A 71,290-nucleotide genomic window follows, 5' to 3' on the forward strand; every position below is an offset into this window, starting at 1 on the left:
ATATTTCGTCAGTGTTGGAATAAGAATACAAAGATGATGGTTCGGCAATGACGCACCGTCTGGTTCAGCAATGACGCACCGTTGCCTTGACTGATATACTGCTTTCTTCTATGGCTGTTTTCACCGTTTATTGGGATCTGCTAAGAACATTTATGAATTAAAACGCTTTGAATTATATCCCAAAGAGGAAATAATTTAAAATTTTGAAAGAAATTCTTCAATTAGTTATTTGTCACATACGCTAAGCATTCTTTTGTCACGATTAATTTTTCCTGCAACTTACTTCAATGACAGTGATCGTTCCAATACCTTTCTTAGGTCGATTAGCTAGGCAAGGTTGGACCTTGGAAGGCTCTAAGAACTGTGTGTGAAGTGGCTCCGCCGCTCCAACTCCTGGTATGCAAAAGGAATACATTCTCTCAATCTTAGCTGTATTCACTGTAGCAGCTACACAATATCAACTCAGCTTCTCCTAAATTAAAAAAATCGAACATTAATAACAATTGAAATTGAGGTTTACTTTCGTGCATGCAACGTGCTCTGCACGTCAAAATTAAGAGAGAGTGAGAGGTGGTGAGGTGCTTTGAAGGGTAATCAATCTAACAGAAAAAAATAGACTAGAGAATATTCATAAGCAGGGAACCATTGACCTCATCCATCAGCCGCTCCTAGAGACGCGTAAACTTGCAGACAAAAACTCTTGCTCCTCTTTTCTTAAACCTCAAATATTTCACCCTTTACTTGAAACCTCACCAAAGTTCCTCTCTCTCTCCATTTATCTGCATCTTCCATGTAACCGTTGACATCTAAAACCATTAACACCTACTCTAACCCCCCCCCCCCCCCCCAAAAAAATAAAATTTGAGAAGAAACTTCAACAAGGCCATAGCTGACCAGAGCTCATCAATCTTCTCATTCAATCCTCAATATTAACACCAGCACAAACTCATCCCCTTCTGATCTCATTCCAGGAAATGAACAACAGCACGACACACACTGGTGGGGTGCTCAACTCATCAAATATTGGAGGTTTCGGCTATGGAATTGGTGTGTCCATAGGTATCCTCCTCCTTATCACCACCATCACTGTCACCTCCTACTTCTGCACCCGAAATCAGCTCTCTGCAGCCCAGCCTCGAGGCCACACAGAGCCTTCTGATCAACATTCCATTGCTGTTGAAGAAGGCCTTGATGAGGCCACCCTCAGTAGCTTCCCAAAGATCCTATACTCCCAAGCCAGGCTCTCCAAAAAGGACACCACTGCTTCCTGCTGCTCCATCTGCCTCGCAGATTACAAGGGAACTGATATGATCCGGCTGCTATCAGATTGTGGGCACATCTTCCATGTAAATTGTGTTGACCCGTGGTTAAGGCTGCACCCTACCTGTCCTGTATGTCGAAATTCCCCAGTCCCAACTCCGCTCTCCACTCCTCTTGCAGAGGTCGTTCCGTTGTCTACTCAGCCTGGATGAGAGTAAGATTTCAAAGCCAAAAGCTCCTCTGCTCAAAGGCCCCAAACTGGACATTGTTAAATTTCTACCACTGCATCAAGAGCTCTCTCACCTTCTGGTTGAGCTGGCTCTAATCTGTAATGATACTTTTCTCTCTTCTTATTTTTTAACATTCGTATTTGGCATCTGTTTTGTTTATGGTACCAACATACTTAGCAGCAATCAATGTAAACATACACAAACCATGAGATAATGAATACAGAAGCAACAGTTCTGGCAGAGATTCAGATAACCACTTACATGCACAGGCAACTTATTAACAGCTTGAGATCACTCTTGTAAGTGGTAATTTCAGTTTTGAGAGGAATCAAATAAATCAAATTAATTAGAACCAAGAGGAATGTTAAGATGCACCCTGAGTCGATCTATAGGATCCAGGTCCCATCTCCACTGACCAAAAACAACAAAATGGTCATGGGGGAGGAAAAGGATTAAAACTCCCCAAACCTCCAAAAAGATTAATTCAAATTTCTTCCAATCTGTCGCTTAGAAAGACCCAACTTAGTGGAGGAGGGAATCTATAAATGTTTCAAAGAAATTCCTAAAATAGCCAATAGGCGTTAAACAGTTTCTTCACAATTGTAGCTGATCCACATTTCTGACATACATAGTATGTAACATGGTAAGCATGGAACAGATCAGAAGCTTGCAGGACTGATTGTGAATTTAGAATATGCAGCCAACAGGAAGTTATAAAACATATAGATCCAGTTGGAGTCACTAAGGCAGTGTATGGTATGCATTCTTGGAATAGATACTGGGTCTAGAACGCATTCTGAAATCCGATTCTTCCCTATTTTTTCACTTCAGAATACGTGCTAGACCCAAAAATTATTCCAAAAATGCATACCAAATATTTCCGCAAACAAGAGAACTTACACTTGTGAACTCACTGGAACAAAGCATAGCATGCCCAATTAGAAATTACACTGCATCCTTGCCTCTTCATGGTGTAAAATTTAGAATTTGATTTTTACAATGCTTCATTGATTAAGCTCCAGTATCCATCTTTCCTTTTCATACCCGTCTATTAGTACAACTATTTTCTCCCCCCCCCCTTTGAAAAATTCAAATTATCGGACCTACTGTCAGGATGTTTCTTGGATGTCCTGAACCGTCCCAGGCACGTCCTGTTGAAAAGTCAATTAAAGAGGGCCACTCCAAAATGGAGGTTTGGGACAGTCTCACTTGCTGTCAGGCACCATGGACGGTCCTGGATGCTGTCCGGGAAATCTCTTTCAAACACTGTTTAGGACACTTGCAATTTAAAAAGAAGAGGCATGGATGTTTTTGGTGTTAAAGTCCTGAAGGTAATGCAAGTAGCAGTATTATGACAAGGCCAATAACATCAATGAGATCTGTTGTGTCAAACCATTTCCAGTCTCTGACTTCAAAGACATCCTTCCCCAGGGGGGTGGGGTGAGGAGGCTCACTTCAGGGGTTGCACAATTTTGTAGCTGTTCTTATTGCTGTTCTGCTGTAGTGCAGTTCTGAGCACTTTGCTGTGTCAGTGCTATTGAGGTCAACATTGTATGGTTATTATGTTTTTCTCTGCGTATCTCACCCAACATCTGCTTTTAATAAACTGTTTTATCCTTCCCAAAGAGTATCCACCCAGGCAGATTAATATTTCAAATCAGAAAGCCTTGAATTGTATTCTCTTTTCATAATTTCTTTCAAATGTACATGATATGAATGAGAAAGCAAAATTCTACATGGACAGCAAGGCAAGCATAACTTAGGGTTCTACCTTTCTTTGGAGATACCAAAGTATCTGTTGCACAGAAAATTTTGGGTTGCCATCCGTTTTGGTACACAATCTTGCTACAGTTAGAAGAGTTCTAAGCTCTATAGAATCATAAGTATGTCCAAGGTCTGGGTCTACCATCTTATGCATGGATCTGAGAAAGTTAGAATCCTGGACCCACTGGACTATGTCAGTACCATCCTCCTCTGACGGTTGGCCAGTTATTAGCTCCAGAATTAGCACCCCAAGCTGGAAGATTATGTTTCTGCTTTCTTGATCCATGCACTCTGAAAGGAGGGAAAGAAAAGAATAAAGAAGGGTAATCAAAGGGGGGAGGGGGGAGAGAGCTGCAAAGAAATAGAAAAACAACTAACCTCTGGAACATAACGGATGTGACTTGCCCATGTGATTTCCACAAGAGCCAAGAAGGCCAACATCAGAGAGCTGCAAAGAAAAAGAGCCAATAACTCTTTCTGGTATTCATCAGCACCAGGATATGAAAAGATCAACCTTTCACAAAGCAGAAACCATGTGCGACATGTGCAAAATAATTCTTACCTTGGCATTGAAATTGTCGTCCAACAAAACGTTACTTGAACTGATGGACACATGATAAATAGGTGGGTTACAGAAGAAATACAAGTATTCCTGCACAATTCATGTCAGAAAGATCATAATTAACTATTTACCAATATATATATGCACTGAGATGTTCATGCATGTGATGTATCCATAATTGTCATGGAATCTAGGTGACCCAAGGCATTGGAGGGGGCCCGGGCAGAAGGCGACCAGGGTGCCTGAACGCCTAGGGCAACCCCCCCCCTACCTTGAGGGTTTAGATAACCTACCAATGCAGCTGCAACTCCAGTGGCTATCTGCAGCCTTGTCTTCCAGTTCAAGGGAGTCTTAAGAGGGTCTGCTCAAAAGAGACTCCACATTATTTTATAACAAAATCACAAGTTGCAATACAAGACAAGATTTCTGAGGGTGTACCAGCAAGATGTTCCTTCAGGCTACCCTTTTCAGTGTATTCGAACACAAGAAATCTGAAAGAAAAGCATAGAATCCAGAAAGAAAAATATTTATGTTCTACAGTAGGATACAATTGATATTATTTACAGAAAAGACGTGGTAAAATATCTATTTTGGTTACTTAATGGAAACATGATCTCATTTTCAGGAATTTTGATAAAGAGCATGCAAAGCTTAAACCTTTTTCTCCTGGATTTTTTAACATTAGAACTTCAGGACATTTAAACACAAAAGAATATACACGTAGAAAATAGTAATAACCCAGCGTTCCAATAAAGTTTACTGGAGAGAACTATAGAAATAATTTTCTGGACGGATATCCACTTTTCTTCGTCATTACAAACTTAAGTTTTTGGTACTTTTACTAAAATCTTTGAGAATGCTGCAAGAGTTTCAAAATGTACTGGAAACTTTCATAGCAGAGGATCTTGTTTGGATATCAACCTCTCACGTCCTGTGGAAAACCCTCTGAGTCCAACAAGGTGGCAATGATGCAAGTGCCCCAAGAGTTGCACCTCCTTATAAAAGGCATCCTTTCCTTGAGGAAAAGTTTTCACTTCTTTTACCATGGCCATGAGGCCATCTTGAAACTTTGCTCTATAAACTGGACCACTAGAAAGTCTAGCAACGATTCTGCTGAATCCAGCTGTAGCCCTCTTTATATTCTTGTTTGAGAAGTGCCTGAGAAAGGATAATTGGCCTGCAAGAGACAGATGGCATCTAAGTTAAGAATCGTTTGGACATCATCTGTGTATGTATGCATTTGTATATGCATGTATGTGTAAGAGCTGGATACAAATAGAGGGAATCAGTATCCTGAATAAAAGAGCCAGATGGAATGAAATAGAAGAGTTCGATCATTTCTATTAAGTATTCTTTTAATGTTCTCAAAGTTAAAAATGCCAGAAGTATAACCAAAATTACAAGATAAATGATATTCCACTAACAAGATAGGAGAAATCCCGTACCTTATTTCTCTTTTATTAGATACAAGTGTAAGGAAAAGAACAAGAACATGAGCCAGTTTTGTAATGATTCTGCTGTAATGATAGGGACAATACATTAAGGCATGGAAAAGGAAAGTGTTAAAGTCTACCAAGTGGTGTTGTAGGGGGTACATGACCATATGTACCGTGGGGGTACATATGTGACATGTACACTTATTTATACAGCTTGTGTCAGTTTTGGTTTCCTTTTATTAGTAGTTTAGTTAAGGTAAGTTGGTTACCTTCTTTATAGGTCAGTCTCCTAATTGGAGTCTGTTGTTAGTTTCCTATTCTAGGATGTAATTCTTTTTATATATATTGCTAAGAGGTGAGCCTTGAAACCTCACCCAATTTTGCCTTTCTCTCCTCTCTCATACAACTTGCTCTTCTCTCTCACAGGTCTCTCTTCTTTTCTACCTCTTCTTCTTCTTCTCCTCTGATCCCGGGTTTTCTAACATGGTATCAGAGCTGTTGTAACCAGTACCTGATTATCTCCCTAATAGCCGGTTTGAGAGTCGTTTAGGTTTTTTGGTTTGAAGAAAGAAACCCTAGTTCATAGAAGAAGAAGAAGAACTAGGGTTTCGGGTACTGAGTTGCTGATTTGCTACATTCGATTAACTAAGACAACTGCTACTGGTGTCTTGTTTCGTAACTATTGCTGATCGAAGGAACTGTTGCAATGTTTGAGAGCTCTCGATCGTCTGCTGCCTATGTTTGAGAGTCATGGTCCGCTGGATTCTCTTTGTTCTCCATATTGGTTACCGATTGCAGATTTATGGTCTTGCTGCCTCTGATTTGCTTCCTGATTTTGTTGATGTTGAATCAATTTATTAAAGGCTTTTTGTTGGGTCTGAGAAGAAGACCTGCTGCTCCATCATGCTTGCTGGTTTATTTAATTGACTCTCGTTTTCTAGCGGAGGCTACAGAACCACCATCATCTGCTTGATGGTATTTGCGTTTGCTGTTGCTGAAAATCCTACAGCTTGGGGATTCATATGCTATCGCTTTCCCTTTTTCCGAATTTGGTTTCCGGCTGGTTCACGCTTGAGGGTATTGCTGCTGCAGCTCTGGTGTTCTGGCATTCAAGAGGTTTTCTTTACTGCCTATATTGTTGATCGTTGCTGATTGGGTTTCTTCGCCACAAATTTGTTCTCTAACTGGTGCTACTGATGACTGCTATGATATGACCTGATGAAGTTTTCTACAAGGTTCTACACTGATGTTCATGGTGCTTCCCCAACGTGCATGTTTTTCAAGATTGAAGATCATGGGATGTCCTTGTTGTTGCAAGCAGGAGGTTTTCTTTGATATACTCCAGCTTGAGGGGGAGTGTTAAAGTCTACCAAGTGATGTTGTAAGGGGTACATGACCATATGTACTGTGGGGGTACATATGTGACATGTACACTTATTTATACAGCTTGTGTCAGTTTTGGTTTTCTTTTATTAGTAGTTTAGTTAAGGTAAGTTGGTTACCTTCTTTATAGGTCAGTCTCCTAATTGGAGTCTGTTGTTAGTTTCCTATTCTAGGAATTTTTTTTTATATATATTGCTAAGAGTTGAGCCTTGAAACCTCACCCGATTTTGCCTTTCTCTCCTCTCTCACACAACTTGCTCTTCTCTCTCACAGGTCTCTCTTCTATTCTACCTCTTCTTTTTCTTCTCCACTGATCCAGGGTTTTCTAACATGAAAGAAATGAAAGAAATGAAAGAAATGAAAGAAATGAAAGAAAATAGTTGTTAAAAAAAAAGAAATGAAAGAAAATAGTTGTCAAAAAAAAAAAAAATGAAAGAAAAGAGTTGTTTCAAGTTATTTCCTGAGTAGGAAGGATCTTCTAATACCAACTTCCATGAGTTTTTAGATGCCATAGTTGAAGATGCACTGAGGTTGTAATACAAAGGGCGTACCCAGTGCACGAGGCTCCCGCAAATGCGGGGTCTGGGAAGGGTCATAATGTACGCAGCCTTACCCCTGCTTTCGCAAAGAAGCTGTTTCCAGACTCGAACCCGTGACCACTTGGCCACAATGGAGCAGCCTTACCATTGCAATGAGGTTGTAATACAACATAGAATATCGGTTTTAAACTAGAATGATCATTGAAATGACATGGATCAAAAAGAGTGGAAACTGGATCATACTTCCCTGCACCAAATACAAAAATTAACTTAATCCCCCAGCTGATGAGGTTTACTAGGCTGAGAAAGTCAACACAAGGAAACCTAATAGAGAAAAAAAAAAACAAAATCACGTTAAAAGAGAACTAATAGTACATGACAGAAACTTGGACAGCAAAGAACTCTCAGTCCCTACTACCGATGGGGCTGAAACTTGGACTGAATGAAGGTCCTAATGGGTCGGTTAAGTGTCAAGATCAACCAACAGTTGGATTAGAAGAAACAAGCACCAACAGAAAATAGAAACAGATGAAAACACGGAGTCAGTAAGTCAAAGAATAATTGATAACTTTCAATCCACTAATAAGATGCCCACCAAATTCTAATCAATTGTAGTTAAGTTAGAAAGGAAGATTATATCAGAAATTGAGGTCTATCTAATGGTTAGATAGAGAGATACATTAAGCCAAAGTTACTGATATCAATGAAGTTCAACCAGAAAACGTATGAAGGATTAAAACTAACAATAGCAGCAAAAACAGTAACTGTAGGAAAACGAGAACCTAAAATGATGCAGAAAATAATGGAAATCGCAAACAACAATTACACAATGACCACAAGGATTTTCATGGTTCGGAAAGATTTCCTATGTCCACGGTGAGATGAGATTTGCTTCACTAACAATGGAGAATAGGTTATAGCAGCTAGTCCTCACACCTCTCTCAGATTACAGAGAAAACCATCTACCCTACATAAGCACATATTACTGAAATACCCATCTAGCAGTACCAGGCTTCGAGGATTAGGGCCTACGGCCTCTTAAAAGCACTTCGGAATCAACCTACAAATGCAAGCGATGGAATACAAGACATCGTACCGCCAATAAGTAACCAAGAGGAATATGATAGGTATAATAAAGAATAAAGAAAGATGGAAGTTACCTATTGATGGCCACAGTAGGAGAGAGAGAAGTTGCTGGAAAAATCAATAAAACAGTAAAAAGAAGGAAGAGAAAGACAGAAGATAGAAGAAGGGTAGGGGAAAAGAAGGATATAGCTTGGTTTCACAACCAAAACCTAGGTAAGGCTTCACCACCTACCAGTCCAAGTTTTCATCACCTTGGTTGCACTTGATTCACTAAAAGCCCATACTCCATTGAAGAGACCCAATAGGTTGACTGTCCAAAAACGTGGAAGGGGTCTCCCTTCTCTTCTATTTCTTAATTTGAGTAGATGTAGTACAAAAAATAGAAAGCCTTGGCTACCAAGTAGCCAACAGTCAAAAATAGAAATTTCCTAGGACATCAAGTTACTAAAACAAAAAAGGAAAGTAATATTGTAATAACACCAAAATAGAAACTACTTACTATGTTGTTAATGACTTCACAAGAAAACCTATTATAAAAAACAGAAACTAATTAGTAGCAAATCTAACATAATACTCCAGCAAGCATCTCCTCTCCACTCAAGTCACATGGGTTCCACACTCTTAATCCAATCTACTACATGACAGGCCATATTATGGTCAGAATATGAGCCTCAAGTGATACAAATATCCTATGTTTCTCAAAGGCAATTAATTAATCTGAGGAAACTGGATCATACTTCCCTGCACCAGATAAAACATCAATTTAATCCTATGCCCAGCATATGAACTGAGAAAGCTAAAAGAAGTCAGAGAAAGAGACAAATATCCTATGTTTCTCAAAGACAACTATCAATCTGACAAACTGTTACATCACATACATATACAAATTGGAGGATCATAACAGAGACCTACCTCTCAATACCTTACACACGGCAGGCACCTATCTTTCGGTGGTCAAAGCATTCTATCCAAACACAAGATTTTATAAATTAATACTTCAGTATAAGCAATACCTGAAATCCCATAGGCCTTTGTCAGGAATGCTCAAAGTATCTTTCCTACCTTCTTGATGATACAAAGGAATGTCACAAACTGCATACTACTTGGTCCACATATAATAGATATCTTTTGCAGGTCCCACTCCCTTGGATGCATACTCCATCAGTATTAGAGGCAGAGTAGGCATCTTTCCATCCTTCCAACTAGAAAATTCTTCAAAAATAGGCACTATTGGACTCTTCACACAGAACTTACGGTGATATGAATTGTACAATAAGATATTAGCCTATTTAGGATCCATCTGCTTCTGTGTTTTTCAGTGGCAGTTTCCACTTCCAGCCTCTCACTCAAATCCACAATTTTGCTAAAATATTCCTGTCTTCCTTTATTTGGAGAATTGAATCCATTATATATCAATTTTTTTCAGGTCTAATGGATCCAAATGTTCATGTTTATCTTTTCCTTTTTCTTTAAGTAGGACAGTAAGTCCTCTACAACTTACAGAGAGTGAAAGAGAAGGGAAGGAGAGGGGGGAGGGGGAGAAAGAGGACAATGGAGATGCACAATGGAAGTTGAGGACCAGGAAAAGGTCCAATGGCAATTAAAAGAGCAAAAGACCCAAAGGGCAAAGGCAGAATTTTGACCGAAATCTGACAAATCCATGAGCATGCTTTGACCTGCCAATTTGTTAGGGGTGGAAACAACATTCTGTTTCAGACATCAGCACCTTATGAATTCGTATGCACCATACAAGAGTGAAAGTGAAGGATCAACGAGCACAAAAAAAGAAAAACAAGCATACACACACAAGACAATAGATTTACATGGTTTGGAGATACCGTCTACATCCACGGAGTAATTCAATCTTCCACTAAGAACAAGAGAAGGAAAACAGTACTCTCTCTCTCTCTCTCTCTACACGCTTAACTTCTTTCTTTTTTCTCCCTTCTCCACTCTCTATTCTCTACACTCCTTTCTACCTTGTTGGTTTCTCTCTCCTTAACCTACTACACACTTCTTCCAAAGTGTCTCTAGGAAAACTCCACCTTGCTTAATCACTTCAACCACCAATCACCTCCACTCTCTTAGAAAACTCAACCGTATTGAAAACTCCACTCTTCCCCTCACTTGGAAGACTCAACTTCTCTTGAAAGCTTCAACCACTTGAAGACTCTTCACCTTCCATTCTAATGGACAACCCAACTAGATCATTGACCCAACCCCATCAACCGGCCTGCATAAAAGCCACCAAACCCAACACAATTCTCTTAGTACTACGAAAAAATAAATAAAAATAAAAAGATACTGAAAATTTACCACCTCTCCGAGTTCTATACCAATCATCCTTATATACAGTGTCTATCTGTAAACACTATGAAGAGTCAACTAAAAGTGGGAGGAAAGGTTGCACTCCCTCCTCCCATGAAAAATATTGCTTCTTACTCCAAGCTAATTTCTTTTTCTGCTGAAACAGTCGAAATTGAAATAAACTGCATTTTACGTTCCATTGTTAGAAGTTGAATAAAAAATTTTATTTCTGGACCCGAACAAAGTGTGGTCTCAACAATTGAGAGAAAATTATCAAGGAGAGTTCTTTATAATAGTGCTCATGCTGAAATTTCTTGATGTCCTTCAAATGCGAAGTATAAGTAAGCAACCAAGTGAGAACGTAAGCACGAAATCTAACGTCCTTCCCCACGACAATAACATCACAGTGTTTCCAATGAAAACTTGCTAGTAAACCTTTATACAGTCCACAGTCAGCGTTGGATGTAAAAAATTTTCCATTCGTCGCTCTGAACAAAGAATTTTGACTTTCATCCAGAGACAGATATCGGAGAAAAGTTTATACGTAAGAAGAACTCGAAACCAAATTCCTCGGTGCCCTTCAAACGTAAAGCACAATTAGGCAAAAAAATGAGTAGACAAGCATGAAACTCAATTATCAAGCCATTAAAAGAACTTCAAAGCATTTTCTCTGAAATCCAGTGGAAAACAGAAGTAAAGCTCGAAAATACTTCATGGTGTCTGTTTAAGTTCAATTATGTGTCAATCCTTCAAAGTGAACCGCATAACAGCCATTGATTAAGAAAGAAAGCAAGAAACTTTCCTCCTCTCACCTTCTGTAGACCTTCTAAAGTAGAGTAGGAGATCAAAGTACGACAAGGAGAAAACAGAAAGTGAGAAAAGAACTTCACACCTGAGCGAGCTCGGTGACGCCATGGGAGCAGAGAAACCCTAAGTTTAACGACAAACCCCCGCATTTTCGCAAAATTACAGAGGTATGATTGGGAACTATTGAGTTCAGACTCAGAGAGAGCGAGCTTCCCTTGCAAGTCGCCATAGCTTCGTTTTAAGCCCAACTGTAAAACTAAACTTTACATTCGGTCGGTAAAAGCAACAGAATACGATAAAAAGGGGAAACGCTTGTCCATATTTGAAGTTTACACTGGGAGGGCCACAGCCGACAGGTATCCAAGCTTTTAAAATCCGTATAATTGATTAATGAGCAAGGTTTTGGAAAACCGGAATCATCCGTGAGAATCGGAGAAGAATCGGTGAGAATCATCTGGATCGGTCATGACCGATTCCGACCTGAATTGGGCGATACATTGATCTGATTTCCGATTCTTTAAACCTTGGTAACAAGGACCGGAATCACCAGAAATTGGTCAGGTTTGGGCACCAAGTGCAATCTACTAACTACAATCTTGTCCCTAAAACAATAGATAATAGTCCATGCAAGATTTCCATGTGATCGAGATCAATATACAATATGTACACTCACACTTGTATCCTGAAATCAACATTCTTGAGTTCATATAGTGTAACGATCATATGAGCAAAATGCCCACTTCAGCCCCTAGCTATGAGTGATTTTAGGTTAAGACCCATGGACAACTAAAGCCTGTTAATGTCATGCAAACTAATTAGATTTAGTTATTAAATTGGATTTGATGGACAAATCAATTCTAATAGAATTTATTTTTTTTGGGGGGGGGGGGGGTGTTAGAAATCAATTCTAATAGATCCTGCATATAGAAAACATCTCTCTCTCCACTCCCTACTCTCCTATCTAGGGGTGCAAGTTTGGCTCTATCGGTTCGAATCCGTCTTGAGCCTGACCCTGAGGGCGGGTCAAGACTGAAAATTTCTGGCCCTAAGTCAAGGTTGGGTTAGGCTAGGGTTGAGGTCTCGGGGTGAGCCCGACCATGTTTTAAGTTATACTATAAAATATATATTGATATATATGATAAATTTTAAATGTCACACATATTTTGTTTTATAATACATTATATATGAAGATAGTAAATGATATAATACTTTATTATATCTATTATTTTATGTAAAATTGGGATAATTTTCTCCCCAACCCAGCCCAATTATGTCCATTCCATGCATCTCCTCCTTCCCCCGCTTCATGATTAGGGCCAATCAGGGTCAGCCCGACCCGACCCTGAGGGTGGGCCTGGGTTGAATTTTTCAGGCTCTGAGTTAGGGTCAAGTTGGGTCTGTGCCCAGCTAAGGGGACTTAGGATTGGACTGAGATTTTAAAAGGCCCGACCCAACCCGACCCTGTTCCGGCCTTAATCCTATCCCTCTCTCTAGAACATTCCCATCCATCCCATCCAACCAAATGTAATCAGGGTGGGATATGCTATCGTGATCCTCCTTTCCTTTCCTTTCAATGTAATTCCACCCTCCACACTGAAAATACTGCCCTAACTAGCTATTCCTCTCAATCAAAAGACAAAAAAAAACAAAAACTATCCCACCCCATACTCCCTATCAAACAAACACAACCATATGTCCCCAAGAAACTTCACCCCGCAACAACATTAAGACTTCCAACCGTAAATCAAGGTATGGGTATCGTATCACCTATAAATTAAAATCCTCTGCAGTATGGGCATTTAGCGGTGCACTGCAGTGTAATCCTGAGAATTCGACATGTAGAAGAAACTTCATCCAACGGTGCAAGCTCGATGCAAGGCAGTTTTTTGTTCTTTTCTTTCTTCTCAAGCTTAGCACCGTTGGATGTCGCATATTCCACGTGTCGAACTCTCAGGCCCACACTGCAATCACTACCAGATTAGGACACTGCAAAGGATTTTTCTCCTATCACCTATACGTATTGGTATTACTAGTACGTTAAACCAATATGGATCTGATAGTTTTGGCCAAAAAGTGATGCATTTTTTTTAATGTACTCCCAAAACAGACCTATACGGGCCGATCCATATCATATTGAAATCAAGATCGACACTGACAAATACAATCAATGATACCTAATTGATATTGATACAGATACTTGTAACCCTGCTCCCATACTAGGGGTGTCAAAACCTAGCCTGAACTAGTAAAATTTATCAAAAAAACCAGACCAGATCGAACCGAATCGATCCTTATCGGATTGGTTTTGGACTTGAGAATGATGGGACCGACTGAAAACTGAACTGCACCGAATTGATCAATATCCAAACCGAAGACCGAACTGAATGAGACCGATAAAAAGTTAATTGAGTATGAGGTTAAGAATAGGTGAATTGATTATCCATTGATTTCAATATTAGTAAAAAATAATAGGGAGAGTTGTTATAGATCAAGTAGTATGAAGTTATGAATAAGAAAATTGAAAGGTAATAATGTTTCCGTTGGTCTCCTTGCTCACTATACATAATTAGTTTCAACTTTGAAATGAACGGATTTGATAGTGGGGTTCATTTTGAGATTTCATGATTTCAATATTATTTATCTTCCCCTTGCAATTCATTCGTCTTGTTATGATTACAACATGAACACATCGAATCAATTTCCCTATTCTTGATTGTTTACTTATTTGACTTGAAAAAATGATCTAAAACGTTTTCACCAAATCATTTGTAAATGTTACGGATGTAAGATTTCATTATGATTTAAATCCAAATATTTCGATTTGAACATAAATTTATTACCTGATAAAATAAACAAATTGTACAGAATTTTTTATTTTAACTTTTTGTGGCGATTTGATGAGGAAACAAACTGGACCTACGAAATAGATGACCAATGAAGAAAAGATTTTGACTTAAGTGATGAAAACAGTTTCATTCGACCTGTAACTACGAAGAAATCTACAGCAACAGAAACCCAAATACAGTCATACAGAATAGAAAAACATAGTCGAAAACAGAACCCCCACGAGCACAAACACCCGAAATCCTTCTACTCAACAGAGACGTCGATGTTTCCTCAACAGCAGGAATACCAAATGGATGATCAATTGGAGCAATTGATTGAGCCACCTTATTTTGAGGTATCCCTGACGGAACCACATGAGGCCTCGGAGGCAAAGCTGGCATAAGAGAGGGTGAAACAGGCAATAAAGAGGACGAAGGGGAAGGGGAAGGGGAAGGCGAAGGCGTAGATGGAGGAGGCGGAGGCAGAGGCAATGGCGGTAGCGATGGTGGAGTTGCTGAAGCACGGTGGACTGTAACAGAGATCTTTTGTCCAAGAACACAGTAGTTTGCGATGCTACAGATGAAGTAGTAGACGCCTACTTGGACCAAAGGAACGGTTGCCGGGCCTACCCAAAAGGACTGAAACGGGTTATCGGCGGTGCAACCCTCGTAATCTCGCCTTGATACTTGCAGTACGTTGTGGAAGTCCGATTGGAAGTCGAAAACTGCAGAAAGAAGAAGAAGAGAATTAGAAATGGGAGATATGAGAAGAGAACTCACGAAGGAATTAATTAGGTTGAGAGACAATGGTAGGAATACCAAGAGTGTCCCCAATTTGGAAAGATTGAGTGGAGGACCAGTTAGTATAGAAGTCTGTGTACGGTGGAATCGACCATATTGAATCTTCTACTCTGTGCTGCAACCCATCTGCCAATGGCAGCCACCAAGCAACTGCAATCACTAATATTACGAGCCTGCCACATTGTGAATGATACATCGTTGAAAGAAACTAGAGACTAGAGACTGAGAACGAGAAAGTGAGAGAGAGAGAGAGAGAGAGAGAGAGAGTTAAGGACTCAAGGGTCCCAAGAGAAGGGGTGGGGAAGATGAACAGACGTCTCTTCCTTTGGAGAGAACGACCGTTACTTTATTTAGCAATTGGCGAGATTTGGATTGTAAACCGGGTAACGCAGTTCCTTACGGGTAATATGAGAAGCCCCAGTGAGTAATGGCATCATATGCTGGGGAGAAGGAGGATAGAGACGGCTTCTGGTTGCCGTCTTCGGTGACTTCTCCAGCAAGCGAATGAGAGGCGATCGATGTGAATTTCGTTTGTCAATTTCAATCGCTCAATTCATTTTTGTCACGTGTCGTTCATCAGGCTATGCACTTGACGTGCATTTGAGACGATAAAAATCCCCAAAATTGATGTACATGCTCTTCAAAACCATAATCTATTCATGATTAGAATTTCAATTCAATCTAATGTAACATGGGTTATTTTAAAATGACCACTCTGCCCCTCATGATCAATGCCCATACACGTGCTATCATTGGCCTGTGACCCCTCTCCCGAATTAAAGACTCAAATTTGACATCTGATTAATACATGATAACTTATGGGGGCGGTTTTCATGTACGGTCATGTATAAGAAGAATCTTTTACATTGGATTTTAATAACTGTCAGATTGAATTGTTTTAATCTGAACCGTCCACGAATAAAGTAATGAGATATACATTTCCTATATGGTTACTCTTTCAAATACGTTTGTATATATCAACAATAAATAAAAAAAGGGAGCTAGAACGATTAGAGAAAAGAAAAAGGGAAAGTTGTTTCGTTCTCTACAACTCTTTATTTTTTAAATACTTTATTTTTGGCCTGCAACTCCTTTTCGTTCTCTGCAACTTTTCTTCAAACACCGGTTTCTTTCATCTCCATCTCAACTCTCAATCGACCACACGAAAGGTACTTGTAGCTCCACGATGCAATAGATCAATGAACTTTGGAAGCAGGGGATAGGGATTTATTACAAGCCAGGGAATCAAAATGGGGAAAGGATTATTACAAACTGATTTGAACAAATAAAAACCAAACAAAAATGGAAACTGAGACTTCAAGTGATGCTAGCAGAACCGCTTAAACAACAGCAAACTTCACGAACTGCTCCATTGCCTTCTTCACAAATGTTGCAGATACCTCCCAAATGGAATGACAAGAACCGGAAATGGAAGTGGAGAAGTGGGGGTATTTTGGATTCCAAAGACAAGAAATCAAATACAGAAATGGAAGAGAAAGTGGCTTGGTGGATTTGGGTTGGGATTTTAGAAGATAGGAAAGATGAAAGAATATTAGAAAATGAATGGGGAAATGGATCGGTGATTGATGTTGGTAGGGTAAAACAAAAATGGTAGAAGTGGGATTAATGGATGGTTTTGGTGATAGACTAATGGAAGGTGGGTTTCAGTTGAATGGAAGAAGAACAAGAAGAGATTCGTGGGGTTTAGTTCAAAAGGAAAAATAAGAGAGGATGAAAAGGAGGCAGCAGCATTGGTCAATGTCAGTGGCAGCGGCAACAAGCTTGGTTCTTCCCCGGCTCAGAAAGGGCCTGCGATGAACTATCTCAGACCAAACTCTCTCTCTCTTTTCCTTTCTCTTTTTTGTTTTCTCTCTCACTCTGTTTCTTTTCTCTCTCTTTTCCTTTCTCTTTTTGTTTTCTCTCTCACTCTGTTATTTTTTTTCTCTTCTTTTATCCGATTTTCCCTTTGTTGTTTTTTTTTTTTTGTGAATCCTCTCCACTCAATCCCTCTTTTCTCTCTCACCTCCACAATGACGGCCACCCCTCTTTTAAGATCAATAGGCAGTGGAAAATGGGAGGGGTTGGGGGGAGAGGCAAACCTCTCTGTGATTTATCCTTTCCCATTGATTCTCCCTCTTCCTGCCACAGGTTTCCTCGCTTCAACACAATCAACAGGGTCAGCATCGGCGACGAAAGCTATTCCCGGAGAGCACCAAACATTAGAAACAACAGCAACGGACATGGGGTTCGTCAATGTGGTGGGCATCGTCAAACCCTGGTGGTTCTTCTTCGTGTGTGGGTTCCGCTGCTTCAACCTTCCTCACCTTCTTAGCTTGCATCTTCCACGTATTTGAAAAAAGGAGTTGCAGAAGAAACAAAAGGAAGTTGTTTGAAGAGACAACATATTTGAAAAAATATTGCAGAGAACGAAACAAAGGAAGAAGGAAGTTGTTTCGGTTTTTCTTTTTTAATTATTGTATTTTTTAATCATTATTGATAAATACAAAAGTCTTTTACAAGTATTTGAAAATGTATTGAAATTAACCGTAACTGTATAGGAGTTATCTACACTTACTTTATTCTTGGAAGGTTCAGATTAAAACACTTTAATCTGATGGTTACTAAAAACCAGTGTAAAAGATTCCTCTTATACACGACCGTGCATGAAACTTTTTACCATAACTTATTTTTAATTTTTGTTTTTTGGTAGAATACTTGACACACACACCCCATGGAAGAGCATATTGCATCCACTTATCTTCTTGACACCCCACATAGCAAAAATACAGATGCAGGAATTGCACTCCACGTCCATTATGGGCATCCACTTATCATTGTGACACCCCACATGGCTAAAGTACAGATGTTATGGTATTTTACACATTTGGTGTGTTGTTGGGAATGGGTTTTCTGTCTGGGAGTGGCTAGTGGAAACATATAATATCAATAGGGACAAGATTTACACCTTTGATGGGAGTGGGATGGTTACTTCATCCCATCCTGTGTTTGGATACAGAAGCCACTTTCGGACAGAGTCTTTTTCCCTTTGTTTTAACATTGTTTTCATTCTTCACTTTCACCGAATGATGTTTTCCTCTCTAGCGTGCCAACCCCTCCAACACGCATCTAATGATTGGAGGCACTTGTGGGGTGCATGCCCAATTGCCTTCAACCGTTAGATGCACACTGAAGGGACTGATGCATTGAAGAAGATCTAACTCCTACAATATGACCCTCGTCAAATTCCACGGTGGCGAGAGCCTTGTGCATCTGGATGTACCCAATAAATGGTTGAAAGAATATCCGATTGAGCTGTCATTTCATGGAGCTATGTGTACAAGTGTGAGTCATGCAACCCAATATCCTTAAGATTCCATCACGTAAAGAGAGAATTCTTCCAACTTACCTATGCGGCATACAATGTGAGGCACTTCGTATCACGTGCATTATGCCAGACCTTAAAAATAAAATGGGAAAATACATGAAAAGTCACCTCTACCCCCTTATTTTGAGGAGGGAGAGATTGACACATGATAGTACTGACCTAAACAGCACTACCGGACATGAATTTTAGGGGAAAATACATCTATTGTTCATATTTTTTTGGGTAATCTGTTCTATCGTTCATACAGATATAACAAGTTCTAAGTGGTGCCCCCCTGAAAACTAGGGTTCTCTTCGTATATTGTAGATAGCGATTAGGTTTTTCCTAATCCACTGCTGATAGCTTCCTTCCACCTTAGGGCATGGTTCCTTCTCCTCTTCAGCCTTCCCACCATGCCCATCGACCTTGCCAACAACGAAGATGTCAACGATGCTGACGCCGACGACGATGGCAAACCTGCGTGGGGTTGGAGATCTTCACCTTCTATGGCCATTTCCTTTCCGCGCTGCTTCTTTCTCCCAGTCCCTCGCCCCTTGTGTATTTTGTTGTGGAAACTGTATGCGGATGTGGGGTTGTTGCCTTTGCCGAACTGTGATCTCACGCAACTCCATTATAAGTTCCTTGTGCAAAGGGCACAAACCAGGGAGAAACACCAGAACCATTCCACCTTGCTCCGCCTTCCCTTGTATTTGCACCCTTGCTGCACTGTTCCCACCTTGGCTACCACCGCCGATACCGTCAGCCATATCCCTACCCCCTTGAACCTCCCCGTTATGTGGGTTGTTGGGGTTTCTTGCCATTGCCGGCAAACAACCTTTGTTTTTGTGATCCAAATACTGGTTTTAGTTTTTTGGTTCTATGTGGACACCATTGAGGGGTTACCAGTTAATGAAGGTTTTTCTTTTCTCTTTTTTTTGTTTGTTTGCAGGTGATGCCGACTCTAGTGCTGTTGGCATTGTGGTTATCGTCGGCTCGAATGACTCAACGTCCGTTCAATCTTTACCAACCACTCTCTGTCGCTGGACGACGTTCCACTTGCCGATCCAGCAAATCCTTGCAGATCTGTTCGAAAGTAGGTTGTGGCAACAACTTTGGTGGTCTTCTTGCCATCAATCGAAGTTCCACTTGCCGATCCATTAGACCTTTGCCTATCCAACATGTCTGCTTGAAAGTAGGCTGTGGCAGTATATCGGTGTGCATAAGCAGTGTGTATTTGTTCATTTCGGCACATATGAGGACTCCTTTCTTGACATGTTAGTGCATGGGGCTAACTCTGTTTACAACTTGCAAGATAGTCTTTGATTATTGAGCACAATTAAGTTTCTTTTTGGGGCAATTACTATCACTACCCTACACTTAGCCTATATTTACTAAAACTACCCTAACTTAAACTTCTTTTCTGATACTACCCTGCTTTTAAACTTTTAAATATCCAGATTGCCCTTCCTTTTCACCTAGTAACCTGCTAATCTGTTTAACCTACCATTCATCTTCTACTTTTTACTAATTTTATCATTAAAATAGTAAAAAATGAAAGTACCCACCCGCTTCTTCTTTCTCCCGTTTTTTACTCCATTCAGTTTTTTATTGTTTTTTCTTCAATTTTTTTATTCAACATTTCATCCTCATCTTTCTTCTTCGAACAGATAATTGGTTCTAAGTATCGGTATTAGGCAATATGTACCGGTTTTGCTAGTCATTGATACCGTACCATATCGATAGCATACCGTATCGATAGCATGATACAGACAAGGGGTAAAATGGTCAAATAACTCATTTTAAAGAAGATTCAGGGGTAATTTTGCCCGATAGAGCCAATCCAGGTTGATACCATATCGATATCGTATTGGTTTTGCAGGTTATCGATACCCATTCTGATACCGTGCACTAGAACCAAGGAACAGATCGACTCTCTTCAAAAATAATAAAAACTAAATTGAATAAAAAGAGGAAGAAAGAGAAGTCGATCTGTTCCATGGTTTTAGTGCACGGTATCGAAACGGGTATCGGTAACTTGCAAAATTGATACGATACCGATACGGTATCGGCCTGGATCGACTGTACCAGGTTAAATTATCTCTGAATCTCCTTAAAAAATGAGTTTTCTGACCGTTTTACCCCTTGTCCGTACCGTGCTATTGGTACGGTATTGGTATCAGTGACTAGCAAAAAGGGTACATATTGCCCGATGCAGGCAATACGATACCGATACTTAGAACCATGATATGTTCGAAGAAGAACGATTAGGATGAAATGTTAGATAAAAAATTAATTAAATAGACAATTGAAGAGAAAAAAAAAACCGGTTGAAATAAAAAACGGGAGAGAGAAGAAGAGGGTGGGTACTTTCATTTTTTACTATTTTAATGACAAAAATAGTTAAAAGTAGACGATGATACTAGGTGAAAAGGAAGGGCAATCTGGATATTTAAAAACATGAGGGTAGAAGGAGATGTAAAAGTTTAAAAGTAGGGTAGTATCAGAAAAGAAGTTTAAGGTAAGATAGTTTTCATAAATATAGGCTAAGTGTAGGGTAGTGATAGTAATTGTCCCGTTCTTTTTTTAAAGGGCGAAAAAGCAAAAAAGTCGACCTTTTGGTCAAATGACAACTTTAGACATCTTCTACGACTAAAATCCCCAGAACACCAGCGTCAGAAGCTTTGCTCTATTGTTGTTGCACACATGTCACAAACGTGGTCACTACCTGCTAGGGCTGCAACAGGGTCGGGTTGGGCCGGGCTTTATAGAACCCTAGCCCAACCCTAAGTCCCCTTAGTTGGGCCCAGGCTTGACCCGACCCTGACTCAGGGCCAGAAAAATCCAACCCTGATCCGCCCTCAGGGTCGGGTCGGGCCGACCCTGATTGGCCCTGATCATGGGGAGGGGGAAAGAAATGCATCGGCTAGAATGGGCTGGGAAGAACATTATTAATTTTACATAAAATAATAATATAATAAATTATATTATAACACTTATTGTCTTCATATATAATATATTATATAAAGAAATGTGGGTGAAATTTAAAGTTTATAACGTATAAATTTTGTCAATATATATTTTACAGTATAACTTAAATCAGGGTCGGGCTGGGCCGGGCCAAGCTTAGCTCGAAGCCTCAATCCTAACCCGACCCGACCCTAACTCAGGGCCATAAATTTCTAGCCCTAACCCGCCCTTAGGGCCAAATATCTCAACCCAAACCCTGTTCGGGCTTAGGGCGGGCCAGGGCGGGTTCAAGCCATCAGGGCCAAACTTGCACCCCTACCACCTGCCACTAAAATGACATGATTTTGGAATCTACTTGTGGATATACACATATGCCAACAGTAATGGGACCCAGTGTTATGTCTACATGTTCAGAGATGACATCAATCGGTCTCATAAAGTTCATATAACATTTATGACCGTTCGATAAACTAAAATAAATGTCCGGATTATTGAGCATCTTTAAATGGCGTTTCAGTAAAGATAAGGGGTATAATTGGACACAGCAAATAATTAAGCTGGAAAAGGACAAAGAAAGGGATAAAGGCCGCTTCGTTGTCGATCCCTCCGTTGGAGCCACGACTACCTACCATTCACTCACTGCCAAACCGACAGACAGAGAGCGGTTCTAAGGTTGTCTTCTTCTTCAACATTGCAACAAAAATCTTCATGCATGATATCTTCTGAAGAATTCAATAATTTTCTGAAGCTTAAGACTCTAATCTCATCTCTGTACTTTACTGATCTTTGTAGCCATGGAGGTAGTTCAATTCAAGTTCGTCCTTCCATTTCTTTTCGCTGCTTTCCTGCTCATCCCATCAATTCAAGCCACAGAAGTTCACTATTGTGGTGAGTTTTAAATAGTCTTAGGTTTCTGTATTTGGTTTAATTGAGAAAACCGATTTTCTATGACTTTTTAGCTGTGTTATCGAATTTGTTCCTCGTTCTATGTAAAAGCAAAAGAGTAATTATCGTTTGTGATTCTGGTAATGTGGAAGTTGAAAGAAATTAGTGCTTATTTGGGTATATGTTTTAAATTACTTCCCTTCAATCGGTAATGTGCTGCGGCGATTTTACTCTTCTCATGACCACTGTTGATATAATTTCTGAGTCTCTTTGCTTGGAGAGATTGTCTTTTTTTTTTTTTTTTTTTTTTTGTGTGTGTTTAATCTATCGTTTTTGTTGGAGAGAGTCTTCTTCGCTTGTGACTAAGCTCTGTTTGTTTCGGCGTAAAATTTTACATGTTGAGAAGTGTTCCAATGTTTGTTTTTTGATCGAAAAAAGTATTGAAAAAATAAAAACATATAAAATTTTACATTTACGAAGTAAAATTTACCAAGAAAAATTTTCCAGGTAAAATTTTACGTCCAAACAAATGGAGCCTTAAATCGATGAATTTATTCAATGAATAGATGGGTAGTAGAAAGAATTTGTTGCTGATTCATTCTAGGTCTTGTAAATTGAGTGCAGATAGGAAAGGTCACTATGCCGTTGCGGTGTCTGAAGTTGAAATATCTCCAGACCCTGTGGTGAGAGGCAAGCCTGCTACCTTCAGCATTATGGCATCTTCAGGTAAACTCCCAGATTGTTCATAATCCTGGATGTTATTGTGTTTTCGATGCATTTTCCTTTCGGTTTTGTTTCGTTGCAAGGGAAATAAAAGGAAGTGAACTGAAATTAAATCAAAACTAAAATGCAAACTTTTGTAATCATCAATGAACGTGATTGTATAGCTAACTTCAAAACATTCCAATTTGGTTATTAAATTCTAGGTTTTTGTAACGTTTTGCAATCATATTCTTTGGATTAAGAAGGATAGTAGAGATTACAATTGAATACCATATTTAGTAAGAGTTTAAGGGGGAAGTAGAGATTAAAATTTAATACCATATTTAGTTAGAGTTTAAAGTAGATACAAAATCATGATTACAAAAGTTTTCGTTTCCTTTTTTAATCTAACTTACTTCCCTTCCCATCCCTTTACTTTTAACCAGACGGAGCCTTTAGAATTATTTACATGCACCCATCTCTTCCTGAACAGTTGATGGTTTTTGACATGAATTCTTGCAGATAACCAACTCCCATATAAAATGGGTATACTGTACCTGTTCCTAAGATGCATGCTGTAGTTCAGAATGAACTTTTTGTCCAATCTTGGCAATGGAAAGTGATTTCCTTAGCACTAAAAAAAAATTTATTTGTAGGGCTGAAATAGAATGTTCTACCAGACTTTTGTCATACACTCCTACTCTATAGGATGATTGATGGAGTCATGGAGAATTGCTTTCGTAGACACAGAGAAAGAATAAAAAAAGAAATGAACTCTAGAATTTTGGTTGCTTTCCATTCTTTTTTTTATTTATTGCGGATTAAGAATTTTAGGTTTCCTGAACTGCATGATGACAAGATTTTTGTGAAGAATATATAATGTTATTATTTAATTACTGAGGGCTAAAATGTTTGGATCCCACGTTTTAGGTAAACTGTAGTTTATCTGAATCCCATAGTTGCCAGATTATAATTATTTAGTTTAAAAGAATGATAGTACCCTTATTTTGATTGTTTCATCTAATGGGGTCTAAGACTCAAGGACTTAACTCAAGAGCCACTTAAAGCCAGTGGGCTCCGGACTATTGGGTTTCAGGCTTACATATATCCAATTTTAATGTTTGGATTAGCCTGGAAATGTTGAATAGGTGGAGGTGGAGTTATTGCTACTATTGTAGTAAATGAATGGCTACACTTACTTGTATTTTGATGGATGAATTAGCCTCGAACTGCCGACATGGTGCCTTGTTTCTTTCCATTTAAGCTTCCGACTGCTAAAATATGCTATCTCCGAAAAGCTAATGGGTGAGATAGAGGAGGAACGTGATATAGGAATAGGCTCTCTCTCACTAAGAAATCCAAGTTTACAGTCGAGTTAGATTGTGACAACATATACATTATGATGTAAACTGGCTGTCTAAAACCAGCCGCAGGTGTAGGGATTCTTCCCTACACCAGCACTAGAGTGGTTATCGGGTAGGTGTAGGGATTCCCTACACCAGCATTAAATCGTGGACTGAAGTTAGGGTTTAATTTAATTAGTTTTTTTTTTTTTTTTTTTTTTAATTTAGTATTTTAATTAGTCTTTTATTGAGTTGTAATTCTAATTAGGATTCCTAGTGCAAGTTTGAATCCTAATTGGAAGTCCTAATTAGAAGTCCTAGTTCTGTTTTGAGTCATAGTTTGAGTCTATTTTTCTTTTCAGCCATGAGGCTATAAATATGTAAGAGCTCCATTTGAGCCCCCACGATTTATGAATTACGAATTTTGCTTTCTGCAACAACACAGTCCTGAGATAGGCTGTGAGGGTGAGCAACCCAGGCTGAGATAGCCTTCACTGTCTCTCTCCACATTCAAGTGCTAATCCAGCTTCAGTTCTGCCCCAGCCGATATCTTGAAGACTCATAATCAGCTGCTGGGATTCTGCTGCAAAGTTCAAGAATCATTCAGTCAACAAGTGCACATCCCAATCCCCAAACCCTTCTTCTAATCCTCTAAACCAAACCCTAGCATTCCCCCATCTCTGAATATCATTCTCCATACCCTAAATTCTGCCCAGATCAAACCAACCATCAGAATCCACCTAAATTTGGACCGAATACCCCTCTCACCCTTAGGGAAACTCGATCCAAGCCCCTGCCCTATACTCCAATCCTAAACCCTAGATTCCCTCTTCTTCCACTTTCCCAAAACCTAGAAACCCTAAACCTAATCCACTGTTCATTCTAGTTTACACACTCAACCTCAACAAAACATCTCAGGACCTTCACTAGAAGACTTCCCCACATCAACCTACCTTAACCCTACCATTGAACCCTAGGCTCCATCAAACCCTAACCCTAATTTCACAATTTCACATAATTTGACCTAGCCGATCTTCCCAATCCATAGCAGATCCTGATTATTGGTTCTAGTTGGTCTCCTACCAATCTAGAATTACATTACATTGTTTGTTTGATGCTCTATAGGTGAATGATTTTGAACAATAAGAGCTTGTTTCCCCCTAACCGCCCCCCTCACCCAAAAAAAAAAAAAAAAGAAAACTTTTTTTTTTGGTGGGTTTCTTGCACAAAGCATATGCAGACTATGGACGTTGCAATTCTGCTATTTCTTGTATTCTGTAGAACCGGACATAATTATATCTACAGAACTCTGGGCATAAAAATCCTCGCAAATGTTTGAATGGACACAAACAAAGCAGCCCGAATGTTCTTGGTTCTTTTTTTTTCTCCCTTCTTTTACGTAATCTCAATTAAATCATTTGCTTGCACATCATAGCAGGTATTTGTTTACTGTTTTTCATTTGAATGTGTAAGGAAGAACTGCTAGCGTTTTAGTTCCCTCTTTTGGCTACTCCTGAAGTAAAATTGGAAGAGGGGTGGGAGGGTGGGGAATAAGCCCATCTCAATTACCTTCTAACACTATGTGTTTAACCCTTCTTTCTTTCTACATATCTATGTTTTTTCCCCTTCCATGTGTGCATGTGCGTGAGTCACAAGTGAGGGCTGGACAGCTTCTTCAAGAGGATTTTTATCCTCAACTTGTTTTGGAATTTCATAGTTTCTATTGAAATGATCCTATCTAGTATTTTCCATGCAGGTGAAGCCATCTCTGGTGGGAAGGTAGTTATTGATGTTTCTTACTTTGGGGTACACATCCACAAGGAGACCCATGACCTTTGTGAGGAAACATCATGCCCGATTTCAGGAGGCGATTTTGTGCTTTCTCATTCCCAAGTCTTACCAGGATACACTCCACCAGTAAGTTATTATTCCTATTCAGTTCATAACTTCAACCGTTAACCCCCTTAACCTTTCATACCTCTATGCATAATGGCATGCTGACTCAAAACTGCCATGTTCAACTCAACTATTTCGTTATAATGGTAATAAACATTTAGTGCATGAAGTTGTCAATTTATTATTCTTTATTTTTCTGATCAGTGAAGAATGTGAAGAAATGTTTTGGCTGGATCTGAAAGTAATGTGTTGTTCTACAAGCATATATTTTAAGGTGTGAACTTTTTTCTTTTCATTTTTTTTTGGGGGGGGGGGGGGGAGTTAGGGTGGGGAAGGTAAAGGGTATATCCAGTGCACTAGACTCCCGCCACTGCGGGATCTTGGAAGGGGTAGATATGTACGCAACCTTACCCCCGCTACGCACAGAGGCTGTTTCTCGATTCGAACCTGCGACCACCAGGTCGCAATGGAGCAACCTTACCATTGCGATGAGGTGGTTCTAAAATATTCTCTTGTCAAATAAGGTGCTAAAAATCACTTCTATTAATTTAATTGAGAAGAAGAAATAGAATATCCAATATGGGTGGCGACCAGGACGGTTCAGGTTGGGCTTGGGGGAATTGGATATAGGTCCAGCCTGAGCCCAGCCCACTTATAATTGGGCCTCTGGTGGATCCTCCTAAGAAACAATTGTTTTGTTTCTAATTTTATTTTTCAAATGGCTGCCGCACCAGGGGAGATGGTGTTGGTGGAAAAGAAGGCAATGGTATCAAAACAAACCAGAAGAGATGTTGTGCTTGGTGGGCAGCTATAGTTTAGCTAGAATCAGCAATATAGCAAAAGGATGGGGAAAAAAGTATGCAACAAGAAACATAGGAGGAAAGAGGAGGAAGAGGAGTAGAAGATTGAATGAATGAGATGTTTTAGTACTCTAGTCAACAATGGGATAGTTGATCAAGGAACTAGTTGACCTCTGCTACGCTTCGCTAGTCGAGCTATAGTCGTGTACTAGTCGATCTAATGTCGTTAATGTTGTTGTATAGTCGACAAAGGGAACAGCTTCAGTTGGCCCTTCCCATGGAATTGCTTTCGCTCCACTTTCGCTTTAGCTACTAGAGCTACGTAGTAGGTTGGATTCAAAGGACGAAATACAATCGAATCCTCCATTTAAGTGGTTCTTGCTTCTCTTTGTTCCTGTTCCTAACTCCTCCTTGGGTAGTAAGGGAATGACTTACAGGGGGTGCAGTGGGTTCTCCATATAATGGCCAATCGTCTTTTCTATGATTTTGCTGTAATAGGAGGTAGCACTGAATAGATGCGCCATGGTGCCTGGCTGCTTGCAATCTTTCCACATGTCAATTTTGGCTCATGGTGGAGGGGGGGAGGGGGGAAGATGGGGAGTAATACAAGGAGAAAGGGGGGGAAAATAGGGTGAGGAAGAAGAGAAGAAAAGAGAGTGCAATTTTGGTTTATGTTAGTCAGGTTAGTTGGGAGGGGGTGTTCTATTTGCAGAGAGATACTGATTATGGTTGATATGCTGGCTATAGGGTCAGGTGTGCCAAACAGGCAGGCTGGGCCAGGGCGGGAGAAAACTTCCAGCCCTAAATAACTTGATAAAGCTTGTAATGCAAATAGTTGTTACGACTGGAAAAGCAGTCAGTGGCATGGCTTGATGAAACTGTCTCTATCCTTTTCATTTCCTTTCCAAAAGTTTTAACCCTGAAATATTTACTGGGCCTTGTGCTTGCCTGTGTAAATCTATTTAATAATCAAAAGCTGGAACAGTGCAATGGAGGGGGCTACTCATATGTCCAGGGCTCCTTGTGCTTGTCCATATAAATCTGATATAATAATCAAAAGTTGATACAATGTAATGGAGGGAGCTACCCTATATACATAGAAAAACCCCAACCCTCCCACCAGAAACAAAAGCCTGAAGAGGACATGGAACTCCACCCCAATCAATACCAGAACCAAAACTGTCAACATCTCAATTGAAATGGATACATGTTACCCAAAAGTATGCAAGCTTATTCTTGTACAAAGAAAAAAAAAGTAGCCTGATAAGAAACATGTTGGTGAATCCATGATTAGCCAAGGAATCTGCCACTTTCCCCGCTCTATTAGCATATGAAACATTACACAAGTTCAGTAATAAACTCCTTCGAGCATATCAACCTATAGCAGATGTTCCAGGGAGATTTATTGATACCATGAATTTTCTTTCCCATTCCAAATGCCCTTCTAACGGCCAGTACCTCTGTAATAGGCACTATATGTGGCAGGTCTAATTTATGTTACAATATGGAAACATTCCCATAGAAGTGGGCAAACCAAAAGTTTCCCAATATATACCACCAAGGTATTCTGTAACGATACATACCAGCCCAATATGCCCTATATGTATTGGCACCGGTAGGTACCGATACGATACGGTAGGGAAACGATACTCTTAAACAAATTACAATGTATCACACCAGTATGGATCATATCTATATGAGCCGATATGGTTTGATACTGGCTTGATACGCCCTTAAAACCTACAAAAATAGAGTTTCTGTTGCTGGAAGCTGCAGCAGCAGTAGCCACTGCCATCGGCCAGTGGGAAGAGAAGAAGAATTTTGCGCCAATCGTTTAATAGGAAGGGCATGGTCTAGATTGGTTATACGTCAATTTTCAGAGTCAAAGTCAATTGTTTTATCACCCATATATTGACATCTTTCCGTTGTTTTTTTTAACCTTTCATTTGTTTTCCTAAATGTAATGAATCTTTAAAGCTTTATACTGCCTCATGGCATGACTGAGTTCAAAATTGATAAGTAATTAGGGTATCATAGGGCACAATTGTATATAACATTTGGGCTTTCACTGATCTACCATGTGATGGATAATCGATCCAACTACATGACGTCCTATGGTCAGACGTAAGTACTGCTTATGGTGTATTATGCGTCAAAATAAAAATTTGCATGTATTCTAAGCATATCCGTGTGCGTCTTAAGCATTTCTATCTTAAGCGTATCTTAAAATCACCCTCCTGATACGCTGACTGATAGCACTATCAATACCGATGCCGATTCTCGACACCTTGTGTACCACCACCCAAGGTTCGAAAACTCGGGTCTCGGTGCCAACTCGGACCCTTGAAAAACCGAGTCGAGTTGAGATCTCGCTGAGTTGGTGCACTTTTTTTTTTCTCGACTCGAAGCCTCATCTCGATGGGTTTTAGACCTAGTTTGGGTTTGAAACTTGGTATTCAGCCTATTTTAGGCCATTTAAACATAATGGCACTATCAGATTTTGCAAAAACAAAGTCCAAATAGGAGTTTCACTTAGTGGGAAAGCAGGACAGACACTTACTTATGCTAGAAACCAGGACAGACACAGACACAGCTTTGTGTTGAAAGCTTTCCAACAAGTCCAAGATTGCTTAAATCTGATTTATATTGAAAGAGTTATGTACCGATCAAACTTAATTCGGTGTGCGCGAATGCTGTCAAAATTGCTCTGAATGAAAATAGTTTTTTGGACATCAAAACAAATGAATAATTTACCGCACTTTTGGTTTTTAGCAATGTTTTACCATAATAAGATTTATGAAATTTTTAGATTTGAGAAAAACCCCAGCATTAAAAAGTTGAAAATTGCACCTACCGTCGAAAATCCAGTTTTTGTTCTTGAATTGGGGGGTTGACTTTTTTTCTTTTGAAATTTTATTTTTGTAACTATTTTTATTGGATTCAAATAGGGGGTATTTGCTTATTTATGAATAATAGCTTAAGTAAATGAAATACAAATACAAAAACATTTACTTAAATGATATTAGGCATAAATAAGTGTCTGTCTTGTCTGTCTTAGTTCCTGGCATAGATAGGTGTCTGTATACCAAGATTTTCCAGCAAGATCTCGAGATCTGGCACTCATATAAAGGACCGAGATGGGCATTTTCCTATGTCAAACCGAGATCTTGGAGAGATCTCGGAGAGATATTGTACTTTTATGACTCGACCCCCATCTCGTCTCGGGATTTCGAAAAACCGAGAAACTCAGCGAGATCTCGCGAGTTCTCAAACTATGCCACCACCTCCTACTAGTCTAGTACAGAGACCCTTTCAGTATGAAGTTTTTTTATGTAATCAAGATTGTCCAATTGGGCCATCGGGCCTTGAGAGACTTTATTTTGGCCCATGGTTGGGTTTCAGGGACTTTGGGCTTCGTATTTTTGAGTTTATTAATGTAATGGGCCTCTTTTATAACATCATATCTTAAGGTCTTAATTCTGTACATAGGATTAAGTATATGGATAAGATTGTGTGGGTCCCAAAGTGCCGTTGAGTTAGTTTAGTCTAGAAATAGTCATTTTTAGATAAGTATTTATGTTGGATTAAAATATTTAATAGCTTTTAAGAGTTTTGTTTTGACATTTACTTTGAGTCTATGAGAGTAATTAAGAGTCTTTTTATGAGTCAAATTAAGAATTTTAGGTCATTATATTTGTAATACTCTCTCATCAATTGAGGATGATTTGATTAAAGAATATAAGTTTTTTAAGAGTTTTGATGTTGTTGAGCAGTGTATACGGGACTGGTATCCCAAATCTAATTTTTTTCTCTTCTTTTTTGTTCTCTCTCTCTCTCTCTCTCTTCCTCTCATCCTTACGATCCCTTTCTTCCCTATCCTTGTGGCTCCATTGCTAGCAGTCTCTTTCCTTTAATCTTATAAGAAAACCCACAACCAGCAGATCCCCTGATCAATCTGCCTTATTTGCTATTTAAAGCCTATCCTGGCCATGGATACCTATGTTTTCAAGACTCTGTTCGCTTGCCCAATGGAAGAACTGTTGATTTATTCATTGATGAAGAGAGAAGTGGGAATTTTGTTTTCAATCTATGGTAGAGATTTTGTTTAAGAAGGGTGAGATTATCATTCAATCTGATGGTGATGTTTTATCAAATTTTCAGTTTCTTCCTAATTTGGTGGTGTTAGATGTCATGAATTTCCTTCTTCCAAACATGTCATCATAGATGGTCAACCATGGATCGAAGAATGGAAGGTTGTCCTTGATCATGAACAGAATTCATGTACATCAAAGCCATCCTATCTACTACACACTATTTTCTTGAAAGGGTTGCAGTGTGATAGCTCTTTTAATCCAATTCAAGTGACACCAACGGTGCATTCATAATAAGAATTGATTGACAGTCCGATTGAAGATGTGGATACCCAAAAACAGATTCCAATTGGAGTGACACCACTTGTCCTTGTTCATAGAGAGATTGAGACAGTTGATTTTAATCTTCCTTCACAGATCCTGGACACTTGGAATTGAAATGTTGCTGATTTTTATGAGAAGCCTTGGATTTTCATCAAATCAAAGTAAATGTTCAATGATGCCAATCGAGTGGCGATGATCCTCCTATTCTACAAATCTCGAAGGAGAGTTTTTTTTTTTTATAAATTAAAAAAAAAAAAAAAAAAAAAAAGGGGGGGGGGAATTGATGCAGTTAAGACCAATCGGGCCTCGGGAGGTTTTATTTGGCTCATGTTTGAGTTCTATGGACATTGGGCTTATTGTAACATGCCTCTTTTGTAAGTCCATAGTTGGGGTCTTAATTAAGTACATGGGATTAAGTATGTAGATAAGATTGTGTGGGTCCCATATGTTAAGTTTAGTTTAGTTTAGTATAGAAGAGTCCTTTTGAGTTGAGTATTTGGGTTAGATTAAAATACTTAGTAGCTTTTAAGAGTTCTGTTTTGAGTATATTTACTTTATGGAGAGTGTTAGAGATTTGGGGTCTTTTTATGAGTCAATTTAGGAATTTTCAAAGGTCTTTATAAATGAAACAAACTCCTCATCAATTAAGGGTGGTTTGTAAAGAATGATTTTTTTAAGAGTTTTGGTGTTGTTGAGCAGTGCATATGAGATTGGTAAATCCCAGATCTGATTTCTTCTCCTCTCTCTCTTCTCCATGACTTCTCCCTTCCTGTCATCCTTATGATTCCTTTTTTCCCTATCCAACCATTGCTTGCAGTCTCTTTTCTTCTATCTTAAAAGGCTCACCACCAACAGATCCCCTGATTGGTTTGCATTATTTTTTCCCAAGGAGCTGGTCTAAGCCACCTTGTCCTTGGATGAAAGTGCTTGGTCTTGATATTACGGTATTCCGATGGCACCAACTTTTGACAATCTGATTCCAATCAAATTTTCAATCCATGATAAGTAAGCTGGAGCCTGCTCATGGCAGGTGCAATCAAATCAGATGAATGAAACATGGGATGGAATGAAACAATTCCAGTTACAATATCTTGTGTATGGATGTGGCAACAATAATGAGAAGGAAAAAACATAGTGAATCATCTAAATTTGTAAACTTTTTCTTAACTGTAAAGAAAGAAGATTGAGAACTCCACGTACCAAGTTCTGTTGAGAACCAGAATTGTGTTAAACAAAAGGCATCCAAGAGTTTAAAGGTATTGCTTCTCCATCCTGTGACACACCTTTTGGAACAATTTCCTATTACACCTATTTTGTATGATACTGGATGCTAATTCTTTCGTTGCATTATGTCTCCCATCTTGAAACTAGTAAGACAAGTTTTCATCATGTTTATTTTCATTTTTATTGGATGCATGTTCTTAAAAGCGTAGTTATTGATCGTAGATGCAGGTTTATGCCAAGGAAATTTATTCATCTGTTGTACACATGCATGCTGTTAATAATGGCCAAGGACTGTACTAGTATGAAATTTATGCAGCAGTGATGCTGTCAGTGGATAAAGTGGAGTAAAAATCTGACCCAGTATGATCTAAGAAAGCAAGTCTTGGTAATTTCATCTAAATTATATCCAGACAGTACCAAATTAATCCCAACTACATCAGGAGCTAAACTGATGCATGCCCATGTGGTAGTAAGAGAACCGTATAAAGATAATTAAGTTGATATGGTATTTCCATAACTGAAACACCTTGCACAAGGTGAACTGTTGATCTCTTGACCTCCTAGGGTTTGCAATAACCTGCAGGTGGTACCAACCTACCCTGCTGGCAGTGGTCTTGCAACACATCCTCTCTTTGGTTTTATGTAGCTTAGCACCAGTTTATGTACATCACCCTCCTCCCCATCCCTAAAAATAACAAAACATAGTTGAAAACTTGCTTGAAGGCTTCCTTATATGTTAGAATGAGGGCTGCCCATGAAAAAAATAAGACGCTCTCCTGTAGCTTTACAATGGAGAAAAAATTATGAAAGTTCCTGTTCTCTTGAGAGGACTTGGCCTAAAATTTATCTGCCAAAAGATCAAATATCATTACTCAGTGTGATCAAACCTTTGAAATTGTAACTTTATCTGCCAAAAGATCAAATATCATTACTCAGTGTGATTAAACCTTTGAAATTGTAACCAATAATAATTAGTTCAGAAATTATTGGTTTTGGTATAATTTTCCCCCTTTTTAAAAATAAAATAAAATTATGTAAGCTGGTTAAGATGTTTGCAATCTTTGACAATGTTTTGATGCACAGGGTTCCTACACACTGAAGATGATAATGAATGATGCAGATCGGAAAGAGTTGACTTGTGTTACCTTTGGTTTCCACATCGGGATAGGTTCATCAGTGGCCGATATTTAAGCACTGGAGGAAGGTCTGAAATCATCACTTGTTAGGTCAACATTGTAAATAAGAAAGATGGATAAAACCCTTGTTGTTAGCTTTTTATGTTGGATGCAGGAACTTGTGTGAATTGTTTATTTGAATTTGGGTTCCATAATTATTCCATTCTAGGATGCGATTCCAGCTGTGATTATTATTGTTAGTCATTCACTCATTCTTATAATTCTAAAAAGCTTTAGGAACTGTTTATCTTACGGTGGTTCAATCGTTACAACGTTTCACAAAATAACTCTTTACGGTTCCGAGTTCGGACCACCCAGGTTTGGCTAAAAAACAAGAGAACGTGGGGATTCCACCTGATACCTTTTTTCTGCCTTGTGATTTGATCAGGGGAGCTAGCCTTTGGGTTATGTGATCACTGCCCTACTTAGTCCATCGGGTTGACATAGGTCATTTCCCATTAAAATGAAAACGTTTTGTACGATTTTGGGGCAAAGGGTTGCAATAGTGGAGTTGCAGGAATCATTATCACCTCCAATTCCTGTCCGTTCCAATGTCCTCCAATTCTTCACATAGGAGTGGAAATGACCACCCTACACCTTCCCCGAACACACTGCCCAAGGTGGGGTAGGGTGGTCATTTCTACTCCTATGTGAGGAATTGGAGGGAATTGGAACGGATAGCGAATTGGAGGTGATAAAAATTTGGAGTTGCAGGAGGCGCAAGGGTGATGGATCAAAAGATTGAGATGCTTTCAATCCTATGCGATGGTCAATAATGTACCCTTATTGAATTCCATTGCACCCCATGGTGTGCACAAATTAAAATCCTCTCCAAGTCTTTGGTGGTTGATGGCGGTGTAGTTTGGGGTTGAGAGGTTAACACCAGATGCGATATCCAATGATCCAATTATTTATTTATTTTTTCTCAAGTTTGGCACCATTAAATGTTATGCCAAGCGTCTAGCTTTCAGCCCCACACTGCATTTATGGAGAATTGGAGGAATTTTTTTTTCCAGTGGGTACATCATTTTCACAAAAGCAGTACATTGTTTTGATTGCAGCATCGGGGTCTACTGCTGAGCTGCTGCCCCTACTATCGTAATATTCTTTAGAAATAGTAAGGCAATGAAAAGACCATCCTACCCTTACTCGGAAGTAGAGGATCCGGATCCTTTGATTTCATAACAAACTTTGACATTTGTGAAAGGACATTGCTGTTACCAACTTTGACATTTGTGCAAGGACATTGCTGTTCTGGAAAGCATCCGACGGTGGATCTTTTATCTCCTTTAACGAGGGACCCATGTACCCAAAAGAATATTAAAATGAGTATTGGGGGGTTAGAGGAACAAGTAGGAGGATAAAGAAAGCTGCTTTCCCTTTGCCAGGCCAAGATACTCAAGTCAGTGGTGGAGGTCCCGGGGCCTGCCAAGGAATTATGACCGTTGCCTACCCACCAGGCAGCCACCACACACCGTTCCCTCTTCCCTCTTCTCTCTTCTCTTTTACGTGCTAACCTTTTTTAAATTTAAATGCATTACAGCTTTCTAGCCGCTTAAATTGAGAAAGCTAGAAAGAATTTTCTCTAACCCACCTCTAATCCGCACCTTTTCTCATCAACAAAACCCCTGTCCTTTGTCTGCCAATCTGCCCTTCTTTGATTCAACTTTATCCTGGAACTAATAGATTCGACCCGTGACAATTACAAGAAGAAGAAGAAGTAGTAGAGGAGATGAAAGGTTTGAAGGGAAGATTCCTAAAGAAACTGAAATCCATTCGTCCCGTCACTTCCTTGAAACCAGAACGAATTCTTCAGGTAAACGCCTCAGATGGATTCTTAGATTCCTTCTTTCCCCACTGTAACAACCGGGTACCTCAGAATCCACCCATCTGCAAAGAACAAGATGACAAGATCAATCAAACTAATCTTTCCAAGCTGGAACCCGAAATTATTAACATCTCGGAGCTCATGAAAGACCTTGAAGAAGACGAGGAAATGGACTCTCAGTTGGGCGAAGACGATGTTGGCGACAAAGAAAATATTGGGCTCTCAGTAAAGCCGATACACACGTTTTCTATGAAGCAAAGTCGAAATCCAGAGGCAACCATCATCTTACCAGAGCCCGCAAGCTGTCATCTTCGCAATGGCCCATTGTCGGAGCTGGACGTGTCATCTCTCCGGCGACCTGACCCTCCACCTGTCGATCACAATTCACAGATTCAAGAGTCATCATCACAGTCTGCAATACGTCCAGGCCCCTTGTCAGAGATCGACATCTCCTCTTTCCGGCGACCAGAACTGAATTCAGAAAGCCACTTTGATCCCAACCTTCTTACAGCCTTTGAGCAGGGAGCGATGGATCACATTAGAGCCCATGAAGCTGAGAGAAAAGCTAGAGTTATTGCGGTAATGGATACGAAAGAAAGAAAAGCTGAACCTGAATCTCCATCGAAATCTTGCCGGATGGAAGAGAAACTTCTCTTAGAATTCGAAGAGAAATGCCCACCCGGAGGAAGTGACGCTGTAATTCTGTACACGACAAGCCTTCGAGGGATAAGAAAGACATTTGAGGATTGCAATAGCATCAGGTTTCTGTTGGGAAGCTTCAGGGTTTTGTTCTATGAGAGAGATGTGTCGATGCACTTGGAGTTCAGGGAGGAATTGTGGAAGATCTTGGGAGGCAGAGTAGTCCCTCCGAGGTTGTTCATAAAGGGAAGGTACATTGGAGGAACTGAAGAGGTGGTAGGCTTGCACGAACAAGGCAAATTGAGGCAGCTCTTGCAGGGATTTCCAGCTGATCAGACCGACAGCCAGTGCGATGGGTGCGCCGGAATACGGTTTGTGCTCTGCTTCAATTGCAGCGGCAGTCGGAAGATCATTCCCGAAGTGGGGGAAGAGGAGGAGGAGGAGGAGGGGTTGCCCATTAGATGCCCCGAGTGCAATGAGAATGGATTGATTATATGCCCTGTTTGCTGCTGAAGAATTATCTCTGGCTCTCTCTCTCTCCCCTTATTTTCTACTCTGATCTTACTCTGTTTTTGTTCCCTTCTTTATATTTCTTTCGTTACAGATTATTTCGATTCATGAAGTTTGGAGTAAGAGATTTGGAGTTGTGTTCATGTGTTATTTACATTTTGTCTATAGCATCATGGGATTAAAAGTAAACTTAACATTCATCAGAAATAAACACGCCTTCTGAGGAAATCTTTCTTCCAGTTTCCAGAAATCCAAGGGGATTGAGTGTTGGGTAATTGTATTACAATTCCTTACAAATAATTGAAACAACACGAATTGCAATACAATAGATTAAGCAGTAGAAACTAGGCTTGACCTTTGGCTGAAATGAGAAGACCAAAGCTTGAATTTGATGTAGACCACACCTGCAACAACTTGAACAAGTTTGAGGTTGAGTCACACTTGTGGTGCTGCCTTTAAGGTAATTGATGCCTCCTACTGCCAAGGAGTGTTCTGCACCACTACCCCAAGATAAAACAACCTCCAACTAGAAGATGAAGCAGTCCTTCTAGTCCCTTGAAGGAGCCAAGAGCTTCAACACAGCAACCCTCTAACACACTTAGAAGAAAAGAGAGAGAGAGAAAATAATACTCCTAGTGATTGCTAAGTATGGGCATGAACATATATCCAAAGATATCTCTTACAAAGCAATTGGTTGGGTTTATATAGGCCCAAGACCAATCCTTGCATTCCCTTGGAATTCTCAAGAATAACCATCCACTTATGACCAAATTGAAGAATAAGATTTATGGGCATGAATATGGACATGAATTGGAGGTTAATTCCAAATTCATGGTCATTCCCCATGAATTGGAGGTTAATTCCAAATTCATGGTCATTCCCCACTAAGGGTCATGAGTGACCTTAAAATTCATTCATTCTCCACTAAGACCATAAAGGCCTTAAAACCCCCATAAAATGGTCATTCTCCACTAAGGACCATAAAGGCCTTAATACCCATAAAGGCAGAGACATCACCTATGGCCATGAATTGATAAATCAATCTCATTCAATATCCTTGACCCACCTTCCCACTCATGATAGTGACCATGAATAGACTTTAGGGTACCCATAGAATGTTACAACCTTTGGAATTACTTCTTTGATCACATGGGTCCCACACCATAACAAAGCAATCAAAAAATTTTGAAACTTAAAATAAAATAAAATATATTTTAAATCTAACATTGAGTAGCATCATTATGGTTACTGTGTAAAATTTTCCTCTTTTTTTTAGCTTACGTGTTTCAAACTCTACTCATGTCTTAGTTCCGCCTTTAGAATTAATCTGCAACCATTAACAATTATTCTCTAGACTAGCTCACGGGCAAAGATCTATTGAAGAGAACCCCTAGTTGCTCGATTCTCTTTGCCGAATGGCAGTTTAGTTAGTGCTCAAATTTTGTGATTAATTCGTACATATTAACATTGATTCATATACTTTACTATATTTTTAATTGGCTGACGGCCAAATTTAATCGTAAAGAAAATAAGAAAACACGAATTGGTAAAGATTTCAGTTGATTGTTGCATGGGAAAGGGGAATACAAGGTGGGTTATATGATTCAATTAGGTTTTAAAATTTGATAATGGTCGGTCATCAATCCACATGTTTTTTTTTTAATTTGCCCATAGGTGAAAGAATTCGTACCACACCCATCCCTCTGTTAATTGAAATACAAAGGCAGAATGTGCCAGCAGCGCTAGTGAACGGCCTTGGCTGATTGTAACAAGTTCTTGGATCAAATCTGGCCTTCAAAAGGGGGAATTTGGGGGGTTAAGAGGTGTATATGTATACATACATGATAGGCTTATTTTCATTTCTACGGCTGTTGATTCATCTTCCGTCCTCATGTACGTGAAGATTTCCCCGCTCACAGGGTGATTATCGATCATTCATAAATAAGGGGGCAAAGAAGTAGAGCTACCTTCACTGCATTTATATGCTAGACCATATAGTAATTTTTCAATTGCATTTAATGATTTAATGTACTAGTTGGCTATCATTGAAGCAACTCTTAAAAGGGGCTCACACCCCCCCCCCCCCACACCCTTTCCCCGTGATCATATGATGCAACATGTTCACGGTTCTATCTGTTGAGTAGGTATCGATAATGATCCTTCCGCAGGTTCACCTACGGAAACCTTGTTACGATTTCTCCTTCCTCTAAATGATAAGGTTCAGTGGATTTCTTGCGACGTCGCCAGCGGCAAATCGCCCATGTCGCCGCGATCCAAACACTTCATCGGACCATTCAATCGGTAGGAGCGACGGGCAGTGTGTACAAAGGGCAGGGACGTAGTCAACGCGAGCTGATGACTCGCGCTTACTAGGAATACAATTTTTTTATCCAAAAAAGAATTAAACTCTTAAACATACACTCGAGTATAAGAAGTAAATAATAATAAGGGCCAAATTTCCTAGATTTTTTTAGTTAAATCTACTTATTTTGTAATTAATTTTCTTATTTCATAGGTCTAGACAATTTCCTCTCAATAATATATATACATTGAAATTCCAATAATTATTTTGGTATAGGGATGTAAACAGATCGGATTCAACTCGGATAGTGCTATATCCGCATCCGCATTTGATTAGCTTTCAAACAGATTCAGATAATGCTAAACAGATACGGATCAGATATTTTATCCGTTTACGCGTAAATATAACTTTTTAGATAGGTTTAGCTTTCCGATGGATTCGGATAATGCTAAACAAATACGGACACGAATACAAAAACGGATTTCGGCTATTCATTTACACCCCTATCTTGGAATAACCAAAGCTGGCCCTCGAAAGAATTCCAAAATTAAGTTTATGACCTCTAAGGAAAGAAAAGGCACATGACAAGTACCGTCTAAAGGGCTCTGGCCTTCCTCTCTTCTTTCTCCTCCATCATCCCTTTCCTTCCCCTTATTGACAGAACGGCTTCCTTTTCTCTATAGTAGTTGTGTTGGTACGTTGCCCCTTATTCGTGCGCTTGAGAAGCACAGGTTACGCTTAGCGGCGTTGTGATCGCCCTCCCAGTTGTAAATAAGATTGCCCTTCTTGATTAAACGATGAGGGCGAAGAAAATACTCTTTTGCATGAACCGGTTAGTGTGGGTGGCAAAGGTCCATGCAAAGCCTGCACCAGAGCCTAATTAAAGAGGCTCTCAAGGATAATCTCTATGTAGAAAGAACTCTGAGAGTCAAAGTTAACTTTCCTAGCATTGCGTCCTCTCTTCAACCACACCTCCATTCGTAGCACAAAAGAGGCAAAATTTAATGTTTACTTTCTGTCATTGAGCCACGGGCGGCCTTTTTTCTTGGAAAAAAGAACGAGAATAGTGAACACCTCTTAACCTACACTGCGCTGATCAACGGGACATAAGCTAGTGCATCCCTGGATTGAAATGGCAGATAAGCCCAACATCTTATTGGATTGACTACCCAACTGATATCATCTTGCAGGGTCTGAAAACACAGCTACTCAACTTGTGGAGTGAACTGCTTGATCAGTTGGTCAGTGGCTTGCGAGTGCATTCTCCTATTTCACATTTGTACCGCAAGGCACCCCCTCTCTTCTTGTAGCTGTAGTTAAAGTCCATTGGGCAGTTAGATAGGATAGACGCCCAAAAAAAAAATGGAGTAAGCAAAGCAAAGGTGGAGAGGTCACAAATCTCAACCAATATACAATAACTTAATACCAAAACACTGAATGTCAAGAATGTTGCTTACAAGTTAGAACAGTTGGGAGTCAGAACAAGTCACTGATAAAGCAAAAAAACAAAAAAAAAACAGCAGTACAGAGCTTCAGATACACATGGCCAGTGCCAGGAAGGTGCCACAAGAAACCCTAACAGCAAAGCAATAAATTATCACAATCAGCCATTAGATCCTAAACAAAGACCACAAATTTAAGGAGAGGAGAAATTACATCAGGATCTTCAGCAGCTAACTGAAGAGGCCTTGAGCTGATGCTGTGCATCCTCACAGTGTATTGTGTGTGTGTCCATGGGTTTTGTCTCATCTTGGCTCTGCTTAGGGATGCCATTATCTGGTAGACAATCACCTACTCTGGCCTCTTCCTCCTTGGTGTCCTCGGGGACATTTTCTCCCTTGGTATCATCAGGAATTGCCTCCTCTGCTGCCTTGACTTCTTTCACACTAGATTTCTCCTCTTCTGACTCGACTTCTTTGGCATCAAATGCCTCCTCTTTTGTCACGACTTCCTTCATCTTAGATGCCTCTTCTGCCGGCTTAACTTCTTTCCCCTTGACCTCTTCTGCAGAGGACACCTCCTCTGCCACTTTCACCACTTCCTCAGATCCTAACTCCTCATTCGGTTCAGATAGGGAGGGCAGCACCTTAGATTCTGCTGGATGCTTCTCAATATTCTCCTTATTTTCTGACTGCTCTGGATTCTCAGCCTTCTCTATACTCATTTTCTCAGTTTTTTTCTCACTGGTCTGATAAGAATCCTGCTTGGAAGTGTCATCAACCATTACAGCATCATTTGTAACAGCTTCTGCTTCATTCTTCTTCTTTCCATCATCTCCCTCATGCATTTCAGCATCTGTATTTTCTTTAATTTCTTCTACAGCTGCAGGGGTAACATCTTCCTTTTGAGGAGCATCACCTTCACCATTACCACCATCATTCTTCTCTTCTGCACCCTTCTTTGAGCTTGATTTCCTTTCTCGTTTCTTTGGAGGCTCAGGTTCTGGGGTCTCAGTCGCCTTTACCTTTTCACTAATTCTTGCAGAACGCCTTGGCGTGTCACCTATTATCAGTCAAAGAAAACATTACAGCTGATTTTGTTATTCATTTGAATCCATCTGTGTTAATATTTGCCATGGGGATAGAGTGAAGAATCAAGGGAGAGTACCAGTGCCCCAGTCAAATTCAGACAGAGACGGCCCTCCAGGGTGAGATTTAATGAACTGCTCTAACTGTCTCTTGTTCTTGATCTCCTCACCAGTAGGTGATATGAAAATTATTTCATTCCTCTTTGGGGTTCCACCTTTCTTTGGAGTGAACTGTAGCAGAAAGTAATGATACATATAAAAAAAGTGAATAAGATCAAGATAGAAGGGAGGAAGAAGGGTGACTACATGACACAAATAACAATTATATGGTCAAGAAAGAATACGCTGATATTACACCAACGAACCAGAATAAAATTTGGAAGATTGTCTTTTTCTTTTGTTTTATGAGCAACTTTTGAGAGGAAATTCAACAACCACAGATGAAACATTTAATAAACAAACAGTTGGGAACTTCAAGTCCTCTGGAAAAAGTGGCCCATATCTTCTTCAGTTTCTGAAAACCTGCAGGAAGGAACCCAGCATAAACCTTCCAACTGTGAGAAAATGAAACTATTTCATGTGATACCATTATGTTAGGTTGCTTTCTGAAAAGAAGCATTTCCATGCTCAGAAGCCTCTTTTATAAAGAGTTATATCCATAGCTCAAGACATGCCTACTAATTTCAAGAACACAACTTGGAAAGCTATGAAGCCTAAAGAGCTCAGTTAGTTTTGAACTTTAGCAAAGCTTAGAACTTAACTGCAAAATGAAATAATAAAAAATACACATACAAGCTGAAGTGGTTGCATTAAAGAGACTGGTAGGGAGGGATGGTTAACAAGACATAACATGTACTATTCCATGCAATCATGAATTAAGAAAGTGGATCCAACATGACCATATTGTCATTATGGCAAGCCGATGAACTGCCTTACATTGCTGATTGATATCAGATCCACAGGCAGCTCCAGCTTCCACAACTCCAAATGCCCTTCTCTGCAGTGAGGGTGTTCACCGAAGGGCTACCTCATATTTATGACTACTCAAACAAAAAGATTTGTTCCATTGGTGAATACCAACTTACCTGTCACATAACGTGATCAGTTGCAAAAGTAATATCTAGTTAATATTCATTGACCAAATGAAACTCAAAATCAAGGCAAGCAAAATATAGGTGTGTGCAACTTTCATTACAACAGTTGCAACAATCAGCCAAATTGCTCAAATTGCACACCCAATCACATTACTCTGGATGTCAATATGCATCTTAACTCCCAATTATTCTTTCATCTTTGGCACTGATTCTAGCCATTGCTATGCTTTATCCACGTCACAAATTTACAGAAGAAGCTAAACACAATTTCACATTCCACTATTATATGGGATGATAATGATAGTTGTGAGGCACTAAAGGAAAGCTTAAATGCATACACAAACCTAAAATACCAATGAGAGAGAAATACAACGAGTGGACTGGAGTCGTTTCTAACTTTTGTCATGTTTTGCACGATGTCATGAAGTGGCCACACTAGGACTCAAATAAGTTGGTTGTGAATAATTTGCATTCTTTCCTAACGAAAGACAATATTGGTTACTTCTTGGTGAATGGGCCAATCAATCAGCAATATTTCTTAAAATTTTCAGATCTTAAAAGATTACTTCAATTAAACCCAGCATAATTAGTAGTTTCAAAAAAATTTCAAAATTTACTGTCTTCATCAGGATACTTTTACATTTAATAAGAAAGAACAACAATTGGCATGTTAGTATTAAAATATTGTTTTACAAAAACAAGAATATGTATATAAATGATGGAAGTTGAAAAGGTCAACAAATGTGGACAATGCAATAAAATATTTGAACCAAACTCGAAATCCTAGATTTCTTTAGGGTTTACATCACAACCCCATTATAGATTTTTTTTTTATGGATCCACAACACTAAGACTCCTGAACTCAAAGTCCTTGAAGATTTGACAATCAATTGTCTCTACATGCAAATCACAACACCATTACTCAGGATTAGAGTTTGATTGAAAAGCCACAAATTAAATAGCACTAAATTAAGAAAATTTACCCAGTCAATACTAGTCTTCTCAAAAGTCCTCAAATTTTGATAAACTACCTCATTATGCATATCCTCACAACCACCGGTCTCACAAAATGAATTGTTTTTATTAAAATGAACTACAACTCATGCAGGAAAACCAAACCTTACTCATATTCCAAATGCCTAGACCTAAACCAAAAGACCAGGACATGCCAGATTTACTACCAAGCACATCAATAAAAAGAATGTTCCCAGAGCACAGTGTGATGATGAAGTAGACTATATTTGATGTAGGTCAAAACATGAAAAAGAAAAGGCCAAAACACTGTTTACGTGAACAGTGTCACAGCCCCATATTTGCCTTGGTGGGAATATTACTAGGAAATCCTGTGGGGCCCAAGACCAGATTACAAGAAGGCTCTATTAGAGGAGTCAATTTTGTTTATGCATGGGGGATTTAGGAGTTCAGTTTTGTTTCTATTTTAGAATTATTCTCTTAGATATTTTGTGGTTGTCTATTAAGCAACCTTAGCTCAATTTAGTTTCTAATTTCAGATTTAGAAAGGAGGATTAAGTTTTTATTTCGTTAAGTTTCTATTTTCAGTTTGTTTCTTTTTCTTGCAAGTTTGTAACTTTTTTTAACTTGTAAGGCAAGCTTAGCTGCCCATAAATGTGTATGAGCTCTTAGGAGCCTCAGAACGATTTGAATAGATGAATGAGGTCGTTTTTGTGCAATGTTATTGTCCTGGTGAGAGTATGAAGGGCTGAGAGAGCTGAAACCCCTATCCCCTTCATCTTCTCCTTCAACTCCCACTCGATCTCCACTGTTCCAGCTATTGTGTGACTGCAAACAACTGTTGCTGCTACCTTTGTGAAGACCTAGGACACATTCTAAACATCAACAAAACCTGTTTTGCTGCACAGAAGCATAGAAGTGTATCTCCACACCTGTGGCTGCATCATCTTCTATTCCCTGGTTGCTGATTCGAACCCTCTGATCCCAGCACCCTTCTCCCCAACAGGGCTGAGATTTGGAGGGCTGTTTCAGGCCTCCAAGAGCCTCACTCGATCAGCCTTTGGAGGCTTTCAGATTACAGATCTGAGAGAACCAATAAATCTCCCAAACCAGTAGCCAATTGCCTTGTCTATTGCGGCTGCAACTTGTGGAGGTCATATCTCTGCAGTCATTAATTTTGGGAGGTTTCTTATTGCTGCCAGACCTTCCTTCGATCCCAGTTTGACACCAAACTGCTGGCTGGTTTACCTATTTTATTGCTCTTGTAATGATTTATCCACAAAGCCAGTACCAATCAAAGTAGCCACATATTCACATTCCTTTTGCACACAAATATTTTTTTTTTTGACACAAGCTTTTACTTGGAAAATGTTTATATGGAATAAAAAAATATTAATGTATAAGGGGTTCAACTGAGAACCACTCTACAGTAGGATCAATAATAGTTGCAGCAGATCATCAATAATAGAAGTGAATTAGAATTAGAAGGTAAACACCAAAATAGAAGGTAAGGACAATGAAAAATTGAGTCCGTTGACATCTAGTTTCTGAGCAAGAAGGTTATCGACAGAGTACTACTTGAAGGAGGGAGAATCCCCGTCGAAAAGGGTTTGCTTCTTTCTTACACATTAATCTTTCCTTTTTCAAAATGCAAGTGGCAATTCATGATAACATCGAGATTTATATTTGATTTAAGTACCGTTAGGCAATGAAAAAATGTGTGAATACGCTTAGAATATTGCAGCATAGTTTGTAAAGTAAGAGGTTATTGTATGTACAATAAGAAATATTTGGGCTAATACATCTTTGCCGGGTGAATAATATTAGAGTTCTGGGATTGAGCCAAGTATATAGAAAAGTCTCTCAGAAATTTGACCATTAGAGCTGACTAGGCACTGGAAGAACTTGAGGTATAGAGGAGTCCACATTTGCAAGAGTTTAATTTGGCATTAACAGAAATTGTCAAATATATAATTGGTGATACAGTATTAAAATAAAAGGTCTCTATGGAGTAATCCAAAGTTTTTATGTACCAAACTTTTGGATCGCCTGTCTATGCAAGTGGTTACTAATAGTCCACTGATCACAACACAAGAATTTGGAAGTGGAACAGTCAAACAATGCAATTATTGTGAGTAGGAAATCTTGTAGCTTTCCTGTTAAGAAGATTTAGCATGCAAAGCCCTTTAAAGTAACTTTTCTTGGATAATGTATTCAGATTGAGACCTTAACCACCAATTATTTCTGTGACAGGAAATGTCTTCTAAATGTTTGTTTCATTTGTCTCAATGGTGAGGAACCTAAAAGCAATCTTTACATGCATTATACTTGTTTTCTCAGACCTTCGGAGCCTTTTTTTTAAGTTTCTAGCTGGATGTTTTCATTTCAGTTAAAATGGTTGATTGATTCAACAGTTGAAAAAATAATAGTATCTAGAGTACAAAAAATTTGGTAGAAATCAAGGCTTTTTTTTGCTTTTGTCAGGAACTCAGGATCCTGTATTTTCTGTTTGGAAGAGTATTTGAATAAATTAGACAGAAAAATATCAGAGAAGCATTTTCCGATTAAAAAAAAAAGACAAAAGTTTTATGGATAGGCAAACTTAGTTGTGGCACGAGGAAGGCTGATACAACAACAACAACAACTCAGCCTTATCCCAACTAAATGGGGTCAGCTACATGGATCCTTTCAAGACAAAGTATGGAAAACGGAGGTCCTCACAAGGGGAAGGGAAGTAAGAGAAATGAAGATAAAAATGAACAAATGAGATAATAAAAAAATGAGAGTAAGAGGAAAGAGGCTAGCCAAGAAAAACAGGAAAATCTCAGCTAAATGGTGTTGATAACGTGGATCTTTGCCCTCCAATAGGCTCTATCTAAGGTCATACTTGGCACAAACCCCAAGCTATGCATGTCATTCTTCACAACCTCATCTATGGTCATTTTAGGCCTGCCCCTAGCTCTTTTAGCTCCTTCAATCGGGATCAGATCACTCCTCATTGGGGCATCCCCAGGCCTACGTTGTACATGGCAAACCATCTCAGGCGACATTCTCGGAGCTTGTCGCTGATCAAGGCAACTCCTACATCAGCTCTAATGCGTTCGTCCTCGCTTTATCCTTCCTAGTTTTGCATCACATCCATCTTAACATCCTCATCTCTGCCACACAGCTTCGCTACATGGCACTTTATAACTGCCCAACATCCCGCCCTGTACATCATAGCTGGTCGAACAACAGTCCTATAGAACTTTCCTTTAAGTTTTAAAGCAATGTGGTGCTCACACAGTACTCTGGTCACCCCTCTCCACTTCATCCATCCCACTTTAATTCTTTGTGAAACATCATCATCTAAGTCACAATCAACCCCTTCTACTTGCACCAAAGATCTTACCATTTCCGAAGGAACGGGAGTTACATCTCTTTTCCATTTCCATTCAAGAGTTCTTTTCTTATGTGTTTCCAACTTTCCACACCCCTTTGAGACCTCGAAAAATGGACAAATTCTTTTTCTTATTCTTAGGAACACATACAAGATTCGTCACTACACAAAGGATAACCTTCTTTGTTTATGATAGACCCCAAATATCTAAAATAGTCACTAGGCGGTATCTCTCTCCCAATTTTCACCATGTCATTATCTATCATATTGTGACTAAAGTTACACATCATACACTCCATCTTTGTTCTACTAATCTTTAAGCTTTTTGTTTCCAAGGTTGATCTCCACATCTCTAACTTAGCATTAATCCCTGCTTTTGTCTCAGCCACCAAAACGATATCATCGGCAAAGAGCATACACCACGGTACCTCGTCTTGGATGTTCTTGGTTAATTCATCTATGATGAGCGCAAACAAATAAGGGCTTAAGGCTGACCCTTGATGTAACCCAACCGTAATTGGGAATTCCTTGCCCTGGCCTCCCACAGATTTCACACTAGTCACCACACCCTCATACATATCTTTAATAACATCTATATATTTACTTGACACCCCTCTCTTCGCAAGAACATGCTGGATTAAATCTCTAGGGACTCTATCATAAGCTTTCTCCAGGTCAATAAAGACCACATGGAGATCCTTCTCGATAGCTCTACACCTTTCCATAAGGACCTCAGATAGAGCCTATTGGAGGCCAAGGATCCACGTTACCAACATCATGTAGCTGAGATTTTCCTGGTTTCCTAGGCTATCCTCTTTCCTCTTACTTTCATTTTTTATTTTTACTCTTCGTCCCTCTTACTTTCCTTTCCCTTTGTGAGGACCTCGGTTTTTCTCTACTTTGTTTTGAAAGGATCCATGTAGGGATAAGGCTAAGTTGTTGTTGATTATGGGGATGAGAAGAAAGAAATAAATTACAAGGCCTTTATCACTATTATCCAAACTTCAGGGAAACAATGGTAACATTATCACAACCAACCCAAAAGGAATACTACCCTTCCTCGAGAATTCTCCCCATCCCCTGCCCCAAAAAAAATAAGGAAACAAAACTAAGAATAATTAGTAGGCTCCAGCCTTCTCAAGGTCTATGCAAATTAAGCACTAGTTCATTCACATCAAATATTTTTCAACACTTGGATCCACTGTCCATCTAAAGATCTACAGCATTAAAGACCCTCTTATTTTTTAACATGGGATGCACTTACTTTTGAAGAGGTAGTGATGGAGTACAAGATGTTGTTGAAGATTTCCTCAAACAACTGAAGTCTGCAGCACACGAAAGTCTGGCAGAAGCTGAGATCCCAGAGACCCAAGCCCAACTGACTCTAGAGGTCTTTTATTTACATTGCTATTTTTCTTTTATTTGCCTTTAATATCATTTGCTTTAATTAGGATTCTACGGCTAGTTGCTATGATTTAGGAAGTCGCTATAAATGGGACTCTTAATTTAGTAGGTTTGAATTTGAGTCATGATATACACCCCAATCCAACATGTATTGGAGATTATGTTTGAATTATTAAAATTTCTTTCTCAACTTGTAGAAACAAAAGCTTTTCTCTCACGGTTTGACCTTGAGTTTCATCTGCAAAGTCCTACTATAGATCATTCCTTGGATTGTTGGAAGAAAGACACAATGTTCTACGGTATTTTCTTCTCTAACCTCCATTATTTTCTTTAGTTTTATTTGTTTCCCAGCCTTGTTTGTTGCAACCAATTCTGGACTCCATCATTTGGTATCAGAGTCAACTAGAGATTTGTCATGGCACCCATGCGTAGAGGTGACCACACAGCTCCAGTTGAAACGATCAACCCCGGCATGGAAGAAGAACTCGCTCGAAACCTATCGAAACCACCGAGATATCTCAGTATCGCAGGTTTCCGAGACAAGATAGAGGCGTATTTTTAAAAGAGCACTGGTTTCGGATTGGTATCAATGGTTTCGACCATGTTTCGGTCAAACCACCTTGAACCAGACCTATATAATACCTCATCTCGACCAAGAAAGGCATGTCTCGACTTGGTTTCGACAGAAATCCCTCCAACCAAGGTTTCCCTATGAATGGGAAAAAGTACAAGGTTTTGACTTGGTTTCGGTTGGTTTCGACCAAATCTCGATTTCAGCCAGGTTGAAACCCGAGTTCTTGATCCTTGAACCCCGGAGAGAAGAATCGACAACTTTGCCAACAAGTTACAAATGATCGATTCACCACACATGTTGAATTTAGCAAACCTCTAATGTTCAGTGAGTACCCGGACAAAGAAGGCGACGAACACGGTAGTTTCGAAAGGCTTGAACCACATTTTGCTTAAAAAACGCAACACAAGTTCCACCCACATCACGGCGTGGTAGCAACACTTAAATTGTTCAACAACATCATACAAACCGAGATGGAGGTAGCTTGCACCAAGGTACGTCGGTCCACCTGGCCGCATCACGGCATGCTAACAATGCTTAATCCTTTTTATTTCACGTCATCCAGTAGATCGCACAGCTCTACTCGCTCGACTATATCTATTTTTCTCTCTGTGTTTCCATCCGTAGCTGTCACTCAGAAGGGCTTCTTGATTAGAGAGTATGCATCAAAGATGACAAGTTTCAATATGGAGTAGTCTTTGCCACTCGGTGTGGAGATTGGTCTTTTGAAAAGCTTAGTACGGTCAGTATCTTTGATCCAGGTGGACAGACTAGGAGAGTTGTATTTGATGGGTTGCACCAAGAGACCTTTTGGAGGTCTTCCCTAATCCCTAGTGTCTGTGTTGATTTCACTATCAAGAAACATTCCTATGAGAGATCACGCATGATTAGATCGCCTACAACTCCCAATATTATCCAACCAAGGAGGCTACAATGGCCATGGTCTCCATCAAGTTCATTATGTCTAGTTCATTAGACAAGATTCAATGCATCACGGCCAATGTGATCATCATCTTCAATAGTAGGGTGGTTACATCCTACTATACTGTCTCAGATCCACTTTCCATATTGGCGGGTTTGGTCTACATGATTGTAGGTTTCCACCCCAAGGAGTACCCAAAGATGCTCAACTATGCAATTTACATTAACAACGAAATCTTGAAGGAAAGGTCAAAGATCTCAAGGATCTTTGGTCCACTTTCCGTTTTTCCATTTTGGTTCCTTTCTTTACAAGGACTCTTACAATCATTATTTCCAAGTTTGGTTTCAGTTACCGTGATTGCTGGTTACGAGAAAAGGGAGGATCGAGAGGAATCGAATTTGTCTTTCTTGTCGAGATTTGTTTTCATGAATAAGGCTTGTAGCAGTTCGGTCAGACATGGAAACACAATCCATAGTTCAAAATCTCGCCAAGATCTCAAAAAACTCGAGAAACTCGAGCTGGTTGAGACAAAATACCATACGAATTAAAAAAAATGCACAGTTTCAAAAATCTTGGTCGAGATTTTGGTACTTTCGAATATCTCACCGAACTATCGGCAAATTGCTACAAAGCACTTTATAAAAATGCACTAACTCAATTCATATTTCGAGATTTTGAACTCTCTCGCCAGAGATGGTGTTGTTTTGATCTGGATAGGGGGAAAAATTGGTTTCTTCACTTTTTGGCCACATCATATGTCATGCAGACAAAGAACAATGCACACCATCTCCATCGGACAAGGAGTGGTCTCGATCCACCACGTCATAGTTCATATCACTAGGCAGTCACTTGTTGGGAGTCGGGACTTGGGACTTAGGAGACTTATGTATTATTGTTCACTGTACTTGGTACATGGTAGTTGGCACTTGGTATCACAGTGTCTATGACAGTATGAGTGTATGATAGTATGAGTGTATGACTTATGTATTATTGACTTATTGTTCACTGTAATAAGTAATGTAGTTTGTAGTAGAAACTTTAAATCTTTAACTATTTCTTTTCAAGATTATGTGTCTTCATCGATTATTGCATAATTTACTTGTTTTACTTTCAAACAATGTGTAGAATAGGCAATATTACATTAAGGATTCGGCCTTTACTGCCAATCAAGGGTGCAAATCCAAAACACCAAATTGAGTGGTTTTTTTTTTTCTTTCAATTTGAAGCTTTAAATATGCTTATTAAGCCTAAAACAAGCTTCCCTTAAAGTTTCAGAGCCAACTATGGCCATTTGCCCACCGAAACATACTTCCGAAACAAACAAAAAATAATTGCACTGTCTAGCCGAGATCTCGAGATTTCGAAAAACTCGACCTAGTTGAGATGGCTGTTCGAGACGAATTTTTGAACCCTTGACACAATCTCAAGCCAATAACCAAATGTAGTTTCCGTATCTATAGGTTTCATGATGGAAAAGCTCGCATGGGAGAAGGAAACTTTAGAGTTAGTTTCCGTTTTTGTAGTTTATGGGAGCTTGAAGATAAGGATAGTGCTCTTATAAGGTTTAATATGGAGCATGACTGTGTATAGTGTGTGTCGAACACACATCATTGGATCAGCCCCCTTAATGTGTTTCATGACCCATTTTTGGAAAAGTCTATCTTATTGTCTCAAATTCAACTTCTTCGAGACATGAATATCACCAACAGATCAGATTTAATAACATTTTGCAACAATGATACCATCCAAAAATCAGAAGTGAGGAAATGGAATCTTCTTCTTCATTTAGTGACTAATTTGCTTGGGAAAGGTGCCAAAACGATTCCTAAAACTCGAGGACAAGTTTTCTTTCACCTGGGGAGTGTGATGCAGGTTCAGAATTGCACCTTATTATTTATTTTGATTTATAATTAATTATTTAATGTAATGAGGCATAGTTTTAGGATTCTTAATCATTTCAGATTTTAATTTGGTTGATGGGTCAGCCCAAGCCCATGAATAGTTAATTTAATTAATATAGATCCATAGTAAAGTAGGTTTAGGATGTTTATTATTGCTTTTAATCTCAACTGTAAGAATTTAATTAGATGGGTGGTTGAGATTGATTAGGGTTTCATTAGTGCTTATTTTCCTTTAGATATGTAAGGGTTATGTTCATTTTTGTTGGTTGAATTGAATTGAATTGAATTTTGGAGTTTCTCCCTTTTCGAAGTCTTGAAGAACTTCACTCCTTCCAAGCCTAGAAGAGCTTGTATCGTGTCGGCTGAGCACACCCCGCTCTCTATCATTCCTAGAAGAGTACAATAGTTTGTAACCAAGTTTCCGAGCCTGCATTAGGTAGTCATCACTCATTAACCTCACAAATTCCCAGGAATCATGCGACTTCATTCCCAACATAATGACACCAAAAAAGGCTCTTCATCTCCTCTATTCTCTCTTTAGGTGGCACAAACATATTTTCCAACTTAACCATGTGATTCAATAAAAAATTTGTTCAGGGGGAGGGGGGCATACAAGTGCACCAAGATACCATTCATCAAAATAGAGTATAAGGAACAGCATTTTCATGCAATTAGTAAATCTATATCATATGCACTCCACAACTGAGATGAATATAATCATCCATTGCCCAATAATATTATTGAAATGCACAAGCTCATTGCATAGATTATACAATATTAAAAATTAAAAAAAAAAGACACAGGTTAAATTTCTAAAGAGGAAAAAAAAAAAAAAAAAAAGGTAAGCATAACAAACAAGAAGTTTCTTTATATAAATTCAGCAATTAAACAACAGTACAAAGGCATTGCATTCGAGCCAACTTCATGATCTCATTTCTAATTGATAGATTAATACAAGGCCACCTGGAGAGACAATCAGCCCGTTTAACTCATGAGAACTTAAACTCAACAGAAGTTGGAACAGTAACCACTGCAATGCATTCCAAATAATATCCTCAGCAGAAAGGTGGAGTCCTCATATTCCGAGAGTTCTTTCTTTCCAGAATCAACAGACAGCAGCAGGGCATAAACCCAAACACAATGAACCTTCAGGGCAATTTAAAAAATAATGTCCAGTTGCAGATCAGTCCCAGCCAATTCCAATCCAGATCAGAATCAGATTGCTTGATCCATTGACAGAATCAGACAGATCACTGTGGATCGATTCAAACTTGTACGTTGATCAGCTACCCATTGTATATTCACTAGGGATCAGTCCCAACTCCCAACCAATAACTGAATCAGACAGTATCAACCGATCATTGAAGTATGCTTTAGGCTATGGCCTCTAGTAATTTAGCTATTATGCATCAATGTCATACTAGGAGGGCAGAACCACAGTTGGCCAAATTAGAAAGCAGACAGCATGCAATAACGTCTGCTGAAGGACACCACCTATGCATCATAACTGATTCTCCCTCCTTTTCACACAAACTACACCAATGTAATGCAAACATTTCTAAAACAACAACTGCACTTTTCTTTAGGGGAACTTTGCTTACAGTTTTGCCTATTTGAGTTGGTGTAAAAACATAGATGCAATGACGCACAACAAAAGCAAAGGGAGAAAAACTGCAGGAGGAGAGAAAGACAAGAGAGAGAGAGTGTATTTATACCTCTACAACTTTTCTCAACATTTCATAGTCCTTCTGTAAGATGGACAGATAAAAGCCACTTAAGAAATAAACTTTACTCAATTGTTGTGTGAAAAAGAACAAACTATTCTAGGATTATGGCACAAACATGAGGCCAACCACTTATTGAATGCCTTGATAGTTGGATGCCCAATGTTTGCACCAAAATCAAAAAGCACCCTTAATAGTAAAAAATAGTTCGTAATGCATACCAATCCATCATAAGGCAGCAAGACAGCATGTCTCATGACCATTGACTGCTATTTCATGTATTAGTGGTCAGTTCTTCTTGCTTATGGCCTCATCAAAAAGACCCTCTGTACAGAGAGGAAAAATAGAAACAATGGAGCTGACCAGCACAAGCTTTACAAAAGCCTGATAGAAAGAAACAGGTAATTCACACTTGACATAACTACAAGATCGCGCCCCAAAGCCATTATAGAACACTAGACAAAGTAAATAACGGAACCGATCCCATTTAGTTGGGATAAGGCTGAGTTGAGTTGAGACAAAGTAAATAACGGCTACAACAATGTTGTGCTTATTGGCCAAACAGAGGAAATTATAAATAAAATAAAATAAATAAATCTACCATCTATGATCTTATCCCAATTAAAGAAGAAAAAATTCTTGATACTTTTGATATCCCAAAAAAGGAATCATCAAATTCACTGACCCAACTTTAAAAAAAGAACCGTGCAAGAAACCAATATAAAATATGCATAGAAAGAAAAGCCATAGAAACAACCGGTCCCTTTTCATTTTCAACAACATTAACCAATTTAAACATAGATATTGGACTTGAATCAACTAACAGTTAAACTCTAATGCAGCTTGAAAGGTATAAGAGCGCACACACCACATCAGCAATAGAAACAGCTGCTCAGGTATAATCAAAAGAATAAAAGCGTAAAACAGGAAGCCTCAATTATTTCATATGAAAAAAGCTCCCCATCACTTAAGAATGCACCATAGCCGCATTTTCAGTTATTTATTTTTTTTGGGTAGAAACCACTGCCGCATTGAGTGCCATATATAACGAAGCAATCAAGCTTACTTCACCAATTCTCACAAACTAACCGCTTCCACAGTTACAACCACCACAACCTCAGTCATTAACAATAAAATTCAAATAGAATTCACCCACATAAGTCCAGACAAACTACTTCAGAACAAATCGCAAATATTATGACCAAAAATCATTCCGAAAGCGAAGTAAAAACTTGAGAAACTCAACCAAACTCTAAGCTATTATCCTATCAGACGGAGAATTCCAAAAGTACAACGAACTTCACAAAAACCCTAGCGACAAAACACATAGAACAAGCACAGAAAACACCGAAAATAACTAAAATAACCGCTTCTGAAGTAGAAAACAGCAAAAGACAATGAATTAGGGCAAGAGAACATAAAACGAAAAAAAAAAATCACAGAGAAAATTAGACAAACCAAACCTTCTTCTTCCACCCTTCCGGCGCAGGGAGCTCAACCGAAACCACCTCAACTTTGTTTTCCTGCTTCTCCATCTGAGTTTCGTTCTCTGTACGCACGATTTCCTCCTTATCTACAACGCTCGCCATGATCGAGTTTCCGCTTTGCTCCAAAAAAAAAAAAATCCAAACAAAAAAGAAACGAAAACAGCAGCGTTCCCGCTCTCAGTGCTCCGAACCAAATAACATGAAAAGCCAGATATCTTTAATTTTTTACAAAATTCCAGTATTTATATGTCTCTGTTAATTAACTCTCTCTTATCTTCAAAAAGAATCCAAAACTGTATTGAAATCTCGGACTCGACGTCCGGACCGGATGGTTCAGGACTTGGAAGTACGGTAAAGTGAACAAAACAAAAACTATATTTTGAAATGGGTGTGGTTTGGTGTACTTTTTGTGGTCGTTGACGAGTTGATTTGACGATTAAGTCCCTCGGAGTCTGCAACGTTCCCGTAAAGTAAGGCCATGGAGACGTTACTGGACATGTGGGGACCATGTGTGCTCCCGCGGAAACCGTTGTTTGAACTGTGAGCAACTGAACACTGAGCAAGCAGAGGCGTTACCGGTTACTCCAACCTCCTTTCGAACAAAAAAAAAAAAAGGAAAAAACTGTGAGTAGAATGTGTTAGGCTCTTCGTGCAAATTGGATTCTCTATTGTTGAGCTGTCCAGTGGGAACCTACTGCCAAGACATAATAAGGCGATAAATTACCACCTTACCTCCACTCGGGCAAATTAAAATTTTCATCGAATAAAATTTTATGAGGTACCACAAATGTCTCGTAAAATTTAAGGTCTATATGGTCATAAAACTTTCCTCGCAAATGTCTCGTATGTCCATGGTTCTAAAAGTTGGTTAACCTTTTGGGATTGGTGTGTGATTTGTGTGATTATACTTTCATCAAAAAAAAATAAAAAATATTTACAATATGTCAATGCCTTAACAAAATGACCGAAAGATCATTGAGAGATGCCTTCGATCTGCATTACCTTTTTTTACATCATTCACGGAGAGAAGGTGATTGAGAAAGATGATTGCGAGAAGGAGGGAGAGAAGAATCTATTGACACTACATACAAGTCGTTGTTGTCTCTACAGTTACACTTGCAAGACTACTTTTGATTAAGGATTTAATTGAAGTTCCAAATTTTAATGATTTCTTTGAAAGAACAATCAAAGCTTTTTTTTTAATCCCGAATATTATCTGGGACCCGAGAAAGCCCATAATATTTTATTAAAAAATAATAATCAAATCATCAATTACAATGGGGGACATAGCCCGCCTTACCCCAACTCAAGGAGACAAAAGAAATTCTCTCACCACTCCACACCACAGAAAATAATACCTAAAAACTACAAAATACAAGAAAAACAATTAGTACCTAAAGACTGGCAAACCAGCCTTCTCTGAGAATCTGAGTAAGATCAGGAGGAAGCTCCCGATGCGAGTGGAAAGCAGTACATAACATTAACTCACAAGCCAAATTCGTCAAAAAATCAGCAACAAGAACAATCAAAACTTAAGAGTGGTAATTTTTTAATAGGATTCTTTTAAGAAATTTTGAACTCGGGTTATGATACTCTTGAAAAAAATATTTTCTCTATCCCCATTACGTGTGAATTATTTTACATAATATTTTACCTCTTGAAAATAAAAAATTATAAATTTTTTCACATATAAAAATTTACTTTAAAAAATTTCCGTGTAAAATTTCCATGTCTCAATTTTTTTACTCAAACAAACGAAGACTAATTGAAAAAGGTATCTCTCTAAGGGCATAAATTGTAAGAATGCCTTGCAATCTAGCCATTGTCATAAATATCCTTAAATCATCTATACATTGTAAGTAGCCTTTTAAAATGCCATTTTGCCGCAAGTGGAAAATCATAGTTGGAAAATTCGATTTTGACTGGGGCGAGTCGTCTGAGTCGAGTCAAATTTTAAAATTTTTGATTAAGAGTCGTGTAGACTAGGTCAGGATAAATGGTCCGAGTCAAATAAGACTTGGTGTTTTTACCAGAGTCATGACAAAATTGCCGAGTTTAATCGTTTTTAAAAAAATCATAAAACCAGTTCACAAGGTAGTCATTACCGTCTTACATGGGGTTGGGTTTTGCCCCCCATGTGTTTAGGCGCAGAGACTAAGCCCCCCACACAGAGAACATTTCTCTTAAAAAAGTAGTCTTTCAATGACAAAGAAATATAGATCATATGGTTTAATTTGACACAAATAATAAATTAATAAACTGATTTTTTTAAGGAAGAAAAGAAAGTGAGATTACAACAGAAAAAAAAAAAATAAGAGGAAGGAATAACATACACAACGTTTTTAGAGGCCGTCAGCCTTACTTTCTCCGTTCTAGTGTTTTTAGAGAAAATTTTTTTTTTGTAAACAAAACTTTAATGATAAGAACGTTTAGTGCACATGGATTCTGAATTATAAGTTTCATGGAATGAAAGTGGGCTAAATAGTTACATAAGTTAAAAACCAAACCCTCTTGACAAGGGAGTTAGCTACATTATTTTTCTCCCTTGAAATAAAAACAAAAATACATACTAAACTAGATGGCAAATTGCTATACTAACAACGTCTCCAAAGTCTCCAAATTGTTTCTTAAGTACAAACAAAAAAGATTATTCTCTAAATTGTTTCTTAAGTACAAACGAAAAAAATTGTTTAATAAACTAGTTTATATAAAACAACACAAGCATTCCAATGGCTAGGTCATCTCATCTGTCTTTGGTGTGGTTTAAGGTATCGAAAGTCAGATTGGGATTGGTCTCGGTCAATACCGATTAGGATCTCCCTGAATCGGATGAAATTGCCCTTGTTTTTTTTTTATTTTAATAAAAAACAATTTGTATTACTTTTTCACCCTTGGATTGTACCAATAGATCGATATCAATTCGATCAATATTCGGGATCGGCCTTCGCCTTGCTTGATACTGATCTGATCCTATGATTACGAATCATGCTTTGGGAGCATTGGGTCAATAGAGTTTAGTCAGTCCAAGCTTCTATGGATTTCCCACCCAGTAGCAATGCTCCTTAGATCCGTTGGAGAAGTCGCCTCGCTTCTGCTTCAATCTCATTTCGTATCAGACCATAATCCATACCCATAAAAATAAACTGGTTTTCACAAATAACAATGGATGTCCACCCTGCTCATGTTTAAATGCCACTAAAAATAAGTATAGGATGCTCTATGATAAGCAAGTCACTATAGAGGGGAGAGAGGAGAGGGAAGGTATGGTATGGGGCTAAATGCAAATTAGAAGTCCATCAAGAAATGTTTTTTAACACTACAATAGGGTTCAGAACGAGCCTTATTATACACAACATGATTTCTACAAATCCAAAATAAAATACAATGACATCGCAAAAGACACTAAAAAACCAACTACAATCAAATGAGGAGAAGGGTAGGATTTCTTGTTAAACAAAGATAAGAAGAGATTCTTTTTTTGGTGAATCACTAATATATCCAACAAAGCCCAAGAAACAAAGAAGTCCCCTTATGTTGCCGTTAGAATCTGAATCGTAATGCTGAAGCAAGACCTCTACACCACAGATCAAGAACTGATCAAGAGAGAGTGTCAGAATAGACTGTAAGGTGAACTCTTCGATGCTTAAGTCAGAACTCCGAATAAAAGTTAACATGGACTGGGAATTGAGAGAGCAATTAATTGAGTGTGATTGATAGTGTCCTTTACCTCGTACCTCACCTTCCTATTTATAGAAGAAAAGGTTGGTGGAGTCCTATTCCTAATTGGAATCGAAAAAGGAAAGTTTCATTGTGGATCCTTCCCTATATGGCAGTGGTGAGTCAGAGATATGAAGAATCTAGATAGATGTATTCCAACTTTTCGCTTTGGTTCTACCACTTGTGGACTATTCATTGGCTGGTCATTTTTATGCATATCACCATACCAGGAAATGGGGGGAAAGCAAAGATTTATAAAAAAATAAAAAAGGAAAAATAGTTGTACAACTGATGTCAAACCTGACTTAAAAGGGAGGAAGCACTATGATCTATGAGCCCTATAGGTAAACCCCAAGAAGAAACCATGAACCTATTGCGAGGATTGTCAATAAAAGAGTCTTGGGTGGCTTGCACCTTGCCCCTGAACTCAAATGAGATCGATTCCTATATTCGGTGAATAGATCTTGATAAGAGATTTAAAATACAGGCACTAGAGAATTTCTCAGTTCTCAGACCTAATAATACCCTTGTAGCTCAAAGTCTTTTAGAAAATCACAAGGGAAAAAATGTACCAAAGTGTTTTAAGTTCCCTTTCACAAAAGGCACAAAGATTATCTAACTAGATTCACATGGATCTAGATCGAATCAACTACGTCGGATCAAATTCTGATGAATCTTACTCAAGAAAATCGACGGTTTGATGAGATGTATCGAAGAGAGTCGGAAGTCACATTGGGCTACTTGGGGTGGAGTTCAAATTTATTAACATCTAAGTAGATCCTGGACTGAATGCTTCACATTGAAATAATGATCGATAACATGACCTTTCTGAGTATGATAATAGCAATACAAGTCGGATCGTACCATCTTGGCTTTGGATCTAACATGTGAATCCCTCCATGGGCATTTTGACTTGTGGTCTCAAGTTCCCTCCGAAGTATTGACGGTTGGAATGCTTTCATTATGTTTTTCAATGGGCGGGCCAAATACGGATCTAAGGCCATCAGCCAATCATGAGCGGCACCAGAAAGTGAGAACTAGAACACCTAAACTGTTATCCTCTCCTGTTACAGCACAGCTGCAGCAGAGGACACCTGCCTATTTGCTCATCCATTAAGTCACAAACTCAGCTGCCTAATGAATGACCTCAAACGGACCTGGGGATCACCCCCTTCCATCAAACTTACTAGAAGTCCACTTGAAACGATCAAACAATCTAACTAGAGGAAAAAAAAGTGACTTCACTCTTTAGGTAAAGAAGAGAAACCCTTATAATTGGCTTTTGTGCACTGACACGAACCTTCAGCTCTGGTCCGATCGGGTTTATTCTTTTGTCGCAAAGCTTCAGCCCCACAAAAACTCCCTTACGTTAGCATAAAGGCTAAAGCAGAACTGAGGAAGGAAAGTACCAAATTGGCAGGCCATACCATAGCTGTACCTCACGTGCATAGGCTCAATTAGGATCTTCAAATCCCGGCAAGCTTCCTGTAAAAGTGAACTTAGATGACAACCACCTAACCAATTACCCACCCAACAAATATCACATTATGTGTGGTCCTACCTAGTCCTTCCACCCCCCCCCCCTCCCCCTCTCCACCACACATTTTTTTTTTTTCACACACAGGTGAAGAGGTTGGCCAAACAACAATCTGCCCCCTAGTCAAGACTTGATAGAGTTTCTTCTAATTTAATTGCCCAAAACCAACCACAAAGAGTTGTAAAAGCATATACATCGCCCCAAAACCAGTTCGAAAATGAATTTTTCTACTCAAATTTTAACTTTTGAAAGGAAGAGTTTCATAGATATCCGAAGTTACAGATGGAAGTTAACAGACACGAATCAACAATCATTTACACAGACCCCAACCAAAACCACCAACCCCTAACCCCAAACAAGAAACAAAAAATTGACAAAAGTCTCTCACACGCAGGACACGTTGATGATTAAAGTTGGCTCCGGTTCCCTGCTTGGTACAGAGAAGGAAAGCTCTCAAAACGCAAATGGGCTCTCTTCGTTTTTTAACCCATCCACTTCTTCAAGACTCAACCTAACCTACATTCCCACAAGAGAGTTACTAGTTAGAATAATCACAGTTACAATTTGTACACATACCCCCAAACCCCCCCCCCCCCTCTTCAGGACATTCTTCCCTAATACGCTGCTACTGCAAATGCCATTGGGATGACTATAGTTGCTGCAGCAGCTGCTGCTGCTTCTGGTGGTGAAGTTACAAGCTCAGGCTCGGGCTCGGATTTGGACTCGGGCTCAGGCTCAGGCTCAGGTGTTGGCTGTAGAAACTCAGTGTAGTGAAATTCAATCTGTAGTCGATGATGAAGAGGTGTTGATGCCATAAATCCCTTCTTGATATCTACTTGTAATTCCCTTAGAGGAATAGCGGCCAAGAAGTTCTTGATGTATTCCTTACATGACTCCTTCCCGCTGCACACAACCTCCTCTTCTCCTTCACTGTATTTTGATTCCTCTGGCTTTAAAACTAATGGTCCAGCAGCGGCATCCTCCTTGAGGTTGTTCTGCTGGGGCAGCTTTGCAGATTCGGCTGCTGTTGTTGCCTTCTGCTGAGCCCCAGCAGTTTTTCCCTCTGACTGTGCCTCCTTAGGCAATCTGTGGATTGTTGTGTCCTTGTCGAATTTTAGAATGTATGCCTCTTTGCACCCCTCATAGAGCCTTTCCCCTAATGTGTCAATGATATAGTAAGCCTCTGGTTCAACCTTGAGAACAAAAAAGTGGTCATTCCAGCTGACAATGTACACCTGGGGATCACCATTGCTGGGGCAATTTGATCCAGCATGGCTGATCTCATCCCAAATGTTGTCAAAAGACATAGCACCATGAAGGAAGTCAAAACCACCATCTTCCATGCCATCCGGATGGAAGAAACCAATGAACGACTTCTGAGGGGCAACAGATAGAGGCCGGATCTTGGCCTGGAGGACTGTCTCAAGATCGAAGTGCTTGTCAGGAAACCGCTCCCTATAGCTCTCATTCTCACAGAGGTTTCTCCACTCTAATGAACCTTCTCTGATCAGGCTGTCAAACTGGGACTTAATAGGCATGTCATTTCGGTTGTTCTGGAACCAGTCAGCAATAACAGCAACCAGGGCTGTGCATGCGCTTTCTCCTGCAGCCCGCCCACTTCTTTGATCAATTGCAGCATAGAAAACTCCAGTCTGTAGCTTCATGTGTCCATCACGGCTTGTTATTTCCTTATGCTCCCAGCTCCCCACTGCAAAATTATCATCCCCAAATTCGGACACTGATGACCTATTCGCAGTTGAATCCTCATCTGCCTTGGACCACTGTCAAGAAGAAGCCATATTTATTTTTAGAACCTCGTAGTATTACAAGAAGCATATTATTTTTGCTAAATAGTAAGTAATAGAACAAACATGAAACACACACAAGATTATCCACAATGGACTACAGGAGGAAACCATATTTGCTAGACATACAACAAAATTGCAATTAATGTCATAGACGTTAACATGTCTAATTTTATGACATGTTGAGATCACTATTTCTTGCTAGATGATCAAACAATTCAATTCCATGGTTCAGTTAACTTCTAGGACTGTAGCAAAAGCAGTCCCAGTAATGGGTTTAGTGATTCCTGAAAACAAAAAATGCTGATTTCAGATGGTACCTTAAACCTACTCAAGCCAGTGACTCTCTCTTGGCTTCACTTCCCTAGAACTTTACCATTGATCTTGGCTGGGAATTAACCCAAGAAAAAAAAAATCGAGAAAAATGTGAGCAAAGGATTCTTACCCCTCGATTGGACTCATCAGAGGAACTGAGCTGCCGACGATCAAAATCAATGTCATCCCCACCTTCTTCTGCATAGGCTTTCTTCAAAAGTGGTTCCCCCTTTGTTTTAGGAGATCTGAAGCTCAGTTTCCGTTTCCTCCAAGGCAAGATGCTCCTCTTTGAACTCTGCTGTAGAGATTGCTGTGAAACTGATGCCATTGACTCCAAATTCAAGGACCCCACATCAGATTTGCGATTGCTGTAGTAAATCCAGTCCCCATTCTCTGCATTGATTCTCATCTCGGAGTAAAATAAACCTCCAACACAGTTTGCATGGGCCAATGTACCATAACTGAATGATTTCCTGAAACTAGCATCCACCTTCTCATCCTCCAATTCTCCACCATCATAATCATCCGGTGAGTCTGTGTCAAAAAGATATGTGCAGTCACCATCGTCGCTTCTTGGGGAGCTTCTGCCCTCGCTACCCTCTTCCTCACTGCCTGCCTTCTTCACTCTTCGAGTAGACACATATTCAGTAAGTATTTTTACTCTTCGCAGACCTGCTTTAAGGGCAGAAACTTCATCTTTCTCAATTGAGACGATTTCGCCAGTTGGGGGTGATGGTGGAAGAGGAACCATAGATCTCTGCATCATCTCACCAGGTTCTTGGGTGGCTCTTAATTCCAATAAACTAAGAGACATCTGCAACAAGGATAAAGGTCAAGGTCAAAAATTTTAAGACCTCAGAAAAGGAAATGTAGACATAGGAAATTAACAAAGAAAATATTTAAAATAGGCAACTAAAGAGAAAATATTGAGATACTCAATGGAAACACCAACCACAGCACATTACAAATAATAATTGATGTTCCCATAAAAAAAAAATAATAATAATAATAATCAACATTGAAACATACTACAGGATACTTACACAGATAACAGGACGAAGCTCAGTACTACCACCAGGCTGAATGAGAGGGATATTAATTTCAAGCTCATTCCCTTCAGCTGCAGAAGCAAATTCTGCAAGGTTTAAAGTTGTTGCTCCAACAACAGAGACCTTATTCTTTTGCCCTTGTTTCGAGCACTGATCAAGGGGGAAAAAATTAGAATAAGTCCACATGCTTAAGAAAGTTAACTAGTAGCTATTTCAACTCATGCATACAGAAAATACAATACTAAGAAGCTAGATATTGCATGCAAAAATGTTTCTATTTTCCTTTTTCTTTTTAAACATGGCAATATGGCATTACAAATGCAAAGCCCAATATCATTTAATTTTCAAAACTAAAGAGAGATAAAAACAACCAAGGAAAAAAGGATGAAAACATGATCAATGCCCAGCAACAAAAAGGTAAATATCAACTCTAGCAAAAACCAACAAAAAAATTCTGAAAAGTAGTGCACAACAAAGGTTTTCAAGCAATGAAATGGAGAAGCATTAGAATGGTCAGACAAACGGAAGGAAATAACACAAGTAAATGATGGGTAAAATCCAGTACCATCTGCTACCATGTACAACTTTAAAACTGGCTACGACCTAGATAAAATAAAAGAACAACGCCCCATGTAAGAAAAGGATTATATCCCATTTTGAAAAGACCTTTTCTTCTGGGCACTACAAACAATGGAGGGGGAGATTATGACCCTTGATTACTCCCAACCACATCTGCCCCGCCGAGCAGAAAAATATACAAATGAACGTGATACCCTGAACATTTTTCTTTACACTTGTGATAATTTAATTGATGGCTAATCCTCGAAAGAGAGAGAAGTATTCGACAAAACTTAGGACTTGCATCAATCCAGTTCTCCATCAATCATCAAATTGCTAAGATCCCAGAGCAACAAATAGCAGAGGACATCAGCAAATTTCTGCTATCTGTGAGCTCAAAAAAGGATGAAATACCTGATTCCCTTATACACCCCACTCCACTCCCCCCAAAAAATTCTTATGCCCCAAAAGTGCAGAAACTCTGATACTTAAATCACAACACAATCCCGCTCCCCAATTGAATAAACTTCGAACAATAATCAACAAGTCAAAACTAGATCATCAACCTAAAAACGTTACCAACTGCAACTGAAATTCTAACAGGTACTTATAAACATAACACAGATACTCCATAGCAGTGACGTCAAAAGCTTCAAAGAATTCCTTTTTCCAAAATATCCAGACTGAAAACTGAAAACTGAAAGATGATTTTATCCTTACAAGTTACCAAACAAAATCGTCCATTTCCACGAGAAAGTCATCGAAGATAATACTATACATACGTCCATCAAGAAAGACGAAAATCCGACAGAAGAAACTTAAGACTAAGAAAGAGATGCTCCTCCCGTGATCCTGTTCTTTGCTTGTGAGAAATCGAGATCAACAACCCGTTGCTTCCACAGGCAAAAAAACAAAAAAAAAAAAAGTCCATGGACCAAAAACAGGGAGGAAGGAGAAATGTTAAAACCAAAGAAGAACAGTAGCACTTTCATTGAAAACCCTGCGGAAGATTAAAAAAAAATACTTGCCTACATTAACAAAAACAAAAAAATCATTAAACATAAACTTTCATTGATTCAGCAAATGATCAAATCTTCGGAGACTCAAAAAGAGAGAGAGAGAGAGGGAAAAAACAAGGTAAAACAGAAAACCAGAAACTCACAATAAGGACGGTGAATGCGATCTCCCACGGATTGAAAGTGTTGTCCTTTTGAGCAGTAAGGTTACAAACGGAAAGAAACTCCTCGTTCCAATGAACAACGCCATCACTTTGCATATCCTCCTCCTTGGTGAAGTTTCTCTTCACTGTCCTCCTCAGGGAAGTCAAACCGTTCTTCGAGCCTTTCCACTTGATCTCCACCACTAATCTTGGCACCTCCGCCACCAAATTCTCTCCTTCCGCCGGAACAACTGGAGGAAGAAACCTTTCAAGTCTTCGGAGAACCAGCTTGACTTCGAATTTCTTCAACAATAGAGGTGGCCATGGCCGCCATTTTATCATCTTAACCACCATTACCCCTCTGATTAAGAAAACCAGAACTTAATCTTCCTAACAGAACACCCCTCCCCCCAAAAAAGGAGATTTCTCAGAGATAACACTCAGACGAAACCCTAGAAACTCCGGAGATCTTCACGAAACGGCACGAGATTCAAGAACCCACAAACTTTCAGAAGCACACTAGACTGAGACAGCCGCAACGAAACGAAAAGTTTAGATCACAGAGCAAAATCGCTCAAAGTCGTCAGCGCAAAAAACAGGGCTCCTCCTCCTGGTCTCTGGAAAAAGATTCCCCAAACGAAAACGAAAACAAAAACTCTCCAAAGATTGAACCTATAATATCCCCCGGACGTAGATTATATATATATAATTTCTCTCTCTGAGTTTTCTGCAATGAGAAGCTCTCTTTCTGTCTCTTTTTTAGTCTTTCCTGGTTCTCGCAAGTACCTCACTCTTGGAGCTCAGAGAAACAAACCTGCCGAATATGCCGTTATTTATAATAAACAAACTGATTAAATTAATAATTTCCAAAAATTTCTCTCAGAAACAACGACTCGAAAGTTGAGAGAGAGAAGAGGGGTTGCGGGAGAGAGGGAAGTGGCCAGTGGGGGACCCGGGCAATAACAGCTAATTCGGCTTTAATCTTTGCTTTGCTCACAGGAACTTCTATTCTTTTTTATTTTTTTTTCACCCCCTTAAACTAACGGCATGGTAAAAAAAACTTGGTTAAGTTTAACGGCGTGGTAATTATAATACGGGGCTACACTACAGACTACAGAGTGATGATGTAACGAATACGTGTACCGTTTAGTCTAAGGCTACACGGGCCACGGATGCGGAGCAATAGTTTCGGGCCTTCGGCTATGTGTTTAATCATTTCAGTTTTTTTTTTTTTTCTAAACTTGAAATCTACATGTCACGGCCATAGAGTGAAAAGGGAAAGTCCACTAATTTCTTTGTCTCTTACTTGGTGGTGTTTCCTACACCCTCTCACAGGATACCGTGAGATGATGCCTCTACCCTCTGAGTAGATACTCAGGCGTACTCACCCATTGGACCAGATGCTTGTGTAGAGATATGCAACCAAGTAAAGATCTCTTGTCCAAAAAAAAAAACAAGGAATGCAAAGTGGTGTTGTGCGTGGCCGCATGATCTTTTCGCGTCGAGCTATGTCTGGGCGCAAGTACATGACCACACACAACATCAATTAGTGTTCTTTCACCAAAAAATAGAGGAAGATTATTAAGAATAGATAAAATTTTGATAATATATATATATATACCACATGGCCAAAATCCATTGGCATTCAAAGTTTTATAGAAATGATGTGGATATCATAATCTAGGGAAAAACTCATTTGATGTGGAATGTTGCGTTTGGAAACCTCCACCCAGTCTGCTCACAGATGAGCCTGCAAAAAATCGAGTTAGTACAAGAGAGCCGATGTGACTTCAGCCGAAGACTCTCTGATGCTTAAGTCAGATCTCCAAACTCATAGTAGTTTAACGTAGCAAAAATTGGATCCCTTGTTTAGAGCCCGTACCTGGGTATTTATAGCGTAGCCTTGAAGGCGTGGGGAGAGTCCTCGTATGGTAGGAGCTTGACTTCCATTGGGAGACCTCTCAGCAAAGTCATATTCGGAATGGGACTCTTGGTTAAGCAAGAGTCCTTATTTGGATGGGAGATAGTTGTGTGGATCTCTAACTGCCCGATCCGCTGACTCAGTTTATCCCGAGGATATAGGGATTTGCTGACATGGCTCCGCGCTTCACGGGAGTAATGGTTATCGCTTCAGTTCATGACTCGGCTTAGTACGTCTGATCGCTAAGCCTCGGATGCCTCGGTGGTCCCAGTTTTGACCAAAATTGATGCCTAATGGTAGAGCTATCAGGACTTGTCCTTACACCCCAGCATAAGGGGGTTTTGTCTAACTTCTGATCCTAGCGAGCTCGTCCCGAAGTCCGAGAGTGAAGTGCTCGGCCTAATGCCCGAGGGTACATGGCTCGGTTTTGGTGCCTGAGTGTACAAGGCTCGGCTTGGTGATGCCTTGCGTCATCCAACCTTGGTGGGTCAGTCCTATCACTCGGATGTGGGCCCTTTTCTGTGGGCTTACCAACCCTATCTGCTCGGCGCTTGCAAACCCTCTGTGGTCGACACCTAGTTCTTTCATGGACCATGTTCTTTCATTCGGTTCTGGATTGGCTATGTGTCACTTTCTGAGTGGTGGTAATTTTTATGACTCATTAGATTACGTGACAATTTTGATTGTTAGACAAATAACACATGGTTTGGCTTAGCCACAAGTCAAATTTTAGAATGAGTGATTTAATCAAAATACCTTCTTGTGTATGGGCAAGCATCTTCATGTATGTCCATGATTTCTACAGACTACTCGCCCATAGTCCGTGGAATTTGGAAACTTCTATTTTGTCACTTTTGGTAAATTTTGTTTGGATTAAAATTTTACATGTGAACAAGAACAACAACACTTTTTACTGAAAGAAAAAAAACAAATAAAAAAAAAAAACAAAAACAAAAACAACAGACCTTCAGATCTACCTGTCCATTGTCCATAAAATATGAACCCATTCGATTTGCTTCATTGTAGATATTTTGGGTCTTTTTGAAAAGCTTTTCCCTATAATATATTATTAGCCTAATAATATCTACTTCAATCCAATTCTCTCAATGGATTGTTGTAAAAGCTTTTGAAAATTAGTTGAAATTTCAACTTTAGTGAAGCATTCAAACCATTGCAAAAATGCAAAAGGGAAAAGCAAAAGCTTAGCTCAACACAAAGTGTTTTATGTGTCATTAATTTATGGGTAAAGTACACGTATCCCCTTATAATGCACCCAATATTTCTCGTATCTCCCTAAGCGGCTTAATATTTCACGTGCCACCCTTCAATATTCCATGTACCACCCTTGCTTTACACCCCAAATGCCAGATAGGTCCAATCCGTTAAATACCACCGTTAGATGCCAAAATTTTGACCATTTTACCCTTTGCTCCATTTTTTTAAATTTGAAAAGACTTAATTACCCTCACTTATTTGTTGCCCTAAACTAATTCAAAATGATCATTTTACCCTTTGTTTTATTTTTATAAATGAAAAGATCTAATTGCCCTCATTTATGTATTATCCTAACCTAATTTGAAAAGACTATTTTACCCCTAAATACTTGTTCATAAAAATCCCAAAATGCCCTCATCTTTCCCAAATCATCATCTTCTTTTACATACCCACCACCACCGCCACCCCCACCACTGCCACCCACCATTGGCTTTGGGTTCTAAGACAAATGAGAGAAACAGAGAGCAGCAGAGTGAGGGAGTAAAAGAAAAAAGCTTGAAGCTTCCTTGAGCCGGGGTAGAAGACTCTCGTCCAACATCGTCTTCTTCTTCTCCACTTCTCCTTGTTTTATTTTGATTTCTTTTCTTACCATCTCCATCGCATTTCTGAGACCTACCAAATCCATTTGTTTTTTGTTTTCCCATCTTTAAACCCCAATCTCCAATACCCTATTCTCCCTTATCCATCTAAAAACCCATCTCCGAGAGATGAAATCCCTCTTTTAATCTCCACCGAACCCACTCCTTTATCTTCAATTCCTATTTTCTAGTTTTTATTCCATATCAAACCCCGCCCATCTCTTTTCTCTTTCCACTCAACCAAACCCAAATCCAACACCGGAAACCTTTTTTATTTTCTCTTTGATTACCCCAATCCCATAACCAGAACTCCATCGTCCCATCTTCTCCCTTCTCTCATATTCTTCACCCCTTTTTTATTTTAAGTATTAATATGTCTGTAATAATCCTCAGTCGCTGTTACTTGAAATTTCTGCAATCGAACGTGGGTCACCATTCATCTTCTCAGCAAAGGTGTTCTTCGTCTCAGTGATCGGTTGTTGCAAGTGTCGGATCGAGGAGAAGCAGCCTTGCAGGATTCCAGATTTTATTCAAAAAAGGGTTCCCTTTAGTTCACGGCGGCAGCGGCGGCGTAGGTAGCGGCGATTATCGATTGTCGAGTTGGGTGGCAGTGGTGGCGGTGGTGGTGGTGGGTATGTAAAAGAAGATGATGATTTGGGGAAGATGAGGGCATTTTGGGGTTTTTAGGAACAAGTATTTAGGGGTAAAATAGTCTTTTCAAATTAGATTAGGGTAATACATAAATGAGGGCAATTAGGTCTTTTCATTTATAAAAATAAAACAAAGGATAAAATGATCATTTTGAATTAGTTTAGGACAACAAATAAGTGAGGGTAATTAAGTCTTTTCAAATTTAAAAAAATAAAGCAAAGGGTAAAATAGTCAAAATTTTGGCATCTAACGGTGGTATTTAACGGATTAGACCTATTTGGCATTTGGGGTGTAAAACAAGAGTGATACGTGGAATATTGAAAGGTGGTACGTGGAATATTGAGCCGCTTAGGGGGATACGAGAAACATTGGGTGCATTATAGGGGGTACGTGTACTTTACCCTTAATTTATAGACATCTCATGTCCATAAATTGATTAAATGATTAATTTGATCAATTCAACACATTCAATTAAATTACTATTTCCCGCGTATCATTTAATCCATAGAATTTTAATTGTTTATAGGGTCATTACGTGTTCCCACGTTTTACTCCAACATAATCAAAGGAAAAACAGATAGAAAAAACTTTTTTTAGGTTTCATTTGGAAAGTGCTTGTATTTGATTTGTCATTTTAAAGAGTCAATGTTCAAAAACTAATACTAACTTGTTCTTCTTCTTTTTTGAGAAAAAAAAAACATAAAGAGAAGGATGAGAAGTGGCCAAGGGGTTACAAAAACGCGTTCAGACTTCATATTTTTTTAATTATTTTTGATAAGTCAATAGACTAATTTTAGTCTTATTGTAGTTTTTGTTGATTCTCTCAATCATAGGGAAGGATTCGGCTCCTCTCCAGGGAGTCCAGCGCCTAGGGAGTGTCCAGGGGGCATCCAACGGTTGAGCTATGCTGCACACATCTTAGTGTACATCTAGGGATGTGTGCAGCACAACCCAATAGTTGGATGCACCATGGGCATGCTGGACTCCTTGGAGAGGAGCTCAATCTCATAGGAAAAGTTTTCTAACAAAAACACCTAACTATTTAAACAAGTAAAACTAGATCTTAAATAATAAATCTTAGCAATCTCACATTGATAAGAACAAGTAGAGATGCCAATGTAAAACAATGAGATATTTTTTAAAGACCACTTAGTTATTCATGGTTAAATTACGTCTTTATTGTTTTTCAATTTCTAATATATATATATATATATATATATATAAAAGGGTGAGTAGAAGCAACATTGTCAAGGTGACCCCAAGGTCTTAGTAGTAGCAAACTGTTGGGTGCATTGTATAAACCCATAATCCATTTTTTACATGTAAAAAATATAAAGAATAATTGTTTATAAATCTTACAAATTTTTTTAAAAAAAGTATGTAGGCTTGGGTTAGGGGAGAATCCACATTAGCAATGATAATGTGGGAGACCACTCGTGTGCCAACATCTATTGTTGCATGTAGTAATATTTGATTAAACTTTATGGAAATTTTTCGTAGCATTGATTTTACAACAAACCTGACATAGCCACGTGGTAGAATAATGCCACAGTTACTATGTAAAGAGTTTATTTAATTTAAACTGTTTTCAATCTAAAAATTTCTTCCATTGTGACAATTGATGAGATTGATCAAATCATCCTTCCATATGCTTTGAATAAGTGATGGTGGAGGAATGCCTTGCCACACTAGTA

At 39.1% G+C, this 71,290-nt stretch overlaps 6 protein-coding genes across 7 annotated transcripts; 3 read left to right on the top strand and 3 right to left on the bottom strand.

Annotated features, from left to right (window-relative positions):
- The first annotated feature begins 842 nt into the window (after window positions 1–842).
- LOC122666792 (RING-H2 finger protein ATL70-like) lies at window positions 843–1,860 on the top strand. Its single transcript, XM_043862862.1, has one exon. It carries the CDS (start codon window positions 975–977, stop codon window positions 1,470–1,472), a length of 498 nt encoding a protein of 165 aa, XP_043718797.1. The 5' UTR covers window positions 843–974; the 3' UTR covers window positions 1,473–1,860.
- Window positions 1,330–11,656, bottom strand: LOC122666791 (probable receptor-like protein kinase At1g49730). Of its 2 annotated transcripts, XM_043862861.1 has the most exons (8): window positions 11,460–11,656; window positions 4,738–4,993; window positions 4,255–4,307; window positions 4,110–4,177; window positions 3,817–3,906; window positions 3,633–3,702; window positions 3,262–3,545; window positions 1,330–1,464 (listed from the first exon to the last, which is right to left on the bottom strand). In XM_043862861.1, exons 1-8 carry the CDS (start codon window positions 11,521–11,523, stop codon window positions 1,456–1,458), a joined length of 894 nt encoding a protein of 297 aa, XP_043718796.1. In that variant the 5' UTR covers window positions 11,524–11,656; the 3' UTR covers window positions 1,330–1,455. The 2 variants fall into 2 exon arrangements, with proteins under 2 accessions (XP_043718796.1, XP_043718795.1); XM_043862860.1 differs by lacking the exon at window positions 1,330–1,464 and having other exon boundaries at window positions 3,141–3,545; window positions 11,460–11,655.
- A 10,381-nt stretch (window positions 11,657–22,037) lies between these two features.
- Window positions 22,038–33,854, top strand: LOC122669820 (putative phosphatidylglycerol/phosphatidylinositol transfer protein DDB_G0282179). Its single transcript, XM_043866680.1, has 4 exons — window positions 22,038–22,219; window positions 22,841–22,942; window positions 26,018–26,178; window positions 33,680–33,854. Exons 1-4 carry the CDS (start codon window positions 22,126–22,128, stop codon window positions 33,785–33,787), a joined length of 465 nt encoding a protein of 154 aa, XP_043722615.1. The 5' UTR covers window positions 22,038–22,125; the 3' UTR covers window positions 33,788–33,854.
- Window positions 33,855–35,316: 1,462 nt separating this feature from the next.
- On the top strand, window positions 35,317–36,946 carry LOC122669818 (uncharacterized protein At5g39865-like). Its single transcript, XM_043866677.1, has one exon. The coding sequence runs from the start codon at window positions 35,504–35,506 to the stop codon at window positions 36,749–36,751; it is 1,248 nt and encodes a 415-aa protein (XP_043722612.1). The 5' UTR covers window positions 35,317–35,503; the 3' UTR covers window positions 36,752–36,946.
- Window positions 36,947–40,419: 3,473 nt separating this feature from the next.
- Window positions 40,420–55,251, bottom strand: LOC122669819 (methyl-CpG-binding domain-containing protein 11-like). Its single transcript, XM_043866678.1, has 3 exons — window positions 55,008–55,251; window positions 41,658–41,808; window positions 40,420–41,552 (listed from the first exon to the last, which is right to left on the bottom strand). The coding sequence occupies exons 1-3, from the start codon at window positions 55,131–55,133 to the stop codon at window positions 40,717–40,719; spliced, it is 1,113 nt and encodes a 370-aa protein (XP_043722613.1). The 5' UTR covers window positions 55,134–55,251; the 3' UTR covers window positions 40,420–40,716.
- A 5,648-nt stretch (window positions 55,252–60,899) lies between these two features.
- On the bottom strand, window positions 60,900–65,551 carry LOC122668303. Its single transcript, XM_043864889.1, has 4 exons — window positions 65,175–65,551; window positions 63,449–63,604; window positions 62,536–63,219; window positions 60,900–62,066 (listed from the first exon to the last, which is right to left on the bottom strand). The coding sequence occupies exons 1-4, from the start codon at window positions 65,523–65,525 to the stop codon at window positions 60,900–60,902; spliced, it is 2,358 nt and encodes a 785-aa protein (XP_043720824.1). The 5' UTR covers window positions 65,526–65,551.
- Between the last annotated feature and the right edge of the window lie 5,739 nt (window positions 65,552–71,290).

Source organism: Telopea speciosissima, chromosome 7 (genome assembly GCF_018873765.1).
Source record: "Telopea speciosissima isolate NSW1024214 ecotype Mountain lineage chromosome 7, Tspe_v1, whole genome shotgun sequence".
In the NCBI taxonomy this organism is placed as follows: Eukaryota; Viridiplantae; Streptophyta; class Magnoliopsida; order Proteales; family Proteaceae; genus Telopea; species Telopea speciosissima.

Coding starts and splice junctions, on each gene's coding strand:
- LOC122666792 (XM_043862862.1), top strand. CDS start 975: ATGAACAACAGCACGACACACACTGGTGGGGTGCTCAACTCATCAAAT.
- LOC122666791 (XM_043862860.1), bottom strand. CDS start 11,523: ATGCGGGGGTTTGTCGTTAAACTTAGGGTTTCTCTGCTCCCATGGCGT. Junction 4,178..4,254: donor CCTGAAGGAACATCTTGCTG/GTACACCCTCAG, acceptor TCTTTTGAGCAG/ACCCTCTTAAGACTCCCTTG. Junction 3,703..3,816: donor ACGACAATTTCAATGCCAAG/GTAAGAATTATT, acceptor TTTTCTTTGCAG/CTCTCTGATGTTGGCCTTCT.
- LOC122669820 (XM_043866680.1), top strand. CDS start 22,126: ATGGAGGTAGTTCAATTCAAGTTCGTCCTTCCATTTCTTTTCGCTGCT. Junction 22,220..22,840: donor CACAGAAGTTCACTATTGTG/GTGAGTTTTAAA, acceptor AATTGAGTGCAG/ATAGGAAAGGTCACTATGCC. Junction 26,179..33,679: donor TACCAGGATACACTCCACCA/GTAAGTTATTAT, acceptor TTTGATGCACAG/GGTTCCTACACACTGAAGAT.
- LOC122669818 (XM_043866677.1), top strand. CDS start 35,504: ATGAAAGGTTTGAAGGGAAGATTCCTAAAGAAACTGAAATCCATTCGT.
- LOC122669819 (XM_043866678.1), bottom strand. CDS start 55,133: ATGGCGAGCGTTGTAGATAAGGAGGAAATCGTGCGTACAGAGAACGAA. Junction 41,809..55,007: donor CGGAAGGGTGGAAGAAGAAG/GTTTGGTTTGTC, acceptor TTTCTGCTACAG/TTCACTCCAAAGAAAGGTGG. Junction 41,553..41,657: donor TGAATTTGACTGGGGCACTG/GTACTCTCCCTT, acceptor GACTGATAATAG/GTGACACGCCAAGGCGTTCT.
- LOC122668303 (XM_043864889.1), bottom strand. CDS start 65,525: ATGGTGGTTAAGATGATAAAATGGCGGCCATGGCCACCTCTATTGTTG. Junction 63,605..65,174: donor TCGCATTCACCGTCCTTATT/GTGAGTTTCTGG, acceptor CCCCTTGATCAG/TGCTCGAAACAAGGGCAAAA. Junction 63,220..63,448: donor AGCTTCGTCCTGTTATCTGT/GTAAGTATCCTG, acceptor TCCTTGTTGCAG/ATGTCTCTTAGTTTATTGGA.